Source organism: Emydura macquarii, unplaced genomic scaffold (assembly GCF_026122565.2).
Source record: "Emydura macquarii macquarii isolate MOO-44397 ecotype Brisbane River unplaced genomic scaffold, CSIRO-AGI_Emac_v2 contig_2531, whole genome shotgun sequence".
Lineage (NCBI taxonomy): Eukaryota > Metazoa > Chordata > Testudines > Chelidae > Emydura > Emydura macquarii.
In genome coordinates this window covers 8,897,068-8,962,500 of record NW_027132668.1, presented here as the reverse complement: position 1 = coordinate 8,962,500, position 65,433 = coordinate 8,897,068, and the positions used below count along the sequence as shown (strand labels likewise).

The 65,433-nt window shown below is 39.9% G+C and overlaps 2 long non-coding RNA genes across 2 annotated transcripts; one reads left to right on the top strand and one right to left on the bottom strand.

The window, feature by feature from the left end:
- Nucleotides 1-4,769: 4,769 nt before the first annotated feature.
- LOC137163372 (uncharacterized) lies at nucleotides 4,770-25,656 on the bottom strand. Its single transcript, XR_010922701.1, has 3 exons — nucleotides 25,589-25,656; nucleotides 22,733-22,837; nucleotides 4,770-5,292 (listed from the first exon to the last, which is right to left on the bottom strand). It is a non-coding gene; the product is annotated as an uncharacterized lncRNA (long non-coding RNA).
- LOC137163373 (uncharacterized) lies at nucleotides 25,393-37,036 on the top strand. Its single transcript, XR_010922702.1, has 3 exons — nucleotides 25,393-25,439; nucleotides 36,387-36,541; nucleotides 36,654-37,036. It is a non-coding gene; the product is annotated as an uncharacterized lncRNA (long non-coding RNA).
- The last annotated feature ends 28,397 nt before the right edge of the window (nucleotides 37,037-65,433 follow it).

Genomic DNA, 65,433 nt, shown 5'->3' with positions numbered 1-65,433 from the left:
AGACAAATAGAAATCTTTGCTGTGATTACAAAGATTGCCTTTTCCTCAGTAACTGAATCAGTGGAAATAAAATCAGAGCTATTTTGTAGCATATAAAAACAACCCAGATGATTGTTGTAGTATTGTTTTTGCCTGGAAATGGTCTATTGTCTAATGCACTTTAAAACAGTATTTTTATTTTTTGATCAGTACTATTTACCATAGAGTACTGTAAACAGCATATATTCCTTTCATGCAGATGTAAAAGGAAGGTATATAGATTAGTTTATAAATCTGTCAGTCTGGCATGGAAATGCTTATGCAACTAGCACTGTCTGCCCTTGCAGTTTGCTCTTCAGCAAGACCAAAAGGCATTCATTATTAGAGGACAATGGAAGAGGGTGGAAAAATACATCAGAGCATTTGAAAGAAATGGGATCAGATGGACCTAGTGCAGTATATTATGTACAGTGTATGTGAATTTCTTGCTGGAATGATCCATAAACTCTGCAGCTTGTTTCACTTGGAATCATGTTACTGCCTAAGAATAAAATCACTAGTGTCTTTATGGAGATAGTGATTGTGTTTTGCTATTTATCCAGCCGAAGATCAGGTTTTTATGAGGTTTTTATTAAACAAGCTTGGCAGCACTGCTTCACTGACTTTTTTACTTGCTTGCTCTATCAGTTGAAGTGCATGCGGAGGATTCAGTCAGATGATGACAGTCCAATAAGATGCTGGATTTTAGTTATTTTTCGATGGTATCTTTCTTTTAAGAGATGAAGAGGGAATAACCCCTTGGAGATCAGAAGGGAGGGCATTCAAAAGAGCAGGGGCTCTGCTTGTATGTTTTTGGGACTTCTTTTGCTGGAACCAAGTCACTGTGCAGAAGCAGCGTCCCCAGCCTCAGTTACCAGCAGATAATAAAATACAGCAAATTCCTCATCGCACCACTCCCCCTGCCCAAACATCAACATATAGCACATTTGAAAGGAAAACAAAGTGATTCGATGTACACCGCTTGTGTGTGTGTGTTATAAAAACAAAACAACAACCAACAAAACAGACAAAGAAACAAAAGTTGCGTTACAAAGTTTCCTATGACTTGACGTCCTGTGGCATTGTAGTGCCATTCTGCCTGTTGAGCTGGAAGCCTATCTGGACAAATCCTGCTAGGTTGACTCACGGGAACAGTCCCATTGGAATCAATGGCAAAACTAATCCTGCGCTCATTGAAGTCAATTGCAAAATTAAAAGGGTGAAATCCTAGCTCCACTGTAATCAGTGGGAATTTTGCCATTAACTTCTGTGGGGCCAGGATTTCACCCTTGTTGGTTTTAAGAGAAACCGGCATGGAGCTGTTAGCTCTTAGTCTGGAAACTCCATGGGGCAGGGATTCTGTCTTCTTCCAAGATTTTTTTTTTAAACAGCTCCAAGCAAATAGATCGTGCCCAATACATAAGTGATGCTAATAGTTCTGGTGAAGTCTGAAATACTTAGCTGAGACTCCTTAGCCCATTTATAGAAATGCAATTGGATGTGAGGTTTATCATTCTGAGCAAAGGTTCTAATTTTGGCACAGAGGAGGCTACAGGGAGGAAAATATCTTGTACTTATTCCATTTTATTAACTTTGTTTTGTTCGCTTGAGCCTAGTACTGTGTTAGACTTTGAATAATCACAGCTGTACAGGTAGCTCCAGTGGAGTGAATGAGAGGCTTTTTTCAAGGGCTCTGCTCCCTGCAGAAATGATTTGTACCTCTGGCTGATTGTCACTAACAGAAAATGAGAAATAGGAACATTCAATGCAAAGTAATGTGTTCTGTACAATTACTGGATTAATAATTTTATTCCATTACTGTGTGGGGAGAGAGGACATCAGGTTGAAGATCTGCAATTCTAGTATATTTCTAAGCGTCCTGTTAAGAGAGTGAGCAAGGGTCAGGAAACTTAATTATGCCATAACTAGATAGAAATTGCCAAGTGATAAAAAGAAACATCCAGCCAGATTCAGCAGGAAATTACAGCTTTAATAATATAGCATAATGCCTACTTCTATACAATTATTGGAGAGACCCTGAATGATTTTAAATAACAGGCTTGGGTTTCCAGTAACGACAGGGAAAAAAAAAACCTGAAAATGACATTTTACATTTTGCTGTAAATATTTTTTCTATGTAAAAAAGTATTATTAAATTACCAAAAATCTTATATTTACATTATCTGTCCTGGATTTTGTTAATATTTTTAATTTACATTTGTAATTTACATTTGTCAAAATTAAGCCTGTAGAAGCCTACATTCAGTCCACGCTGCTTCTGAATTTGATTTGTAATTTGGGAATGGAAAAAAATATATATTGAAATATTCTATATTTCAGTTTAGCACTGAGGAATGGTATTTTGATCCCATTTTTCCCCCCAATGTGACCATGTTTGTGGCTGATGTAGCTCTGAACTCTTATTCTTTCAGTACAAGCACTTATGAACGGATTAAAGATGCACTTTCTTGCTGACATACAGGATTGCTTTATAATCCTGTAGAGTCCTCATGGAAGATGATAAAATAAAACCCAAAAAACAACTTTTTAAAAATTAAACAAAATCATCCTAATGAAAAGCAGCTCATTTTTTCCCAGATTGCAATGTGATATTTTAAATAAACTTTTATTGCTTAGGTAAATACTGCATGTGATATAAAGGCCCTTTGCAATTTATGTGTGCATGTGTTTGTCCATTTATTTCTAATGTAAGAAGGAAAAGTCATTTCTAGTGCTAACCCAGGAGAGCCCAGCATTTCATTTTGTATTCTGGGGATGCAGATTAATCAACCTGACTCTCTTACCCAAGGCTAGCCATTCCACCTAGAAATCTGCATATCTGCATATTACTGTTCTTCCCTGAATTTAATTTCCTACAGGAGCTGATATTAATCACCCTGTTTAAACAGAGGGGATTTGGAGTCTATACAAATATGACATTTTTTGTGGAAGTTGTAGAATTTTTATTTAAAGAGACAATAGCTTTGTGGTTTAATCCTAACAATAGTAGATTATTTTTATTTATTAGATCTGATATATATTTTGTTTATATTTTAATCTTAAAATATGCTGCATCATGAAAAATGCTTTTACATTTTCTCTACTTTACTATGGGACCAAATTCTGTTCTCAGTTACATCCTTACAAATCGTGAGTAATTCCACTGGCATCACGGACATTTTTCTGGATTTAAATGGGTGTAACATAGCAGGATTTGGCCCCTTGTGAATTAGACTTTTTTCAGTTGAGAAGTGTAAATCGCTCTATTTAGGTATTTATATGGCTCTCATCACCATAGTATCTCAGCATCTCAAAAACATTAACATATGTCCCCTTGCAATACCTCTGTAAGGTAAATATGTGCTATTATGCCCATTTTACAGATGGGAAACTGAGGCACAGAAAACTCAGTTAGGAACCTTTGAATCAAACCCAGATCTTTGGAATCCTACTCCATCATCCTTATGAAAAGACGATTCTTTCTCTTTCTGTCCTGCACATAGTAAAGGAGAAAAGAAAGGCAGAAAACTAGGCCAAGCTGTGAGTTCACGTCACTGCTAGATTCCTTGCCCTCTCCAGGTTAAAACAAGGACAATTTTATACCAACACCAGCAGAAATTTCTTAGTCTTCCCCTCCCTAAAAATCTTTCCTTATTTTGTGTTCAGAAGTAGAGAATAATGGCTTGAAACTATCCCTTATGTAACTCTGTTGATGTCAGTGGAGTTGCACCAGGTATGAATTTGGGCCTATCTGTCCCTCAGCCAGTGTTACTTGGCATATTTTATTTTGGCTGCCGAAACTACAGTTATGGCTCAAGCACAAACAGAAGTCAGAAGAACAACATGCTTGGAAATATGTGCCTGTATACTCTAGGAATCTCTGCCAGCTGGAAAAATGGAACATGCATCACTTACTGACTAGATATACTGCCCTTGTTAAAACCAAAGCTTGCCATCCAGGTTTTTGTTTAGCCTTATACCCTGGCCTCTTGTGGCACTGAAGGTTAATTTGGATTGGCATTTCTTTTGCAGAGCTGTGTGATATAGCCTTGAAAAAGATGGGGCTTTTTGCAAGAATGTTCTACTTCAGAGGAAACCATGGACCCCTGTTACAATGTATCTTTTCACTGTGACTGCTGCCTCTGATTTACATACTCCAAAACTTAATGAGAACAAATCTACGCTAACTATGTATTGAATCCTGCTTGTTTTCTGCATTTGCATCTATAAAGATGCACATAGAAGCTTTGAACTTGTGCCATTCTGTTGGCAAAATCCAAATGTGACCTTATTTGTTGACTGTAAACAGATGAAGATTAGGGGATACTGAGATGGTAAGGGAGTAAAATTAGATATAGTCTGTGAGGGAGAGAGATGTTCATTTATTTGTGCAGGTTAAAGTACAGATTTCAACCAGAGATTCACCTGTCCCTCATTTGGGCTCTGTACCTGCGAACAGTTGGGGGGGGGCTGAGTAACTTTACTCATGTGAGTTGTTCTATTGAAGATGTCAATGGGGCTATTCATGTGAGTAAAGATACATACAGTGTTTGCAGGATGGAGTCACTGGAACAGAAGATGCTAGTCTGCCACTTGCAATAGTTTTATCAAGATCATAGCGAATTTTCTCCCCTAAGCTACAAAACTGAATGTGAGATTGACCTAAATAATATTTTATTCTTTCTAAATTTATTATCAAATCTTGGAAATTATTTTATATTAATAAAACATTCAAAGTAGCAACCCTCTCCACTCTCTACCCCCAAAATCGAACAACAATAATAACAACAACAACAACAAAACAATTGTTTTGACTATCCCAAGATTTTCTGGAGAATTTATTATCAAAGGCCTTGACATTACTATGAAGAGATTACTGGTATTCATACCATTCTTCTTGAACACCTAGGCTGCTATATTTTCATTGCCTGTTGTAAATCATGTATCACCCCAGGCAAATCACAGCTTAGCATGTTTATCTGTCTGTGCTAATAGCATTTTATTTGAAGTCTTAAAAGTAAAAGGGCACCATTACATGACTTTACGCTTTATTGCAAAATGACTAGGTCCAGTTTCATTTGTTTTGCTTTAATGTCCCTCAGTGGTTGGATTGCAGTGTTTCCCAGTTCCAACTTTGAGCAGGATTCCCTTACAGCAAGATCCTGTCTTCTATTGACAAGAGAGTGTACTTGTAGAAATATTGTGTTCAAGGTTAACAGTGTGGTTTCCACGGGTGGAATATGTTCACCATTATTTGTTTCATTGCCACCTTGCCTGAAAAGGAGAACATTAGGTTAAATTACAATTTTGCAATCAACTTAGACTACCTGTCTAAAGTCAGATAGAAACTATGCATGAAAATTATTCAAGAGCATTAAAACAAAACTAAAAAAGGTTGGCCAAGAACACAAGACGGTATTCTGGGCCTTAAAAGAAAAATGCAACAATGTTTAACAGTTATCTTCGGGGCTGAATATATCTGTGATGTAATTTTATTGACCAGTTTAGTTACACCACAGGTATTTTTAGCTTAATATTTTTTGTAGGAAAGAGGAAATATAGGCCTCCCTACCCCCCAGTTCAATAGTCAGTGTGCCTAAAGGTAAGTAAGTACTTTGCTGAATCAGGGATACAGACAGGAACTCTGCTGCCTGGTTGGAAAAGTCATATATGATGTTGTTAGAGAGAAATAATAACATCAAGCCCTTTCCAATGCAGGGCTAAATTTTCTTCGGCACAGTTACACCAGCAGAAAATTTGGCCCATAATGTTTTTGAAGGACAGGTTAGAGATACCTGACTTTTGAATCTTCACCTATAAGTACTACAAGCTGATTTGGAATGGAATGGTGTTTAAATTGTGTGAACCCTGGGATAATTATGTAGGCTGAAATCCCTAGAACATTTAGAAGGGACTTCTCTCCCGACACTGTTTGCTGAAGGAAACGGTATTGCAAATGTATCAGTAGGAAGAAGAATTAAAACATTGAGTGGGCAAATGAATTTTCATTTTGAAAAATAAAATGTTTTAGTTCCAAAATTAACTGAGAAAGTATAGTTAGCTGGGAAACCCTTAAATATAATGTGTGTGTGTCTGTTTGTGTGTGTGTGTGTGTGAATACATTTGTATTGTGTACAAACACACACTATCACACAGTTCTACAGCAAGATATTGTCATTTGAAAATATGCCTTAGTTTGATATACTTACACTACATTTTTGTGATAACATGTACTTGTACATGTAAATAAATCCATCAAAAAGTAAAAAGGAAGTGGTGATGAAGCAAATGACTACATCTATAAACCTTGTAACAAAAATATATCTTAAACCTCTTATAGAAACAAGGGGAAATAAAACCTATGACAATGATATTTCTTTGATTTGAGTCTTATACTACAACAAGATTCTTATTTATTGTACTGGGAAGCAAGAAGAGAACCCAGGAACTGCAGGAATCTAAGTAGAGGAGATGTATGTCTGAAAAAAAGATAATTGATGGTAAACGTCAAATATTAAATCTTGATCTGGTTATTACCCAGCATATTAGCTATGTAAGTAGCTTAACAATTACAGCTGTGATTGACTAGGTGGGATCCAAAATCCTAAATATCAACTGCCAGAAGGGATAATTATAACACATTAGCACCTGCATGCTTAGACAAGATTGACAACTCCCGTCTAACATCTGCTTAATATCACTTTCATACTTTTCATATATATATATATTTTTTTTTGCTTTTTGAAAGGAATAACAAAGATTTTCTTGAAGGATAACAATAACTCAGCATCCTTGGTACACATTCAGTTGATTATATTTGCTTGTTGTGTTTGGTCATGTTGTGAACTGACATATTTATAATTAAATAAAGAGAATTAAAATGGGCTTTTTGGGATTAAGCAGTCACAGTTGTGGTATACTTTTGACAAAATGTACCTGTCAGCTAGAATCATTTGAAGAAATCCCAACAAGTAGGCTGCTCTTCTGTTGGCTGGAATGGGCAATGCAATTTTTTTTCTAATCAATTTGGATTTAAAAAAGAAAGGTCTCCTAATCCCATAATTAACACAACTGAGAACAGAATATTTTGTATTCTGTGTGAGCACAGTAGGGCGCTACCTCTGTGAGAGGCTTACAGATCCTAGGTAAAATTTACTCCTCCCTGCACAAATTCTGATTACTTGGGCTGTGTGTGTGCAACAGACTGTGTGACGGGATTCACACTTGCCTCACAGAGGGGTAGCCTTTGAGCTGCAATGGTGGCTGCTACTCCTTTGTATTGTACCTTCCACTGGGTCTACACAGTACGGATTCCATAAACCTCTCCATTGGTTCATTTCCTGTCCATTCCTCCAAACCATTTTATGAGCCATCCTCTTTTGGTGTATCCCTTGTTCAGTCCATGGGAGATACAAATGCCCCTTGCGTGACTGCTCTGCCTGTGCCCCACTGAACATTTCTCCCTCCCCCAAATGGGATTTAAATGGTGCTGGGCTAGGATGTGAAGTAATAAAATGTTACTTTGCTAATAAACATTCTTAGGTAAGCAGCATTTATCTAAGTGATAATATCACTGCTCTGTGTTTTACAAGGCAATAATGCAATTCCTGAGTGGAAAACTAAAAGGGAACCGATTATTGCCTAATAAAAGAGGGGTGGGGGCAATGATAGTTTTGCTATTATAATGTAAGTTCAGTTAAGCAATGACATCATTGCCACTCTGTTTTACAGGGCAATATCCCAATACCTGAGTGGATAAACTACAAGACCTTCTGGTTGTGTCCTTGGTTCTGTGTCAGGGGAGTGGTGACAGATAAGGCTACTTGAACTGTTCAGGAATTAGATGTCACATCAGTCATCTTATTTAGGATGGAGGAAATTTGTCACAGAATAAATGACTGCTACAGTAAATTGCACTTTGATTGAATAAAGAGTATATTTAATATAACTGTAATATAAGCCAATTGATCACATAGGAAGTTTTTTTTTCATAATTAAATGGTCAGTTTGAACCGGACATTGGCTAGTTTTATTTTAAAACTTTGAAAGAATATGAATAGTTTTATCAGCAGGTGATCCTGTATGAATCTAGTCTAATATCTGTATCTAATACTTGCCTCATTATTTGGGGCCAGATCCTCCCTTTCTATTTTTCTGTTTGTGTATGAAAAAGCTGGACCTGATGCTATTATTGGGACATGTCCTTGATTTTAACTGGCTGTTGTGCCATTTGGATCAATAAAATACTCAGTCATGGATCTCCTTGCTCTTACAAATGTTTAGATCCAGGATGGATTAAAGGAGGTCCTTCCCCAGCACCACTCAGTTTGTACAGCATATATGGGCCAGGTAAGAGTTACACAACACTCAGCCAATGCCCTCTTCTGTGATGTGGTAAATTGAGTCCATGGTGAATCTCCTACTCCTTGGGTTCCCACTACTGTTTTGGAACGTGAATCCTGAATCACAAGAACCTTGACTTTCTCCTCTTCCGACCATAGTTTTTATGCCGCTCTCAATTTGCCGTTGAATTTGTCATTTTATTCTAACTATGCATATGCAGACATTTATGACTACTAATATAGCTCCCTTATGAACTTTGGTAATAGTGGGGAAGGGAGAAAAGGGCAACTTGATAGCTGGGCCAGGTTCCTCCTACATTCTCTGTAATTCTTCTCCACTTTGGTGAGCCATATCCCATATAGTTCACATAGGTCTCAACTTGAGTACATATCCCAGGTAGCAGGATTCACGTTTTTTATGATAACTTATTTGAAAATATTTATTTAAAGTTCTCCTCATGCAAGTCACCATGAAAAATTCCGATACACGCCACCCACCAGAGGGTCAGAGAAATCCCTCCTATGAATGCTTGTCTTATTCTACCTCTATAGCATGACCTATTTCTAAACCTTAAATTATATATCATAGAAGAAACTTGGTATCATACAAGTGTTATAGTAAAGTATTAAGATGATTGTAGCAATACTTACTACATTTTGATATTATTGCAGTAAAAGCGATTTGCCAGTGATAATGCTTTTAGCAAATCTCTCGTTCAGAAATTGCTTAAAATTCCATTTTTGCCCAGAAAGCCTTAGGAATGTTCTGATTCAAAACCCTGCACACTATTTAATTATTGTACTATATATTTTATTTACAGACTATCAAGGAATATATACACGAAAATTGTCTTTGGAAATGTTTATTGTATATGTCATCTTTGCTAGTTGTAAGGATAGCATTAGCTCTATCAATTTAAAGGACACTATCTCTTAGTTTAAACTCAAAATGTGATCCAACTTAATTAATTTTTGTCTTCTTTTAGATTTTAAATACCCATTATCACCAAAGAAATTGCCCAAAACAATAAGACCCAACTGTTGGGCTTAAATGATTGGTGCTTTCTGGCCATAGAAGTAGCAGAGGAAGCAGAGTCAGTTGATAAATACTCTTCTATGGATATAATTATGAGTAGGCTTGGAAGAATTAGATTTTTATCAATAAATTTTGGTAAATGTTGATTCGATTGCACCACACACACAAAACCAACAAAAATATTTCTATTGATAATCAAAATGTGCAGGTAGGCAAAGTGAGAAAAGTGATGCTTGAGAACTGATTAGAGTTTGATTTAAGGATAGTTACTTTTTATATTTTGACATGATGACAACTTGTGTTTTATCAGTTATAAAGCTTTAACTTTTTTCAACTGAATGGCTATTGTCATTAAATAATTATTGTCTGACCCTTCCTATGGCCCAACCACCCCATAATTTCCCATAAATGTGACAATTTAAAATCAACAAAAAATGCTTAAAATCCATAATTTTGCACAACTGGGCAACTTTTAGATAAACATAAAAAATGCTTAAAAATAAACATTGATATAATCCATCAAAATTATATAACAAATAAAAATTGAATTCTGCCAAGTCTAAGTAGGAGTGATCATCTATGGCTCATCTTACAGGGCCTCTCCAGCACTGTGCTGCTCCCACACTCCATGCTGGAGTATTTTTCAGTACTGACTAGAAGGGAAGAATGCCACATACAGAAACATTAAATATTTGTCCTGCAGTGCTTGGGTTTTCCCTAGAAGTCTGCCATCCAAGTACTAATTCACCCTGACCTTAATTACTTTGTGAAAACAGATGAGATAATAATAATAATACTTAGCATTTATATAGTGTTGTACTCAGCCAAAGTGCTATGTGATCTTAAGCTAATTCATCTGATCAGTGCTGGCATGGAGGGGACATTGGTGTGTATGTCATTCCCACACTCTCAAAGTCACTGGCTGAACAAAGGAGGAAAAGGTTGAGACACTGCTGAAGCCTGCCATTCTTTTTTTGTGCAACTCTGGATAGAATTACACTTTAGGAATATAGACGTTGCTACACCAGTTCAGACTAATCATCAGACTAGTTTAATATCCTGGCACAGCATGGCCATTAACAAATGCTTCCGAGGACACTGAGACCCCAATAAGAGACCATTGTGCAATACATATCAATGTTGCGCTGATGCACGTACACAATCCTACTCAGATTCCATAACGATGAGGGTAGTAGAGAATATATGAGGGTTAGGTTAGTTAATGTACCTAAGGAAAGAGTCACTTGCTCACCCACTGGCAATTAATGGTTGTATTCCTTCCTGATGCAGTAGATGGTATGCTATGTAAATTTCTATCCTAGCTAGGTTATATGTGAGTGAAATTTTTATTATTCATGTAAATTCATGAATAATTTCCAATCTATCCTTTTTTTGGGTCTTACTATGCAGTTAGTCACCATAATATCATGTGGCAATGAGTTCTTTACTCTTTAAGACAATTATGTCTGTTTTAAATTTGTTGCATTTTAATGTAATTGGTTTTCCCCATGTTATTGCATTCTTAGAAGGGGTCAATAGAAGTACATCTCTAAATATTCAGTAACCTTCACTATAACATTCATTATTTTATGTACCTCTATTTTGTCTTCTGTCTGAACTGAACAGCCCCAATCTTTTTAATTCTATCAGAAGTTTTTTCATGACATTAATTGTTTTGTTGACCATTTCTATATAATGTTTAGATGAAGAGATCAAAACTCAACATGGTCATATAATAATATAATGCATTATAATATTTTCAGTATCAGTCTTTATCCCTTCCTTAAAACTGGCTAATAACTTCTCTTTTGTGACCATTTGCTGATTGAGCAGAAGTTTTCACTTACCCAGCCCCACTAATGCCTGAATCTTTTATCTTTTGTGGTTAAAGTTCATTTAGAATTGTATAATGTGTTTGGGTAGTTTAAAGCATTCCTTCCAGTGTGCAGAGTACACTTATAAAATTTTGTGGACGATACCAAGCTGGGAGGATTGCAAGTGCTTTGGAGGATAGTAGGATTAAAATTCAAAATCATCTGGACAAACTGGAGAAATGGTCTAAGTAAATAGGATGAAATTTAATAAGGACAACTGCAAAGTATTCCACTTAGGAAAGAACAATCATTTGCAAACATACAAAATGAGAACTGACTGACTAGGAAGGAGTACTGAGGAAAGGGATCTGAGGGTCATAGTGGATCACAAGCTAAATCCGAGTCAACAGTGTAACACGGTTGCAAAAAAAGCAAACATCATTCTGGGATGTATTAGCAGGTGTCTTGTAAGCAAGACACAAGAAGTAATTCTTCCGCACTACTCTGCGCTGATTAAGCCTCAGCTGGAGTATTGTGTCCAGTTCTGGGTGCCACATTTCAGGAAAGATATGGACAAATTGGAGAAAGTCCAGAGAAGGGCAACAAAAATGATCAAAGGTCTAGAAAACATGACCTATGAGAAAACATTGAAAAAACTGGGTTTGTTTAATCTGGAGAAGAGAAGATTGGGGCATAGGGAGAGACATGATAACAGTTTTCAGGTACATAATAGATTGTTACAAGGAGGAAGGAGAAAAATTGTTCTCCTTAACCTCTGAAGATAGGGCAAGAAGCAATGGGCTTAAATTACAGCAAGACCAGTTTAGATTGGACATTAGGAAAAACTTTCTAACTGTCAGGGTAGTTAAGCACTGGAATAAATTGCCTAGAGAGGTTGTGGAATCTCCATCCTTGGAGCTTTTTAAGAGAAGATTAGACAAACCCTGTCTAGATAATGCTTGGTCCTGCCATAATTGCAGAGGACTGGACTAGATGACCTCTCAAGATCCCTTCCAGTCCTACAATTCTATGATTTTATGAGTCTATAAACTTGCACTTATGTATACTGAATATCAAATGCCATTGTCTTGCTCAAATCACCTAGCCACTCTGTTTGTCCCTGTCATATATGAGCATGGTTTTTTATAAACTGAAATAAATAAATATCATGCTCATCTAAATAGTATGGCTCTGGTTAATGATAGGGGCAATCACATATCTTTCTTCAAGATGTAATATGATCACAATTATAACGGCAGTGTTTGTAAGCTTCCTCACCAACAGGTAGAGCAAGTAATGAATGAAGCATCCATTGAATTTAGCCTCTCTCTTGTTTGTGGCATATGCATGAGCCAGACCATGCTTTTCTCTTGTCTGTCCATAGTCCAAGGTATTTGATGACTTTTGGGTGATTTTTTTTTTTTTTTTTTACTCTATGAGTGTCTGCTATTTGTTCTATGTTGGTTGTGATTGGTCAGATATGGCACAGTTTCTGGTCCCTATTTGGGTAAGCCTGTAAGCACTCCCAACTCAAATATGCACATGTTTGAATAGAAAAATCACTTTCTGAAAATACTTAACTTTGAAATTCACTTTCCATTACCTTTTTTGCCAATAAAACCCAATGCCATCAATGTTGACAAAACTTAAGGCACAAATCCCTGAGAAGCACAAACAGGGCTGAATCAATGTAAAAAAAATGTGAGTGACTGTGAAAACAGTCTTGCCATATTCACTGAGCTCCTCTGATAAGGATAGGAGGGTGATTAAGCTCCTATGATGCTCTGGGGTTCAACCTAGACCAGTAAGATTTTGTGCCACCGCCTGCCTTTCAAACTCTGGTTGCCTTAAATACTATGTTAAGGCTCACAGCCTGGACAGCAACAGCTAGCATACAAGCATGCAGGTCACACTCTGGCTTCCATGGCCCAGTTACTGTTTGCAGAGTGGCACCAACACACCCCCAGTACCAAATTTCCTCAAAACTGTGTCCCCGCAGTGTCCAGTTCTCTCCTGGAACACTCGCAGAAGTTATTAAGTTTACTGCTCCTTTAAAGAGATGGAAACAGCAGCTTGTTATCTTGACTGGAGTTAACAATTACTTCAATTCATTCGAAGTACTCAGTGGGTTTAGGTAAAAAGTTAAACAAGTTGAAGGATCCACTTTTCTCAGATGTACAAGAGCCCTGGCATTTTCTATCTGTCCAGTAATGAATAATTATGAAGTTCTCTCCCCTTTCTTTTTGTAGCTCAGTAAACCGTTGAAATGTATTATTTGAAATGTAAACCCAGACAAAACTCCCTTTCCCTGCTGGGTGTGGATGTCATACTGTCTGGTGTAGACTCCATGCTGTCTTCTCCCCTGCTGGTTAATTTTACTATGCAAATGATCACTTCCTGCAACCTCTGTCACAAATGAAAAACCCACTGAATTTGGTTACACCTGGTTTGAGGTGTTGGCCTCTTTCCCTTGTCTGGAGAAAACCTGTTTGTCAGCTCCCCCGGACATGACTGGTTTTAACACATTTTAGTCACATATTTCCAGCATATATCTATAAAGTCCTTTGTGGGTTTATTGTATATACATCACACAAGAATGTTAATGATCAGTACGTTACTAGTTTTCCAATAATATATTACATGTCACCTTTCAGGTATATATCATGACAATAGTATGTTAGGTGTAGTGAGGATGTCAGATCTGGCAAGGGTTGCTGACACAGAGTAGCGAACTACCACTGGGCCTCTATGTCACAGCTCCAATCTGATTCAATCTTTCACCTCCTTACTCCTGACACCAAGAGTATGAGTTGGAGAATGATAATACCAGCACTCCTGAGTGCCAACCCTTTTCAAACAGATAAATCAGTCAGCCAGCCATCTTATGCTAAATGCTTTCATTTATTAATCTTTTCTAAACTAGGTCAGCTCACTATAGTTTGATCCTTGTCCTCTGTTTCCACTTGGCATGAACTCTTTCATCATCAGGAATACATCCTATTTTGGTAATTTTGTCCATGAATTCCTTCAGTTAAGAGCTGATCTCTTCAATTTCTTTATTGCCCTCAAATATTGTTGGGTTCATCAGAGCTGCTTGAACTAAATGTGTCTGTGAAAAGAATGTATTCTATTATAAATATAGTATATTCATGTGTGGAACAAATGCATCTCCAATATCTACTGTCTCTTTTGTTTCAGAATACAGTGTATTAAATCTCTTTCTGGAGTGCTGAAGTGGTATTGCCTGCACATCAAACTTCACAAAGGCTTATGATGTCAAGGTTTGATGGATAGAGCTCCCCTATTTTGGTGCAGTCATCCCATCTCTTTAAGTGTTTGGAAATTCAAAGTGCCAATTGGCAGGTGTTTAGAACATATTATGTCTCCTTTGGGCCCTTTTCAAACTTGTAATCAGGAATTACTGTGAATCTTTATGTGTACAAGTTCCCCATGGTGAAAACGTACAAAAATATTGTAGTTACCTGATCACAGTTTATAAGTACCTACATAGAGAACAGAAAATTGATAATAGAGGGCTCTTTAATTTAGCAGGCAAAGGTATAACAAAATCCAACCTCTTCAAGTTCAAGCTAGACAAATTCAGACTAGAAAAAAGGTATAAATTTTAAACAGTGAGGGATTAACCACTGGAACAATTTACCAAGAGTTGTAATGGATTGTATTTTGCTGGAAACTTTTAAATCAAGATTGGATGCTTTTCTGAAAGTTATGCTATAGTTCAAATAGGAATTAGTTCAGGGAAGTCCTATGGCCTGTGTTATACAGGAGGTCAGTGTGAATGATCTCCATGGTCCCTACTGGCTTTATAAATACTCTATATCAACTGCATCACGTGGGGAGTTCAATTTAAAATATTCCTTGACTTCTGCAATTGTATTTCATGACATTATATCTGTATTCAACATATCATCTCTGTGCACATATGGCACTATGATTTGTCACTGGAGTGGGACAGGTTCCCACCCCAGTCATGAAGGGCTGAACACAGGTAGCCTCAACTCAGTGCTACAATGAGGTCTGTTGTACCTGGAGAGGGGCAGCTTCTTAAAAGGGAGGATCCAAGGCCAGTGGAGGGCACCATTAAGAAGGACACACAACAAGAACACAGAGTTCTCTGGTTCACAGAAAGCTGCTGAAAAGCCTCTGCCACCTGGATCCTCAGAAAAGGTAAAGGGATCGTTGTTACTTTACTTTGCTTTTCATTAGCACCCAGGGCACTCAACCTTTGCCTCCCACACATTCATGTAGGTACTATGTAGGTGAGGAACCTAACCCCTTTTCCTAGTATCTATTTATCTTTTGCCTTGCAAAGGACAGTGGGTTAGCCCTAACTGTTTTTTGGACTGCAGGATTTTTGGTTTGCCTTCTTTTTATTTTTGGACTGTGCTCATGCTTTGAAGGGAGGGAGACGCTTCTCTAAGACTTGCAGCTGGGAGACTTCATCCCTCACTCCAAACTGGCACTACAGTGATGCCTTCAATCAGAGACGGGTGTCTCTGACAAGAGAGGCACCCACCCTCACCCCCTAGGGCGTCCTAGAAATATATAGCTTACAACAAATAGTGGAGCATGCAGGCACTCATTTTCAAACCCTGATGCAAGGGCAACTTAAAGGGAGGTTGAAAACCCCCACACAAGAGAGACAGAAGCCAACCAGCCTGAATCCAGAGCAGGGGTGCAAGTGGCTGATGGAGAACCACTGACAGCAGGCAACAGCAGTTCCAGCAGCAACTGCTGCAGCAGTGGGTCACTCAGCAACAGCCGCAGACAACCCAACGACAGCAGCAGCTGCTGCGTGAGATAGTGACCCAGTTGAAGGACCTGCAACTAAACCTGGTACTCCAGCTATTGATGGGGCTACAGCCTGCCAGATGTCCAGCGGCCAAGGCCATAGGCCCAGGGTCTGTGCTCCCACCAGGATCCATGAAGGTGACTAACACGGGGCCAGTCAATGACCCTGAACCTCTCTGGACACTTTTGAGCAGGTGAAAGTGGCCTCCCAATGGTCTCCAGAGCACTGGGTCCTTGTGCAGGCCCCACACCTGACTGGCCTGGCCCAGGCAGCCTACTGAGGGCTTGATTCTGTGGTTGCATGGAATTACACACAGCTGTCCTGGACTTTCTCAGTATCAGTGAGGAGACACATTGCCACTGTTTCCAGACAGCAACATATCCTTGCAGAGCCCAGCCATGGGTGGTAACCCAAGAACTGAAGGACCGTTGCAGGCAGTGGTTACAGCAGGAATGGACTGGAGCTAAAGGGGCCAAGTTAATATCGATTGAGCAGTTGGTACAAATAATCCCCACTGCGGGATGGGAGTGGGTACTGAGACACCATCCAGTGACTTTAACTAATGCAGTCCAGCTGATGGAAAACATAAAGGTTGCTGATAAACCCCAGACATGCAGTGGGGGAGGGGGCAGAGGAGGGGACAACCTGGGGCTGTGATGCTGACTGGCCCAACATGAAGCCTGGCTCAGAGGAGGACACCCACTTCTGGCCAGGGACAAGTACCCTTGTCTCCAGACTCCTGGCAGTTAGGACAGCCCCACTCCCTGACTGTGGACAAATCATAGCAATAGGCCAGAAAGGTCGTGGAGGGACTTTGGCCCCTGACCCTGCTAATGACTTAGATGCCAGACCTCACAGCAGGCAGGGTCATCTCTGAATGAGAGAATGGGTTCAGATCACAACATGATGACCCATTTCTTGTGTGGGCAACCAGGACACATCCTAAGAGACCGTCCCTTGATGTAATGTGAGTACGCCAAGTGTGGACAGCGGAGAGCAGAGCATGGAAGAAAAGACCCACCAAAATAATGTTCCCTATATGGATCAATAGAATGAAAGTGCAAGGTCTGTTGGACTCTAGATATAGTCAGACTTGGGTGCAGACTCCTTTGGCCAGGGCCAAAGGAACCCTAGGGGAGCAATCTTCCTCCATTGCATTCATGAGGATGTGAAGGCCTTTCCCAGAAGATGACTATGGTTAACTATAGGACAACATATAGATGCCCTCCTGGTTGCTCTGTCCTCAACATTGGCCTGTCCTGTTATTGGTCAGGGTTGACAGTACTTTTGGGAGATTATCTGTGAGTTTGGGAAACTGGAGATCGCAGATGCTGACCCTGTCCTGGAACCTGGGGCAGGTCCTAGATCAGCAGGACTAGCCAGGGACAACCGTCCAGGTTAGAGACAGGAATGGTTGCTTGGGAGGTGCCATTGCCGGATTTGGAAGCCCTGACTTTTGACACACTTTGTCTGCAAACAAAGGGGGGACACTGTGCTGAGTAGGAACTACAATCAAATTGCTGCTGTGAACAAGATGGCAGAATCATAGCACCTGAGGGAGTGGCCCCATTTTATACTCTGGGGAGGACACCTGTACTTTGCTGAGCATGATAAACAAACCAGGGAGGTAAGGACCCAATTACTAGTACCCCAGTTGTGCTGCCGTGTACTCCTGTGGCTAGCATATGACATCCTTTGTGGTGGGCACTTAGGCTAGGAGAAGACCTTGTCCCATGTGTAAGCTCATACCTGGTGGCCTGGCATCCACCAGAAGGTCAGAGAATACTGTGCCTCTTGTCCCAACGTCCAAATAACTACCACAAAGGGCATCCCAAAGGCCCTCTTGATCCCATTCCCCCAACCAAAACTATCTTTGAGCGAATTAGGATGGATATGGTGGGCCCCTGGAGAGAAGTGTGACAGAGTACCAAATACATTCTTGTCATTATAGACTACACCAGCAGGTACCCAGCAGTCATCCCGCTGCATTTTACAAAAGCCACAGCAGTTGCCCCTGAACCCATGAAACTCTTTTCTCAAGTGGGATCCCCTGAGAAATTGATGGATCCGGTGACCAACTATACATTTCAAGTAATGCAGGAGCTATGCTCCCTATTGAAGATAAAGTTGCTAAAACCTCTGTCTATCATCCACAAAGGGACAGGTTGGTGGAGAGATCTAACAAAACCAAGAAGGAGGCACTAGAAAGGTTTGTAGCCTCTGATCCCAGGTATTGTGACCGGCTATTTCCTCCCCTGTTATTTGCCATAGGAGCAGAACCACAAGTTTCCATTGGGTTCTCTCCCTTCAAAATGTTATATGGGCAACAGCCTTGAGGAATATTAGACCTCCTACAGGAGAGCTGAGAAAAGCAGGACCCAAAGGTGTCCAATGTGGCCCTAGTATGTTCTCCAACTCAGAAAGTGCATGAAGAAGCTGGGAGCTTTTGCTACAAAAACCTGTTGAGGACCCAACAAGCACAAGAACATACAATCGGGGTATATACCTATGGAACTTCCAACGCAGGGACAGATTATCATTGCTTCCCAGCACGGAATCCAAATTGCTAGCCAGGTGGCAAGGGCTTTTTGAAGTAGTTCATCAGGTTGGCCTTGTGGACTAGGTGGAAAGAAACTAGGAGCTCCCATGTGAACCTGCTTAAGCCTTGTAAAACCAGAGAGGGGTCTGCCAGATCTGGAGCCCCAAGTGCCTATTCAAGAGCTAGTACAAATGCAGATGGGCACCAAACTCCTACCTGAACAAAGAGACCAGGTTTTACACACTGTTGCAGCCTTCCCCAATATATTCTCCTCTGCTCCCACCTAGACGTGACTGGAACATCATCACATCAAGATGGTTCCAGGACAGTGGGTGAGAGAGAACCCTCAGCCCTTACCTTGGAAGATGTGGAAGATCATCCAGAAGGAGTTGCAGGCTGTGCTAGATCCAGGGGTAGTTTAGGAGTCCCAACGTAACGGACAAAGTTTCATCATCCTTGCCCCAGAACCTGATGGTTTTGCCAAGTATCTCACTAACTTAGATATTACAAAAGGGCTTAGGTAGATCCTCTTCTCTCCTGAATTGTAGGAAAAATACCCTTCTTGACACCTTTCAAGTTCTTCCACTTCTGGACAACGCCCTTTGGCTTACATGCTTTTGCCACTATCCCAGCCCCTCTGATGGACCTAATAAAAGGTGGTCCAAAGAAGATCCACTGAACTAACAACTATGAAAAGGCCTTTAACATCTTGAAAAATCAGTTGTGCCAGTAGCAATTCCTCTTCAATGTGGATATGTCAAAGGAGTTCCTTTTACAAGTGGATGCCTCCAATTTAGGCCTGAGTGCTGTACTGTTATAGGCAGCGAATGGTGAGGCACACCCAGTTCTGTAACTCAGAAGGAAGCTGTTCCCCAGGGAGAAGGCCTCTTCCATTACTGAAAAGGAAGTGCTAGCAGTCAAATGGGCCATAGGATCCCTTAGGTATTATTTACTTGGTAGCACCTTTTCCCTCATTATGGACTGTGCCCCCCTCTGGTGGCTAAACACATTTAAAGAGATGAAGCCCTGTATTATGTGGTGGTACTTAGCTCTTCTAGCCTATAGTTTTAGTGCACAACATCATGCCAGAGAAAACACAGCAATGTGGACTTCTTTTTACAGGAAGTGGGGGAATCAGCATTGGATGACGGGGATCCTGAGTTCCCGGCAGGTAGGGTATGTGGAGGGATAGGCTACCACCCAAGTCAAGAAGGGGATAAAGAGCTCCTCTGCGCACAATTACCCCAACCCTGTGTACCTGTGGGGTCTGTTGCACCTGGATAGGGGCAGCTCCTTAAAAAGGAGGATCCAAGCCCAGTGGAGGGTGGCACTAAGAAGGAGACAGAGCAAGAGTCCACGGCCCGCCAGGGCAGGGACTGAATATTCAGAAAGTTACTGAAGAGCCTCTGCCACCTGGACTCTCTGTAAATGTGAAGGACCACTGATACTTTGCTTTGTTTTTCATTAGAGCCCAAGACTTTCAGCCTGGGCTTCTCAGACACTCAAGGTATGATGAACCCAGCCTCCTTCAGAGAGTCTATTTATCTTTTGCCTTGTAAAACACAGTGGGTTAGTCTAGATTGTTTTTTGGGCTGCAGGATTATTTTGTTTGCCTTCTTTTCATTTTTGGACTGTGGTCATGCCTTAAAGTGGGGGGAGATGCCTCTCTAAGGCTTAGAGTTGGGAGACTGCACCCTTCACTCCAAACTAGCTTTACAGTGATGCTTTCAGCCAGAGAAAGACATCTGTGATGAAAAAGACTCCCACCCTCACACCACTGGGGTGCCCTACAGGTACAATCTATGACAATCACCCATGTAACACAGCCATCAGATTTGTATATTGGATTTTAGCCAAGTAGGGCTTTCACATCCTACCACAAAATCAGAATTACAGCGCTAATAATATCAGTGCTTATAATGGCACTGTGTAGTTAAGCTTTTTAAAAATACAGATCCTTTTGCAATTGTTGGATTTTTGTGAACCACCCTATGGATTTGATCAGATGATTGCTTGGTGGGATTGGCCCAGTTCTGTTCTTCCAGTCTGTAGTACTCAGTCAGGAGGTGTTCCTTTGTCTGTCCCTAGCTAGCATGGTGACTGGCCTGATATATGAGGGGCTCATATTTTGCTAGCCTATTGTCTCATGATTCAATCCTTTCTCCATAGCTCTTTCTTTATATATCAAGACTTATTATTGGCATAAATGCTTTCTTATATCAAAACAATGTGCCAAACACATTTTCATACTGTAATACAGAATAAGATAGTTTTGTTCTATATCAGCTAATACTAAAAGACCAATTCAGTATTTAAGTTTAATACTTATGTTTCTCTGTTACTTGTCATTGCTAATCTTATAGTATTAGATATTGGAAACAAATTTGGTGTAGATGATATTGATGTAAAAATTAAGTTAAATGCCCATTTTAATGTTCAGTCTATAACAGAACGGTTTAATCTATCAGTTATGTGATAAATTACTTCATGACTGAAAGCAATTGCATTACCAATCTATAATGTAGGAACTTCTCAGTTGGTAATTATTGACCAAACTTTCAATCTTATTTTTAGCGGGGGGAAAAAACAAAACAAAACAAAATGTGTTATATTTCGGTGTTTGATTTTGCTAATAAATTTGTTAATTGTTAATTGAATCTGAATAAGTATTGAAATGACTGCAACAAAATAATTAGGTAACAAAACCTATCTGGTGCCTTGCACCATGCAAGTCCTTGATGCTTTATACAGAGATAGCTGCCGTGGTTGCACAAGCTATTACTTCTTATATATTCTTCACTATTATTGTAGCCTGAAACAAATGAGGAGCGATCAAAGAACAAAAAGAAGGTATGTCATCTGTCATTTTGCTTTGACCCTCATGAGTGGATTTTCCCTGTCTTAAATGAATGCTATTAACATATAATATGTTCTGCAAATATGAAAGAAGCACTAGAACACTTACATGCTCTAGGCTGTGGCAATGAGGACCTTATAGAAGTAGATGAAAGGAAGGTCGTGATATTGGCAGTCCATTTCAGGTGTGCATTTGGCAATTTGATAGAAAGTAAACTACATTAAAGAAGTCTTTTCTCAGTTCTTACTCATGAACCACACCACCCACCCACACTGAAATCAAATAGGATTTGCCTGAATAAAAACTTCAAGATTTGGTACTAAGGACCTAACCTTCATTGGTTCTTGGGAAGGAGGAGAGCCATGGCTCTGACTCAGGGTAGCAGGGTTGCAACAGCCCCTGCACATGCCAGAGAATGAGGACTACAGCTCTGCTTGGTCTTTATATGAACTGTACCAGGGAAAAGATTTCTCATGCATTCCCCTTCCCAGCATAAAAGTCAGGCAGATTCTGAACCAAAACACGGTACAGTCAAGCATGAAGTTCAGTCTCATATGTAATTAGAACCCAGAAAGAACCTTTTTGATTTCAGCTTTGTGACTGCCTCCTGAGTGTATCCCAACAGTATGAAAGTGCCTAATAAAAAAGCCTCAAACAAACAAAAAATATTGATCTTATTGTGGTATCCTTCCTACAATAACATTATTTCAATTGTCTATTCTATAAAACACATTTTATCTGCCAGCTCTTGCATGAAGAATGTTCTCTGCCAAGTCCCACCTTCACCAGCAATCTACCTTTACTCTAGAGACATCCTCCTACACTCCCTGGCTCCTCAAAACCCAATTGTACCTGTCTCCATTTGAGGAAATATTTGAATTCATCCCAAACTATTTGGCACATCTCTTTAAAGATGATATTACTGAACGCTGAAGCTTTACTTCACTTAAAAGTTTCATAGTTCATACAAAGTTTGATCTCTTTTTCAACACTGGTGCAGTTTTAGAATACTGTTTAGTTTTCTGCCTCTCTCTTCTTTGACATTGTTCTGTAAGTGCTGTTTTGTTAAGAATAATGTTTCTTCTGTCCTGGGTATTCTGCTATAGTTGTTCCATCTCCAAATACATTTTTTCTATATCCACATGTCAATCAAGAGCTTGTCTTAGATTAGCAAATGATAGTCAGTAGAACTAAATTAAGGATAACTGTTTTTATGCTGAAACTTAACTGCTGATGCTACAAGAGACAGTGTACATGGCTGCATCAGAAATGGGGATGTTCCTCAACAAGGTGTTCAGGCTTATATTACTTACGTAAAATAAATGGTCAATGTGTCCCAAAACAATGTTCCTCAGAAAAAGCAGTTCCTGATACACACTCTGTTCAATAAGTCCATGTTTAAGATAAAGGGCAGTGATCTAAAGAAAGAGTACAACAGTAGTGTCAAAAATAACAGTACTCAAGCTGGAGTCTTACCACATAGGTAAACAGACATGGGTTGGTTCAGCTCAAGCTAGTACATTAACATGCTGGAATTTGTACCTGTCTAAAAGTCTTTTTTCTAAAGTAGAACAATCCATAATATGGGATTTGTGGGCATTCAGAACCTCTGAAAACCAGACTATTCTCTTTTGGGGGCCTAACTTCAGGCACCCAGGCTTGAAAATTTAGGCCTGTCTCTTCTTTGATCTATTTGAATAAATTGTGACCTAATCTGAATGACAACCTTAAAACTGAAATGTAATGATCCTGAAATGGAATTGTCTCATCCAATGAGAGCGTAGGGATGCTGTAGTTACTGAGGAAAACCATCTGGTGTTTTCTCTCAGTAATTCAATTCTTTAAACTCTGATCATGGGTGTCTGATTTGCATAACCACTAGAAAGTTATTTCTCAGTAACATTAGTGTATGTAAATTCCTGCATTCTGATTGGTTAATAAAAGCCAATCAGCTTGGAGGAATTGTACTCTGTATTCTTATTTTCTCAATATGCAAGTATCTCTTCTCTGACTCAATGCTATAAACCATTTACTCTAATTGGCACCTACACTCTGAAATTTCATGCTGGTTGCCAAGATGCATATTTCATTATTTATCCAAAGTGGAAGAGCCTCAGCAGGAGAAATGGAGACAAACCCATATCAGAGTATCCATAGCTAGTGGTTGGGGCATGCACCTCATCAGGTTGAGGGGGGATGGGAACCAGGGTCTTCCACATCATAGGTGAATGCTGTAACTATTGGGCTGAAGGTTATAATGCTGCCCATACCTTGCCAGTCTATGTGGAGGGAGGCATGTTTAGAGAACTGGATCAAGACGCATTGGCGAGATAGGCAGGGTCCCTTTGTAATTCCCACAATGCATGATGAGAGATAGGTGCCTCAGAATGGGATTCACAAAAGCCAGCATGCTACATGGCTTCTTGCCTAAACTGGCCAATGGGAGACACTGAGGGGTGTGTGCTAAGCCTTTCTTAGAGACAGGCACCTAAACCTGGGCTGCAGGGAGACTCTTTCTTCCACGAGGGATTCTCAGCTGCAAACCTTCTCTTGACATTGGGCACCTGCAAGGGATGAGTGATTACTTTTGGCCTAGTGGTTAGGGCACTCACCTGGGATGTGGGTGACCCTTAGTTCAAGGCCCTCCTCCACCTGGGGGGGGCGAAAGGATTTGAACAGGGATCTGTCGCTTGGTGTAAGGCTCCTTCAGTCTTTCCTGTTGCACAGTGGGTAAATAATGAAAGAACCACAGGGGTGGGGAGAAGGGAGCAAGAGCAAGCACAAGAAAGCCTGTATCCCGGTGGTGAGCACACTCACCTGGGAGGAGGGAGATCCACATCTAGTCCCCCGATTCGGTGACTTTTTAAAATTATTTATCCACAGTGGATAGGAGTTATAAGGGAAATCATCCCCCCCCCCCTGCTTTTTTGTGTAAACTTCTCGATAGGGAACCAGTCCAGAAGGGGAGCTGTGAGCTCACTTACCAGATCAGCCCCACCCCGCTGCCAGAAAGTTAGGTGGAGGAATGTATATCTCACCCCAGCTTGCATCGCTCTAGTGCTTAGGCATCCATATGCCTGGTGTGGGGTAGTGCACGGGCTTGGGCAGAAACATAGGTGACGAAGGAAATTTTACTGCAAAAATGTAGACACCTGTAGGGTCCAGCAGCAGCTGAGTGGGAGTTTTGTGAATCCCACTGGGGCTTGATTCTGATGTGGCACCTAAAGTAACAGAGAGTAGCCTAAGTCCTTTAGTGAATCCAGCCCTAACTCTCACTGAAAGTCCTTGGAGTAGGATTCACACTAGTAGTTAGGCTTCTAATGCTCATAGATTACAGGGGCAGTTATGTTTTTAAATACATGTGTGAATCCCACCCTTAGTGTCTAGGCCACTTTTGAACAGGCGATTTAGGCTCCTAAATCAAGTAGGCATCTTGGAAAATGTAACCCATCCTTCCATTATCAGCACTGGGTATTTAAAAGAACGAATAATTTTTGTGGCCATTAATCCAATTGATCTGAATAACGTATGCCAACAATCCCAACCCTGATGACAATCCCAAACTATCAAACAGGGCTTGGCATATTAGAAGCCAACACAGTGATACAGTATCACCAGGAAACACAAAGTTAATTAAATCAGTACCAACTAGTGGGTCTAGTTGGTTTGTTATGATTTCCAGTATGCGTAACTTCTAGTTCTCAGGTATTGTTGCTTTGGACTCGCAGTGCGAGTAGACTAGATACAGAGCTCAAGCTCAGGCAGTGTAAAACCTAAATAGTAGTTTAGTAATAACAAAAAGGCATTTGCCAGCTGTTGTATTAAAAACATGCTAAAAGAGTTGATATCAAACATATGGTCCTTCCTGGTCTGTGAAAAATGAGCAGCTGTTCCAAATTGTTCAAGCTGTGATCTTGAAGGATGATAAAAAGCACTGTAGAAACAGCAGTGTGATAATCCTTAGGCTTTCAAAGCCGAAGGCACAGAAATGGAAGAGAAAGGACAAGAGCTAGATCAAAGGTGAGAAACATAGCTTAGAGCTGGAAACATACACGCATACAAGTTTGCATGCACACACATACGCAAGCACACTCTCACACAGACTTATACATACCAACATACACATTCAGCTCAGAGGTGCACCTTCTCAAAGTTATTCAGGTGCTTACCTTCCATTGATTTCAGTGGGAGTTAGATACCTAGATACCTTTGAAGATCTGGGCCTTTGGGTCAATTTTTACACTCTGGGGAGTGTAATTCTACACTACAATTAAAAACTTGCAGCTGGCCTGTGCCAGCTGACTCGGGTTCCCAGAGCATGGGCTAAGGGTCTGTTTAATTGCAGTGGAGATGTTTAGGCTGCATCCTGAGCTCTGGGACCTCCCACCTTGCAGGATCCTAAAGCCCAAGCCTGAATGTCTCTACACAGCCCACAGGCCAGCAGTGGGTGTCTAATTGCAGTGTAGACATACTCTCAGGTGCCTAAGGGGGACATTGATGTTCATTGGGTCTTGTGCTCTTAAATTGTTTAGGTGCTTTGAAAATTTCCCCTTAAATTTGGCTCTTAAATTTAAAAACATTGGCCCTAAAGTGCTCACATAGTCATCAAAGTTTGAAAATTGGGCTGCTAATGTCCTAGGAAATAATTATCAAGAGGAAATAAAATAGTTTTTCTAGTTACTCCTACTGCAGAATTCTTCAATGCATTAATTACTCCTTCTGAAGCTATTTCTCTGTCTTTATTTAGATTCTTAGATCCCAGCCACTATTTAGTAGCTCAGATACTAATTCTGTAGTGCCTGTACTCTCTATGACTTTCTAAAATGTTAATTCCTCAGTGAGGTACCCTCTCATTCTTTTCCTTTGCAAAGATGGCAGTCAATTTTGTTGTGTTTTCTGACCTTTATGAATAATTAAGTTTGCTGTCTACCTTTTCTTTTGCCCCCTATTCTTTCTTCCTCTGCTATTTTTTATACAGTGTTCGGAGCCCCTCACAGTATTCCACGTGTGGCATCATTCAGAATTCCCACATGCAGGGATGGAATAACTTCATCTGCCATATTTTTGTTCCCACTCTGAATCAATGCTACCATTTTTATTAACCATTGTACTGAAACTTTTTTATCTTTATCTGTCATTTATCTCCAGATTCTTATTTTGCTCAGTATTTTGTACCATATGATTATTTAGGGCAGAAGCCCTTTTTTTATTTGTGTCTCTAAATCTCATTATTTTATGTTTCTCTACACTTAATTCTATAAGGCACTTATCTTCCTTTGGGTTCATTCTAGATGAGTTGTTCTGACTTTTTTGCCCTTCTTCTTTCTATTGATTGCCCCTTCCTAGTATGTATCGTCCACAAATTTCATTACCCTAGTGTATGCCCCTCTTCCTAGGTCAAAACAGGTCCTAATACAGAGTTAAGTGGGGTTGTGTTAGCTGCATCCTTTCAGAACACATTGTTACTCTTCACATGTGCCTTCTCCCTTTGCTGTCACAGCCAGTCTTTATCAATTTATATAGGTCTGCTTCTGCAGCACATTTGATGACCTTGTAGAGTAAATTTCAGTGTTGCACTATATATAGTAATATTCTGTAAAGTCCAGTTACATTTTGTTGATAGTTCCTCACTTACAACACTTTTTGTTACTTACTCAAAGACTCATTAGCCATTATTTTTGAATTATTGCTGGTTACCTTTATTTAAACATTTGCAGGTTTCAGATATATAGTTTGGGTTGGATTCTTCTGTGACACCCATATAAATCTGGAGCAACTCCACCCAAATAAGCGGCGATGTACACAATGTAAAACCAGTCTGAGACAGGAAAGAGGCCATTGTGTGCCTGTGCATGTGCCCTTAATATACTGTTGGGAAACAGGCGTGTGTGTGTGTGTGTGTGTGTGTGTGGTATAAAGATTTTATCAGCATAAGTTTGGATTGGCAACATTGAATCATGAGTCATGCCCATGTCTTCTGTCAGTTAATTACTTCTGCCATCTCTTAAAAGTCTTATAGTCTCTTTCATTGACCTCTTAATTCACTATGTATTCTAAATATATTGCATATTTTCTTATTCACTGCAGGGAAGGACTGACTTTATTTACCTTTCATTACTATTTCTCCAGCCAAAGTCCATGGCTAGATGAAAGGCATGATCATTTAACGTTCATTAATTTGCCTTTAAACATTTGAAAAGGATTGCTATCCTTTGCTCCTCATTTATCTTTCAAAATCTGAAGGAATTCTTTGTTTTGCCTTCTTGCCACCCCCAAAATAACTAACTAAATAAAAATTGTTCCTGGTGTCATGTTGGAGTCGAAAATCTGCTTTGAAATCCACAGACTGGAGTTAACCATTATGTGAAAGTTTTCTTGCAGTATGAGGAGGGAGGAAACTCCATGAAAGCAGCTATTTTCATGTAATAATTGACAGTCTTTTGATAGTCTCTTGGGGCTGGACCCTCAGCTGGTATAAACTGCTATGTTGATTTAAACCAGCTGAGGGTCTGACAAATGGACTCTTCCCCTCCATTCATTATTACTTTATTCTGAATCAAAACTGAATTATACATTTCCATAGTCAGAGGGGGCACATGAATAAAAAGGAGCACATCTTTCATTTTAAATACCTTATTCCCTGCTGTGGGTCTTCACAGTGCATCCTGTCTGTCTTTTAGTCCCTGCCCCCAAACAGCTAACCGTCTTCATACAGTTCTTGTATAGAACTGAGCACATTGTACCAGATTTTGAAAAGCACTCCACATTGGCCTAATTCTGTGGCCTTTGAAATCAATGGGAGTTTATCTTGACTTAAATGGGAGTAGATTCGGCCAATGCCAACCGTTTAACAAATAATAATAAATAAGAAGAATCAGATTATGATTAATTTTAATATTTTCAAGCTGTTTGACTCCGGAAGCTTGTCGCCTATGACACTGACCTAAAGCCATGTAAAAATGTACTGCAGAACAAGAGGCTTCCATTGTAACAGTTTCTGGTTGATTTCTTTGATCAGCTTGTCTACATGGAGAATGCAATAATACAAAAGCCCAATTTCCATTCCTGCAGATTCTACCACAGTACTTCTGAGTTCATGAAACCTTGAAGGTACAGAGTAGGTTGCATTCAGCAGGTGGCTCCTGAATGCCTGCCCGCGTTAGAATTTTGAAAGTAATGACACAACAGCCTTCACTAAATCTCCTGTGGTCACTATAATGCTGCTTGTAATAAGTGATACAACTGATTTGAAATCTAGGCACTTGACTGTGTTGTAAGCAATAAATGTCTATCTAGCGACCTATCACACTCTACAAGAGCTAGAACCTGTAAGCTGACATTGGACAGGTAAATGTCAATACATCCCAACATCTGATGTGTAGTGGAATTATATTATCTCAAATGCGCATTGTCAGCTTCCCTGGCCTTTTAACAGGCTCCTCGTAAGCAAATTAAGTTATCTGTGGTTGATAAATGTATTGGCCCACTTTTTTTAAAACACCATCCATTCATCCATTTTTGTGCCTATAATTGACTGTGGATGCAAAATCTGAGGATGAATCACTGTGTGATGGGGTGATGCATTTTCTTAAATTAAAAATTGGAGCTCAGCAGTGGAGCTCTGTGCAGTCACCAGTTAGCCCCTACATTTTCAAACCCTTGATCATTGACTTTGGTTTCTTCCTTTCCCATGGACTGTTGGGAGTTTGGTGGTTAAATCATTTTTGTACTTTTTTTTAGAGAAAGTTCATATCCATTCACATATTCAGTGCTAGCGCTGCATCTTGAAATTTAAATGTAACCTACAATATTCCAAGTAAAGTTAATTGTCTATAAATTAGTGAGTTATATTGATTTACCTTTGGGGTTTACCACATGTTTGGGGCAAGAGGAGGGTCTGTATGGATATTCTGTGCCCTGATTCAAGCTTAGAGAATAGGATTTGAATTTATAAAGTATTAATATAGGTGCACATCTTATGCTCTGGGCACCTATCCTATGAGTAAAATCAGACAAAAGAATACAAGTAGAAAAGGACTGCCCTTGAAAATAATCCCCCCCCCCCCCCCCAACTCCTACCCCATCACTTTCTCAATAGTTTGCAAAAATATGGGCTTTCATATCTCTGTCCTTAGCTGTTTCCTCTGAAAAATATGCTCCTTGTCCTTTTTTAAATTTGCTATAAACAATCTACCTATCTTTCCTTTAATCATATTACTGGCCCAAATCTTGAGGTCTTTACTCAGCTTACCTGAAAAAACAAACAGAAAATTGAATGAGTAAAAATAAGACTAAATGATATATAAGAACAGCTATACTGGGTCAGACCAGTGGCCCATCTAGCTCAGTATCCTGTCTTCCGACAGTGAAAGTGTTACTTTACTCCACTAATTGTCCAACTGAAATCATTGGAACTACTAATGGAATATGGCACTATTCAGCATGAATAAGGATGGCAGATTCTGATCCTAAGTCATGAGATGATAAATCATGTTGGTTTACCCATCAAAAATGAGAACACATAATTTATTCAGCTGCTGCAGGATCATTGCTTGCCCTTGCTGACCTGCATATGCTTCCTGCCTAGATGGACAGCAGAGACAGTGTAGAGCAGCCTCTGTAGGCAGCTGTTCCCCATCCTGCGTAGGTGTGGAATGGGCCAAGCCTTGACTCCTGGCAGCTTCCAATGCCTCAGCCAGCACAACTGAGCTGGTGTAGAGGAGGAAGTAATCTGAGTTTGGAAAAGGGCTGTTGCAGATTACTTCTCCCCCAGAGAAAGTCCTAAAGTCCCAAATTGTTCTCTGGACTGCTCCTAGGTCAGCTCACTTATCCATTGCCCCTTACCCAAGGTACATTGTACTTTTACAATCTAGTCCTCTATGTTTATGGAAAATCACACTGTACTAATGTCATTTATTTCCCAAACACTGTTTCCTCTTAAAATAGTTCTGCTTTGCCAAATCTGTGCCTGAGATTTACAAGATTTGGAACATAACAATGTTCCTACTTCCCAAGATTTAAAAATGACAAGACACGACAAACTAACAAAATCCACGGACTTTTAAATGCATTGGAGGGACCTAATTTGTAGGGTCCTTCAAACATTCCATAGTTTTTAAGGTTTAAGACTTTTCACACAATAAAAAGATTACAGTCTTTGCTCCTGATTCACAAACACAGCTAAATGGCTGCAAAGCCAGGAGAAGAGTAAACAAAGAAAGAAATATGTACAGTTGTGGCACTCTGCAATTCATTGCTACTATTCAAAGATATACAAGAATGTTCCTCATATTTTAACTCCAAAAGAGAACAACATTAATGATGATAAGAGACAGTTCATCAGCAGAATGACTTACATAAGAACATGGCCAGATCTTCAGCTGTCATGTTAGTTGGCATTTGAGGGAGAGGTCTGAAAATTAGCAGGCTAGAAAGCTACAACAGTCAGAAATCCAAGGCTTTTTTAATCAGGTCCTGCAGTTGCCAAGCATAATCCACAAATGGCCTTTGATGATGGCTCATTATACTGTGAAAAAGCAAAGCAAACATATGAAGCAATGCAAATCATCAGGCAGAGATGATGCCAAATTAGTAGTAAAATTCTCCTTGCTCTTTAGCAAAGAGAAAATTATCTGTATGACAGCAGAGTGATAACTCATACAAGGACTGAACTTAAAGGGACACAATACATACTCTTCCACCAAAAGAAACTATTTAAAGTAATTTAGAATATAGAGACAAGTAACATCCAAGTTTTACTAAAAAAGAAAAATACCCCACCATTGCATGTGACTTGTCTCTTACATCTAATTTCTCTCAAATGGAAAAAAAAAAAGAGGAAGAGGGATATTTAAATAGAGCAATAGTATGTACTGGTAATGAAGCCAAATAACTGCTCCAAAACATACATCACTCACCGTTAACGGCCAGTGGTCCCTTTACCAACTTTATCAGCCAGCACTTGAGTCACCACACTACTTTCCAATCCTCAGAATAGGATATAACTTTCATCTATCAGACACTACTATGAAGTAATTGTTGGTAAATGTTGCCTCTTGAATAGTGACTGTGGTACACTGACTCTCAATTTGATTTGAAATAAAATAAAGCCAATAAAATTAGGGAAGATGAAATTAGATTGTAAGGGCCCAGTTCAATGCCCATTTAAGTGAATGAGAAACTTGCAGTTGACTTCAATAAGGTGTGGTGGATTCTCATCACTGGAAATCTTTAAAACACGTTTGGATGTTTTTCTAAAAGATACACTCTAGTTCAGCCACAGCTATTAGACTTGAAGCAGCAATTAATTCATAGAAAGTCTTATGCCGTGTGTTATGCAGGAAGTAAGACTAGATGGTTATAATGGTGCTTTAAGGCCTTAAAACGTCTATGAAACTGTACAAACCTAAGATTTTTTTGTGCCCAGTTCTTTTCCATGTATAATAGATAAAGAACCAAACTCTACTTTTTAGAAAGGGACCAGGGTTCTGTCCAATGACCCATCACATCACGGCAATAGGTGAATATTAGTGAAGTTTGCTATGCTCACTCTGACCCCTCAAAAGATTCTACTGCATCTCTATATCCTGGATTTCAGATACTGTAGCTCACAGTTATAATTACTCTAATTAGAATGGCACCTGGTAATAGCACTCAAAATATTTGGCTGACAGTTTTCCAGAGCCATCGGTTTTCGGCAGAACGCCCCACTAATATCCATAACAAGGATGAAGTGCAGTAGGAATATTTAAATAAACAAAAATATAAAATGGACAATTTTGAAAAGGATATTGAGCATTTTCCAGACAATGTCTGTAACAGCTTTGCAAAAATTATAAAAATACTTACGTTGGCTGTTCTGCATGGGAGTCTATTAACCTATAATGATTTCTAAATAAGTATATATATATTATTTTATCCATTTCATATCTATATAATTGCAAATTAATATATCATTTGAAAGAAAAAAATGTACATACATATTATTTTACATATAAGAGGACAAAATTGCAAATTTAAATTTGTAATGTTCATAATTTTATACTTGATGTGTAAATTATTTTGTAAATAATAATGTGAGAGAATTTTGTACTGGAAAAAGTCAATTTGATGAACAAGGTCGATATGGTAACAGTGTGTGGAGAGATCCCTGATTGCTTTTCGTGTTGTTGAAAGTTGAGACAGCGTTTGGGTACTTGGTGACCTGACATCTGGCAGGAATAATAGACAACTCTCTGTTCACACCACTTTATTCAGCAGCTTGCACTACAAGCAAGATTACGTAATGAGCATCTGATCATGTGAGAAGCAAAAAAAGTACCTGTTTGTTTCTCATGTGTCTCATGTATTTATATTAAGTTGTTACATTACACGCTACAGTAAGTTGATATGATGCAATGCAATATTATTATTGATGAATGGGAGAAAAAGAAAAAAGAAAAGATTCATTAAAGGATATGTAACCTTTTGGCTGTTGGTGTAAAGGGAATAGTTGCCTTTAGGGGTAGATGCAGTGACATTGTCTGGCTACATCTTTCTGTTTAGGATAACTTTTCTGTAGATACTTAGAGGAAAACATAACTAAATCTATATGCTGTGAAGACAGGTAGAATGATTCATTTAACGGGTACATTCATTAGTGATACCTAATTCATTAGTGATACCTAGTGTTGTTATAATTTTTGGACAGGACACTTGGGTATTATCAGACATCAGAGAGATGGGTTTTTTTCCCAGCTGTGTCTCTGTGAGATCAGCAAGGATCCCATGAGCACATCATATAACATTGTCTGTGTCTCTGTTAAGAGATTTAATTTCACTACATCACAAGCCGTCCACCACAACCTTATCATTGCAGTATGTCACACATATTTTTGTCTGGTGTGATTTTCTTAATTGTCCCTGAAGTCTCATCTTCTCAGTTTATTGCTGTGGACTGCTAGCTTGGAAAAAGCACTTTATCACTCGTAGAATGGTATAAAAAAGAGATTAAAAGAAGAGAACATTTGCCACGGACATTATTACTCTCTATAAGTATTCGGTTATGCTCTACAAGTATTATAGTGTGGCATCAACCAAAGTCGAGACGGAGGACATGCTGCTTCTGCTGCAACCATGTGTCCTCTGTTATTGATATGTTGACCAGAGAAAAGGCCAGCATAAGTAAGCTGCCTGAAAACAGTACTGATCCTTCAGAAACAAAATACCCTATTTCTCCTCTACTGAACTGGTTAAAATAAACAACCGTAGCATGGATACTAAAAGCAACAGAACTGTTGGGTTTTACGTGAAATCTCTGTTCACTTCACTATCCCAATTAATCTACTTCAGCTGTAAGGAAGGGAAAGGATTCTAGCTGACAGTCATGGTATTCTATTGCTCAGCACTTATGAGGGACTTTCACCAAAAACAACTCCACCTGTAACAGGAACATCTGACTGCTATTGACCAGCTGAAAAAGAAAACACAATATCATGTGCCTGATGTTTATGGGTGCAGCTCCTGGCTTGTCTGCAGTACACAATGCATGTCGTTATTTTACTTAAGGTGGGTTGGGAAAGGGATCCGTTAAGGGAAGAGAGCTTATAGCATTGTGAAGAAGCACTTTTCTTTGTTCTCCTTTTTTTTATGTTCCAGTTCCTGGTTGCTTTTTCCTATTGAAGTTGTGCTGAATGCTGATGAGAGAATACTTGTTCTAACCATAACAAATCCTATTTAGGGAAGGAGCACTAGCCCCAGGCTTTTGTTGGTAATTCACCTGCTTTTAGGCATTTTTCGGTACTCGCTGGCATTGTGTATTTTACTTCAAGTCCATACCAAGCCCTTGAGTTGTGGTTTTTTTTTATAAAACTACAAAATTAGTGGATGAAGGGAATACTGCATGTATTATCTGCCTAGATTGTAGTAAAAACATTTATACTGTGTCTTTCAAAATCCAACTTAGAATATTAATTCTAATGATCTTGGTTAAAACCAGTGATGCGGAGTGAAAAGTGGCTAAAAGATCATAAGCAAAGGGTAATGATAACCAGCAGTGTATGAAGTTGGGGGGGTCAGGTGTCTAGTGCAGTACTCATGAGAACAGTATTAGGAGAACCCATCCTATTTAATATCTTTATTAATGATTGGGAAGAAGGTGGAAAAAAAACAGATTTCTCCAGACATCTGTAAATACATAGCACTGGTTTGTCTCTGGCCCTGGCAGGAGTTTGTGAGGGTGTGGATGAGAGGGGGCATGTACAAGAAGCCTTCCTCCCTCACAACAGAAGGACAAGGCATGATGTCCCCCAGCAGCTCCAATTACCCTGGAGGGCCATAAGCCTGCCTCTGCATATGCGTGCCCTCTTTTTGCTGTTTGTGTGCCTGAAAGGGACCAGGCCAAATAGACAGCTTAGTGCACGTACGCCTCTGCATGCTAGGCAGTGCCTTCTGAGGCCCAGTCCTCCCCCAGAACTCCTAAGGACGGCATGACTTCACACACTCCACTGTAGGCAATATGCACAGTCTGGCCCTAAATTAGAAGTTCTGGCAAACGCTTGCCAGGACAGAAATATAGGAGAGAGAGAGAGAGAAACATGCACAAGAAATAACAAAGTTAGATTCTGCTTGGGGAAATGCAAGCCAGTTCATGGTAGGCAAAAGTAATTTGAAGCACAAAGACTGTTTGAGGGAGAAACCTGAGAATTAGTAATATGGAGAGAGACCTAATGCAATGTGTGCTAATCCAATGCATATTCAACATGAGTATTTCTGCAAAAAAATGGCCTTGGCTATTTTGGGCTGTCTACTCAAAGGCATCACATCACAAAGCAAGGAGATATAGTCCAGATCTGCACAGGTCTAGTGTGACTGCACCTGGAAAATTGAAGGCAGTTTTGGGCATTGATTGCCAGAACGATACTGGCGATTTGAAGGGAATTTAGAAAAGAGCAATATAATTGATCAAAGGGCTGGATTGATTGATTTATGAGGTTTAAAAGAACTAAATGTGTTAGCTACTGATTGGCTGAGTAAATAACTCATGGTGAGGTAGAAGGAAGGAGATAGAACGGAATAACAGCCTAACAAATAGTTGGAGATTACAAACATCAAAGATGAAGAGAATGTATTCAGTGTGATTCACAGGTTTTTATTGCATTTTTTAACCAGGACTAATGAAATAAAACTATAATGGGAAATCTTAAGATGAATATTAGAAAAACTTGATTACTAGGCCATGAAAAACTTCCTAGGGAAGCAGAAAAGTGCAGTCTCTTGGCACTTTTAAAATTAGTCTAGACAAAACACTAGAAAATGTATAGAGAGCAATCCTGCATTTGCATGGAGACAGACGGGCTGATCTTTGGGTTTTTTCCATCTCTAGCTTCTATGATTCTGTTATTCATACCGATTCATTATAGTACTCAGTCTCTTCCTATTGTGTTTATATGTAGTATTCTTGGACAATTTTAAATGTAACAATCAACTAACGGCATGTTAGGTGTTCAGATTAAATGTGAGATTCATCTAATATTGTCTTATGCCTGAGCCTATTAATTCAAATTAAAAAATGAACTGCATTTCAAAAATTGTAAACCAAAGACCAATTTGGATAATTGTATAAATGAATCATTCTGCACATTGTTATCTTAAATGTAAAATATTTCCAGTTTTCACTGCCAGTATATTTTTAATTATTTTAAATAAAAATTACTCAGAATGCAAGAAAAGGTGCCTTTCTAACTAAAGAGACAAGTTTATATTAGAAGATATGGAAAATTCATAAATAAAATGTCCCTTACAGCATTCTTAACTGGTGAGAACTTCCACAACAGAGCCTATTGGCTTTATTCTTGACCATACTATTTAACAGGGCACAGAACAAGATAATTTAACAGCAGTAGCTGTCACACATCAGAGTAAAACCGAAAAAGTGTAGCAGTAATAATTTCAGGCTAACAATCTTCCTTCTATCCCCATCAATTCTAGAATCTCTGTCGTCTCTGAGAGATGTTCAGAAAGAATTTGATCATGAGAGGAAGGACGTAGGAGGAAGGATCATGAGAGGAAGGCTGCAGCACTTGACTAAGACAGAAGAGATGTAAAATTTACAGTTTTATCACGGACTTCCTGGGTGAACTCAAGTAAATAATGTAATCTCTCTGTGCCTCAGTTCTCCTATCTCTAAACAAGGGGATAATAATACTACTTTTCTCCCATATTAATATACTTTTCCATCTCACTTTCTCTGGGCAGGAGACATCAACAGCCAAAAACAAACTGCCACTGGAACAAATCCACCAATTAACATTTAGCAATAGTGGTTTGCTGTTCGGAGGGAAGTTGCAGTGTTGCCTTCCTTGCATTATTGCATTAGTGCTATGGAAATGTATAACAATAAACACTTACAAGCCCACTCTCTTCATAGGACCTAAAATGGAGTTCAACAGCTACCGAGCAGCATTGTGGCTTTTCCTTGTTGGGGAGGGAGGAGGGGAACTCTGCCAAAAGCATTGCCCTAAGGTAAGAACACCCAAGTCTTTACTTTTGGGACATTGGCAATTGGCAAAAAGGAAAAAAAAAGCCAGCTCTGCTGTATGCTTCCTGCAGTTGGTTTCTCTTATACTTGGGACTGTACAAATAAGGGGATTAATAAATTAATGTTTCTGAAGAAACAGATCAACCTCTTGGGTCTCCATATCCTCTGTGGTGACTTGATCTGTCCCAGTTTACCTGTGGTGTGGCAGTATTAATGCTGGGGTTTGCATCATTTTTACTTGAAGCTATAGCATCTTAGTCATAAGACTGGCAACAACGTGGGTGCATTGTGAGTTGCTGGTGTGAAATAGGTTGGTTTTATTTGGTGCCACAGTACAACCACAATAACCCCCACCAGCAGTCATTACACCCACAGCCCCATACTTGCCCCCCCTCACCCTAGCAACCAAAAGTTCTGGTTTGCATTTAAATGCCATCTCAGTTGCTCCACTTCATAGGAGTTAACTACATTCTAATGGACTGTGAAAGCAGGATGTGGGGAAAAAAGACATGCTGTGGGGTATGAAAGTGTAAGGGATACCATTCCTGTGAGTTCAGGAAGCTTGCAGCTGGCTGGCTAAATAATCTTCCCCACTTCACCTGGAAAAGACCTGAAACTTCAAAGGCAGCAGGAAATGGAGGACAGGAACTGCAATACCTGCTAGAGAGCTGACAGGCTAGTAGCTGTGCACCTGATGGACTGCACCTGGAGCAGCTGTGGAGAGGAAGTGCTCCACAAAGCAAATGGACAGAAGAGAGACTGTGTGAAGTCCTTTTATCACTGAGGTAAGAGCCAGGAAAATTGGGGTCAATGAACTTACAGGTGTGAAGGACAGACTTGGGGAAGGGACTACTTAGTCTGTACAGATTCTGAGGGAACAGTGTGTGAAGATTTGATCCTGTTTTGTTAAGATGGGTTGGGTGGGGTGGAAGAGAACAACTAACCCTACTGGAAACTGCTTTCCTGGATTCTGTGAGAGGACTCTAGACAGCATTTCCCCAGCAAGGGGATGGGCTCAGCAAGAGTGAACTGAGTCCCAGCAGATGGCCCAATCCTTTACATGAGACTATAAGTAAAGTTCACCACTGGTGCTACAGCAAAGGAAGGGTCTGTGGTGTCTGCTAGACTGCCTTCTCCCTCATGGCAACCTCTAGCTGTGGGACATCAGCTTCTGACTACACAGCATTTGGATCAGCCTGTGCCTTCTGCTGAATAGCCTTAGTCCTTATGTCTTGTCTCCACCTCTTTATCCTAAGTTAAATGCACCCCTCAGATACATACTGGCCAAAAGAAAATAAGTTTTGTGAACAGGAAATGAATGGAAAATCCTTTCTTGGCATATTTTGTGGTTCTTGGCTACATTTCCTAGGAAAACCTGCAGGATTGGTACACAGTTCCATTGTGAATTGGGCTTGTATCTAGATGATTTGTTGTTGGGTAAAAGTACTACAAGACTATACAGTAGTGACATAGAAAGATTGGACATACACAAGTCCATGGGGCCAGATGCAATGCACCCAAGGATGCTGAGGGAGTTGGCTGATGTGATTTCAGAGCCATTGGCTATTATCTTTGAAAGCTCGTGGCAATTGGGAGAGGTCCCTGCTGACTGGAAAAAAGCAAATATAGTGCCCATCTTCATGAAAGGGAGGAAAGAGGATCCAGGGAACTACAGACCGGTCAGCCTCACCTCAATTCCTGGGAAAATCATGGAGTAGGTCCTCAAGGAATCCATTTTAAGGCACTTGGAAGAGAGGAAGGTGGTCAGGAATGGTTAGCATGGATTCACCCAGGGAAAGTCATGCCTGACCAACCTGACTGTTTTCTATGAAGAGGTGACTGGCTCTGTGGATGTGGGGAAAGTGGTGGACGTGATATACCTTGACTTTAGCAAAGCTTTTGATATGGTATCTCACAGTATTCTTATCAGCAAGTTAAAGAAGTATGGGTTGGATGAATGGACTATAAAATGGACAGAGAACTGGTTAGAGCATAGGGCTCAATGAGTAGTGATCAATGGCTCTATGTCTAGCTGGCAGCTGGTCACAAGCGGAGTGCCCCAGGGGTCGGTGCTGGGGCCGGTTTTATTCAACATCTTCATCAATGATCTAGAGGATGGGGTAGATTGCACCCTCAGCAACTTTGCAGATGACACTAAGATAGGGGGAGTGGTAGATACCCTGGAGGGTAGGGATAGGATACAGAAGGACCTAAACAAACTGGAGGATTGGACCAAAAGAAATCTGATGAGGTTCAACAAGGACAAGTGCAGAGTCCTCCACTTTGGACGGAAGAATCCCATACAAGCTATAGACTGGGGACCGATGAGCTAGGCACTAGTTCTGCAGAAAAGGACCTGGGGGTTACAGTGGATAAGAAGCTGGATATGAATCAGCAGTGTGCCCTGGTTCCCAAGAAAGCTAATAGCATATTGGGCTGCATTAGTAGGAGCATTGCCAGCAGATCGCAGGAAGTGATTATTCCCCTCTATTCGGCATTGGTGAGGCTGCATTTGGAGTATAGTGTCCAGTTTTGGGCCCCCCACTACAAAAAGGATGTGGACAAGTCGGAGAGAGTCCAGCGGAGGGCAACAAAAATGATTAGGGGCTGGAGCACAAGACGTATGAGGAGAGACTGAGGAACTAGGCTTGTTTAGTCTGCAGAAGAGAAGAATGAGGGGAGATTTGATAGCAGCCTTTAACTACCTGAAAGAGGGTTCCAGGGAGGATGGAGCTAGGCTGTTCTCAGTGGTGGCAGATGACAGAACAAGGAGCAACAGTCTCAAATTGCCGGGGGGGAGGTCTAGGTTGGACATTAGGAAAAAGTTTTTCACTAGGAGGGTGGTGAAGCACTGGAATGGGTTACCTAGAGAGGTGGTGGAATCTCCATCTTTAGAGGTTTTCAAGCTGCGGCTTGACAAAACCCTTGCTGGGATGATTTAGCTGAGGTTAGTCCTGCTTTGAGCAGGGGTTGGACTAGATGACCTCCTGAGGTCCCTTCCAACTCTATGATTCTATGATTTCAAACGTAAGTGTCATTAATTATACTGTCAGTCCTGTGTGAAAAATGAATGGCTGTTAATATAGTTACATGGACTTGTGCATTACCTTGCCTGCCATTATATGTGTAAACTTCAGTTCAGTATGTATTTTTATTAGTTTCCAGAGGGACTTAGATGTGAGTCCCAGCTGGCGACATCATACAGTGACGGTGGGAGAAAGGGTATTTAAATACTTCGCTTCCACTTTTTGAAAATTACATTTCAATTTTGAAAATGCACTCTTTCTAGGGAAAATCAGGTCTTAGAATCTGAGAGTGCCAGCTCCCTGTCGATCTCCTGTGCCTCTGATCACTGGTTAATTTTACATTTAGACTGCATGACTAAATTTTCTATTGTCTGCTGCTCACCACAAGGAAAAGTAATGTCTGTGCTGTCTTTATGGAGATGCTGAGGAGAAAAAAAGAATTCAAATGAGTGAAGGCCTTTTGACCCAGGCCTGATCCTTTGCCCATTGAAGTCAATGGCAATGGATGGAAGATCAAGCTCTAAATCCTGGCTTCCTGGTAAAGAGGCAAGCTGCAATGGAGTCTGGTGTTTGGTCTCTTTTACTATACTCTTGAATGCTTCAATTTCTGTCCTATATGGTGCCCACAAAATAAATGTTTAATAATAATTAATAGTTAATAGACTTAAAATACTGTTACTCCATAAATACTCTATTGCAACATATTTAAAGAAATAGAATAAAATTTTCAAGAATGCTTAAGTCACTTAGAGCCTAAGTCACTTGAGATTTGGGATCCTAAGTGCCTTTGGAAAATGCGACTTACGCTCCATGGGTCTTTTGTTTCAGGTTAATGTCTTTGTTTTGTGACTATGCAGGTGCTTTTTCCAGCATCTCCTTTGTGAGTTCTTGTACTGGATAGAAATACATGTGCAATGAGTTAAGTCTGTTTGATTTTTACATGAGTCTGATTCTCATTTATACTAAAGTACACTTACACCTACTCTAAGGCCTCCTTAAACGGTCAGGGAAGTGTCTAGGGACTTTATTGCAAATAAAAATCAGGCCCCATCTGTGTTTCTTTGTAGGGGTCTAGCCAAATGTCTTTTTTTTATTCATTTGTTTATTTTTTGGCTGATGAACTCAGTAGCTTTAAGCAGCACCACACTCATCCTGTTTTCTGCTTGGAAGGGAATTATAGCAACTCTCCTGTAGTAATAATCTCTTTAAGAGGTTTCTAAAATAATAGAAAATGACTGAGAATCCCGTGTGGTCAGGTGGATTAAGACAAGAGGGAACTCCTTCATTGACACAGAGAATAGATAAAGGGCATCAAAATGTTAGTAAATGCACAGCAATTGCCTTACAAAAAAAACTTCTCATAAGCTGTGTAACTAGCAATGCAAAATAAGAGTTCACTGGTGTTTTTGTTTTTTGTTTTTTCTGGTTCTAATTTAACCTTTCTTATTTTGTAACATTTCACCACCATAAGAAGCCTACATTCATCAAATATGGTAGTGAATGTTTGGGATGAGGTTATATCAAGCAAGAGAATGGGATACTTGGCATTGGGAAGAAGAGTGGTGCACTTAAGACGAACAGCTTTGTTTTAATCCTTTCATCTACCTCTTTAGCTTCTTTTTGTTTCAGCTGCCATAAACACTTGCTGTGAAGCCAATGTTCAATACTAAAAGGATTTTTTTTTGTATTCCTCTCATTTCTGTTGAAACATGACACTCAAATTGGAGATAGGAGCAGAGATCAACAAACCCTGTCAGCTCTTGTCAACCCAGGTGTAACAGTGTGATCTTCTTAAATTGCTGCTAATCTGCCAAAGATCTCTCTTTATCTGCAGTCTCCATCATGCTGTTTGCTCACATTTGGTTAACACTTTAAATTTCCCTTTTGGAGGTGTCACTGTTTGCCATTTAGTAACTAAGAAGAACTGTGAGAGCAGCTTAAAGCACATGGATTTGGGAAGCTAGAAAGGCTGATTAGCTATTCAGGGAGAATAATCTTATTGAAAGTAGTAAGAGCTGTATAAAGAATGCTTTTCCCTTTCCTCGTAACAATCTTCTAATTATGTTGTCAAGCTTGCTGTCGTGTTCTCCCCCTGTGCCATTAAGAAACCGTTTTCTATGTTAAGAAAGAGATTTCCAGATCATGATGATGTTTGCTGATTTTTTTTTATTGTTTAAAGAATCTGTGTGTATTAAACCAAACATTAAAAAATGATTCATGTGCAGCATAATTATTTGAGATGAGGCGCTCCAGGCAGTGGTGATGGGAAGAGGGGTTGGGGGGTGGGTGGGATTAGTATTCCACATCAATGCAAGAGGCTTTCACCTCTATGGCTGGGATCTGAATCTAGCTGGGACCTTTGTGACTGAAATGCAGTCATAAATCGATACCTCTTTGAGGGGTCAGAAGCAGGGCCAATAGATATCTGCGGCTGTATATTTCTGAGCAAAACTGAACAACATTTCCAGTCGATAGATGGATGAGAAGTTCAACTGTGCACAAATCTGTTCTTATGTTTTACTGCTCTCCATATTTTGAAGGAAGGAATAAGAGGGATGAAAGTGTTCTGAGTGGGATGAGCAGCAGGGAGACTCAGCCATAGAGTTCATGGCTCATCTCAACAGAACTAATATGCAAGAGACCAACAGATTACCTTGTAAACCCAGTCAGGCAATGTTCTTTGCTTTCAAATGAAGCTGGATACCTGTTAATTTACATAGTGGTACAGCAGGTAGCTTTGTTTTTAACTCAGTATTTTAGACTAGTGGTATCAAAAGACTTTGTTGTAAGCTACGCTGTTAGAATGAATAAAATAAACTGAAACGTATTAGTATAGCTCAGCTGGTAGCATTTTGACTTTTGGTTGCAAGCATAAATCTTGTACCAAGCAAGACCCAGTGCTGATATTGGTGCTAATAGACATCCTTTTGATGAGATGTTATATCAATATGCTTTCTCTCCATCACTTTTGGCTGCCCATGTGCAAATTAAGACCTCATGCATAGGTGAAAGAACTAGGAGATTGAGGGTAGAGGGTTTGCCTTCCCAAATCTAATAGCTTTCATTCCATGTCCCTATTGAAATGATTCACTCTGGTGGCAACCCTTCCCAAATTCAAAGCTTTTTGCTTTTGACTCAAATGGCCTTTTTTCCTCAAAGAAAGAGAGATTAATGGCCAAAGCTGATAATAAAACATTAGTGAGTGAATAATAGCTTTACGATGCATGGCACATAATTTCTTCCTCCTGAAAATTGGCCACATATTATAATCTTGCATCATGCTTTTTAGTGACAACATCATTGAAACATAATAGTTTATTGTACTTACATATAACATTTATAAAGCACCTCTAATGAATGATACATAGTGTCACTTGTAAATGAGCACATTTTATCTTGACTCCCTGAAACACAGTCAAAGTTGAACCTCACGATGCTGATTTTTAGAGTCGCTTTTAAGAGTAGAGCAGCGCTGTAATCCAACAAGTATTTTGAAGGATAAGGGGGGGTTCAATGGGTGGATTGTATTATCCCTCACAGTTCTGGAATCCTTGAATCCCTGTTGAAAAACCATAACAAGTTTGTCATCCCAAAAGGAGAAAGGATAGGCTCTGGCCTGGACCTTAAGAGATTATGACCAGAGCTTGTCAATGATTTCATTATAACACACTGTAACCCAGAACCCAGTGCAGACTTTGGTAGAGGTCCTCCTTCAGTGAAAAGTCTGCCAACTGTGGCAACTCAAAGTACCTGTATCCCTTCCTCCCTGGCCTTGCCACCAGCCACATACCCCCACTCAAGAACATTCACAATGCTGCTTCTAAGATCATCTTCCTGGCTCATTATGCTGATCACAGCAGCCCTCATTTTGTGTGTCTCCAATGGTCCTCCTTCCTCCACTGCATCAACACAAGCTCCTTGTCTTTGCTTTTAAATCCCTTTGCCATGTTGCCCTGCCCTATCTATCAGATCTACTATCATGTCAAGCCTTTGCTTGGCCAAAGATGGCTGCTTGTATGATTCTGCTTCCTGTAGCTATGCATGTTCACCCATGCTGCCCTCCATTCATGGGAAAAGTGACCATTAAAAGTCACAAATCTACCACCTTATCCTCTTTTAAATCTCTCCTTAAAACCTAACTCTGCTTTCATGCTTACTAATGCGCTAACTCTGCTTTGATGCCTACCAATCAGGCATTGGTTAGGCAAGTGACAAACTCAGACCTATGCTCAGACCTATCCATTTTTTTTACCTTGTCCTCTTGCTCACATTCACTCTGCTTGTATAATTTGTCCACATGTTATATCTTGCCTGACATCTAGACTGTAAACTTGTCTAGATCAAGACTCTCTTCTTTGTTACTTATTTGTACAATGCCTAGCACAACAAGGCCCTGAGCCTTGGCTATTGTTTCTAGTTGTTAGTGTAACATTAATAATAATCACCACACCGGAAGGCCAATTCAAGCCTAAAAGTGGCCAGGGGTATTCAGGGAGGGTAGTGCCCAGAGCCTCCTTACCGTGTGTCAATTTAATGATTCCTCATTTCATACTCCACCAGCAAAAGGATGAGGTAAAAAAAATGGATAGAGTTTAGCAGCAAAGCAAAGATCTGAGTTTGCCACATGCCTAACCAATGCCTGATGGGCGTGATTAGTAGCCATCAAAGCAGAGTTAGGTTTTATGGAGAGATTTAAAAGAGGATAAGGTGGTGGATTTCATTATCGTGCAGTTCCTGGTGGTTGTTAAAGTTGCCATCTTTTTGTGGTGATAGGAACACTGTTTACCTTTCTGCCTAGGTGAAAAGATGGATGCTGGAGCAAGGAAGGGAAATGTTCATTTCCTGCACCAGTTGGGATGACTCTATCTTTCTATTTAATCTACCACAGAATGATGGATCCAGAGCATGCTCACCTGCATGACTTGAACAATCATAGATTTTTAAGGTCAGAAGGAACCATTACATCTGATCTCCTGCATAACACAAGCCCTCAAATTTCACCCATTTACTCCTACATGGAGCACAGTAACCTACAGTTGTCTAAAGCAGATCTTTCAAAAGGCATCCAGTTTTGATCTGAAGACATCAAGAGAGGGGTACATCCGCCACTTCCCTTGGTGGTTTGCTCCAGTGTTTAATCACACTCACAAGTGTAGCCATTAAATGGAGTCATTCCTACAACTGACACCATGGCTGTTTAGATTCCAAGCAAATAAACAAGAGTTATCTTTGACATGGATATTAAAGTAGCTCAGAACAAACACTACCTTCCTCCCCACCCTGCAGACCTCCAGATGACCGATTAATTCAACATGCTGCTCTATTTACTCCAGGGAGAAACATATTCTTTTGTTGTGATGCAAAATGTGACCCCCTCCTCCTCACCTCACCTACAATGTAGCTAGTCTGGACCCTTCTGCATAGAAAGCATATGACCATAACAGCTGCAATTTAGTGAAGGAGGGGCATGGGAAATCTACAAATACTTCATATTAAATATGATTTTTGATTCATCATATTTGCAATTCTTCTATGGTGTCTTACCTCTGACATTGGACTGGACTACTTTTGTTATCGTGACTAACTAACAAAAGGCAAATTTAAACTGAAAGTGTATGTGCTATTCACTGAAACGGAATTTTCAGTTTGATTGTAGGGCCTGATTCTGCCCTCTGGGTTTACACCTATATGAAATTACTTTTCTTTTTCAACAGTGTAAGAGAAGAATCAGGCAGGTAACGTTACAAAATCACATCATGATGGTTACTTGTATCTACTCAAATAGCAGGAACAATACCACCTAACTAATTGAACTCACCAATATCAAATACTCAAGGCAAACTGTTTTCCAGTTTCTTACACACTGGAGCAAAAAATCACCAATAATTTCAAATATCAGCTTTGAGAATCTTGTGTGTTTGAATGTGTCACAAACCGGAAAGATGTCAAATTCATTGTGTAAGTAATCAGTTACAAAATATTCACTCACCTCTGATAAAATCAAATTGCCCAACTTCTCTTTGTTTCAATTAATAAAATAGCATTGCTATTGCACTGGTATTGGTATGCACATAGCTACTGCACTGAATATGAACTGACTTATCCTATTTGATGTAGCTTCTTTCTGGGTTTATTAGCACTAACAGTTAATCTTTTTGTCTAATAAATTAGAAACACATTCTTCTAGAATAGCTTGTTTTTGTGAACTCTTACCTCTTTAATGGTACCAAAATGAATGAGAAGTTGGATGTAACAGCAGCTCCCTGTTTATCTCAGTACAAACATACACATTATCTGATCCTGTTTAATTGCACACCTGAGTTTTATAGTTTAAATTTATTTGTTCATTTGGTTTATGCTTGCTTTCTTTTGCATAACTCCTCTCCCCCACTGAATGCCTCTTGTAGATACTGATAGGTGTTGGCAAAAATCAGGGTAGCTGAAATATTGAAGATCATTTTCCCATTGGATTAGAAACTGATGAACTGAGCTCAGTAAGCAGGGGGCTCAGATGCAGTTCCCACTATTTTGCCTTTCACAGAAGTCAGGTGTCCCTGCTCGGAGGTGTGGCTCTGCCTAAGAGTCTCAGGCCTGGTTTAACCAGCCCCTCCCCACTGTTCAAAGATAGAGCTAATTAAGGCTTCATTAAGAGTCTTTGTGTCTTGCTAAGTGATCACTAGAACATTACTTGCTGTGGAACAGTATTCTCTGCCCAGCCTGTTTCAGCAGTGGAGTTCCCACTAAGAGCTGACAATCACTATGAGCTGGGTGGCACCTCAAGGGACTGACTCACAGAAGTCTTAGTAGAGAAGTGGCTGGCAGCAGAAGGTGATGGTGTGCAGCGGTGACAGCAGGCAGGATGGCCAGTGGATTCAGGAAGCAGCTGGTTGGGCAGTTGGCAGAGTAGCTGGACAGCGGCGCAAGCAAAGGGCCTTCTTTCGACCACCCCCCAACAGGGGTCTGAGGTGAACTCTGCAGCTGCACCGATGAACTCTGAGTCTGCCCTGACTAAGGACAACAATTCTGAGGGTCACATTAAAGATAACTCTGAGGAACAAGCTGATATGTTTTTCAGAATTTGTGGCGGACTCTAGACTCTGAACACACCTCCCATGAAGAAGCAGTTAAAGTCTGCAGTTACAGGTTAGAATTACTTTTCTCAATAAGAACAATATACTATTTTTTCCTTTTCTGAGATATTGTAATTAGGGTGAGGCAGTGGGAAAAACAGTTATCAGATAACTTTTACTCTCTGGAATTCTGACAGTGTAACAGTTTTTGTCCAGCATTACACTTAACAATGTTCTTCAATGAGCCATCCTTCCTTACATTGCAGAAAACCAAGAAGATAGCAAGAGCCATGCTGCTTACAAAAAACTTAACTATAGTTAAGTCATTGGTGCACTGAGAGCACTGTCTGTCATGCTGACCAGTATTGTTTCTTTGTACTTCCCCATCACTGTCTGTATCTGATTCAAGTCTCAGACTGTAGGCTCTTAGAGGCAAGGACCATCCTCTTGTTCAGTGATCGTACAGCACCTAGCATAGTGGGAACCTGGTCTGTGACTAGGCCTCCCAGCTGCTACAGTAATACAAATAATAATTAAGAGAAGCACTAGTTACATGGCCCTGAAAGAGAGCCAAGAAGGAGAGCTTTTTGGGCAGAATGCTGGCAGTAAAAAGGCCTACAACTGTGAGTAAAGAAACTGCCTCCTGTTGTTTTATTCTTACTGTTGTCGGGGAAACAGGACTTTGTTCATTCACAGTGAACGTACACAAGATTGCATCAAAGAAATACATGACTCCATTATCAATTTCGCCTCCGAACAGAAACAACCTCCAAGACCCAAAAATCTAGGCTAACCACTTGGTCAAAAGGGATAATGCTATTCTTGTAAACTCTTTCATTCTTTACTGCTAATTTTATTTGCTGTGTATCCATGTGGTGTGGAGAAATTTTTTCAGCTCATAGAAATAATTTGTTGTGAACACAATTAACTTGTACCGAAGGGATTCTTGACCTTGATGCATCTACTGCATTAGGAAATAAATACACATCACAAAAACCACCATCACAGTTGGCACTAATTAGCATCCTTGCTGTCAAGACATGAAGAACTTGAATGGGTCTGGAGAGACCTCTAGAAAGGGGTGATTCCAGGTCAGGGCTGAGCCATATTAGTGAGCAGCAGGAGCAATGTTGCCTATGCTGAATCTGTTCTGTGGATTCATAGAGAACTTTAGTTTTCAGAGGTTTTATGACCACTAACTATACTTTAAGAAAACATAATGAAAGATAACCCACACATTTTCCACTCACTATTCCTTGGTACAAACATCCAGATCAGATGCTAACTTTGGTAGGACGGTTCTGCAATCTTTGCTCAAGTAGAATTCCTCTTGTCCACTAACTTCTTGTTAGTCCCCAAGAGCGGGATCTGTGTGGACAATCACTCAAAGAAAAAAGAACAGTTATTTACCCTACAGTAACTATGGTTCTTTGAGATACATTGTCCACATAGTTTCCACGAGCAGCCCTGCATTTCCACTAATTGGAGTTCTGCTTCTACAGGATTCTTACTGGTGAAGGAACTGTTCACGGGTTGTGGCTGCTGCAACCTTTATACCCTCAGCTGTGGGAAGAGAAAGTATGGCCCCAACAGACACTGGTATTTAAAAGAATCCAATCTCACATGCATTGGGTGCATGTCAATACAGATTCCACTCTAGGCCCACAACACATCTCAGAGAACCACAGTTACTGTAGAATAAGTAACCATTCTTTTCTCTGTCTCAGAGATCCAGGTAATCTCTTCTTCTTTCTGATCTTTTCTGTTGTCTTTAACAGTAAGCAGTGAGGAGCTGAAAAATTGTGCTGTCAGACATTTTTATTAACTAATACTAGGTGAGTGAGCATAAGTGAGTGGGTAACCAGAGTGATACCTGATATCATCAAGACAATCAGCCAAAGAAAACTTGTTTGTGGGAAAAACAGATGACCAGAGGCAGATTGCCAAAGCAAGTTTTGCAGGGAATGGTGCTGGGTACTAGGGGCAGAGGACATCCATGGTGAGTGTGGTTCAACAATGTGGGTGACTAGATGGGATGTGGTATAGTGCGCTTCTCAAGGTTATGTGAAGACTGCTGGCCAATTTCTCTCATCTGTAGTATTTATTGTTCATTGTGATGCGACTCTTTGATGCTTTGCACTATGAGAGAAATAACAGGCAGGGGCCATCAAAATTTGTTTTTATTTAAAAAAACCGAAACTACTAAAAACTTTCAATTTCTTACAAATAGAGAACCAAAATGAGAAAATATCTGTTAAAAAGAATGGGAGCAGTAAGTGCAGTTATTCTAAGATGTGATGGCTTAGAAAACAATTTTCAGCAAGTGAAAGGCACAACTGCTTTTGCACAAGTATCTTATTATTATTATTAGACTTATTTATTGCCACTTAATACAAAAGAGTGCCCTGGGAATTTCTGCAGTACCTTGTATTAAATAAACAAGTGCAAGAATGCATCGTATCATTTGAAATCCCAGCAAATTCTTGTGTTTCGCATCAATATTCCTGAAAGGTTACATCTCTGTGAGGAAGCAGCAGAACATCATTCTCACCCTGCTGGTTGTTCTTGTTGACCTGTCATGCCCTGTGATCCTCTGGATGATCCTCCTGCATCTCAGGGCACCTACCACTGCCTTCACACTAGGTGCAGGTTCCTCCTGCACTGAAGGGATTTTTAAAGATGTCAAGACAGAGCCAGGGGGAGCAAGTGGTAACAATTTCAATGACTGACTTTTCTGTGACAGGGTCCCATCCTATCCTATCAATAATTTTCAGGTGTGTCTGACACTTGAACAGGGAGGATGACTCTGCTTCTACTCATCAAGGCACTGGATGGAGGGATTGCTAAGGCATTGGGCACTTAGTGCCAGATTGGGGCTGAGTAAGGGCCAAAAATCTTTGAGAGCTCGGGGAGTTCCTACCTTGTTTCTCTCTAAGGAGCTGACAAACACACCCTTCCTGGTGTTTGCCTTTATTTTAAATTTAAATAACAAAACTTGAACCTCAACCAAGTTTTCTCTTTATCTTGGTTGTTCCTCAATCTCTTGGGTTGGAATGATTAGGATCACCTTGTCATCATAAGTCAGGGTTCTAGCATGGCTACAACAGAGTGACTACATTCCTACTGCAGGGTCTTTGAACCTGGAACCTTGTTACAGCAGGAAATACAAATATTCAGGTTTTGTCCCACTGAAGAACCTGTATATTTGCTGAACATGATCAAACTTTGAGACCACAGAATTTTCCAGACAGTTACTTTCAAGAGTGGGAATCCCTAATTATGACATGAGGGACTTATAAGCCTTGACTTCACAAGGAAACAAAAGCTATATTCACCTTGTGGACCAGATGACCAACTTTCAAGTCCCTGGAATGGTGATTGCCAGAAGAGTGACATTGGTGTCAGAATGGGACATTGATGTGGACTAGATCCTATGCTCCACTTAAGAAAAAATCAAGAATTTCCTCTCCTCTTGTGGGTTCCAGGATTAGTTGCTCCAAGAAGCAGTCATTTATGGTGTCTAGAACTTCATCTCTGCATCCCATACTGAGGTGATATGAACTTTCACAAGAAATATTGACATTTTAAAGTTAAGCAACTCTTAAAAATTGCTATGGTGACTATAATATAAGCATTGGAGTAAGTGAATATTGACCACTGTCATGTGACAGTATTATAACCTTTTGTATCACTGGCCCATGTCAGATGATTAGAGCCAGGAAATAGAGATCAGTGTCTCTTACTAACCCTTTTGCATATCACATCTTTATTACAGTGACCTATGCATAAGAAATCCCAATTTGCCCTTGTGAGGTAACATTATTACTGGATCTTATCTGATCTATGTGAAGCCTTTTAATATGATGCCCCTTCTTCCAACACCAATGTCCCATTCTGACACCAATGTCACTCTTCTGGAAAGCACTATTCCAGGGACTTGAAGGTTGGCTTCCAGTAGTGATGGTACATCAGTGATGGAGCCTAAATATATTCTAAGTGTAACTGGTTTTATTTACAGACATACACTGGTCCTGGAATGAAGCCAGTCCAAAATAGCATGTAGGCAATCCCTTCTTTAAGGAATCTCAGCCCAACACCAATGCCTGGATCCCAGGGAGCAACTCTGCCTCAAGAAGTGATTGCTCAAAGACCAAAGCAGATAGCAAAACCTCCTGCTACTCTCTCAGCTCCTTCTCCACAGGGCCTGCCTCTTCTAGAACCTCACATAATAAAAACTAGTGTGAATAGATGTCCTGATTTTATAGGGACAATCCCGATATTCAGTGCTTTGTCTTATATAGGTGCCTATTAGCCCTCACCCCCTGTTCCGATTTTTCACACTTGCTATCTGGCCACCCTTATGAAAACTAACAACTACATAGTGTGTCTTCCCAAGACTGAACATTTGATCACACCCTGAGAAAAAGAACTTAGGAGACTGTGTGTGACAGCACCACCTAGTGGCATCTGCCATCACAAATATCATGGAAAAGCGTTATCTGTCTTGAACTGATCCAAAGCCTATTGAAGTCAACAAGAGTCTTTCCAGTGAATTCAATGGGCCTTGAATCAGGCTTTCTCTGAGTTAAGCCCTATCCAAAATAGTATGAGTAAAGATTAGTTTGAATTTCATTCATTCATCATGAGCATGTGGCCAATATAAAACTCAGCTTTTTTTAAAAAAATTGCTATCACTATTTATAACGATGTAAATGATTGATTCATTTCAGGAGAGTCAGAATTACTTCTGTGATAAAACAAGATGTACTGTGTGAAACAATAACTCAATAGAAATCATTTTTATTAAACCCTCTTGGGTACATATGATTTGTTCCATTCATACCAACCACAATATTGCACCCCTGAGAGAACAGTATGCTAAAGAATTTGTTATTTGAACTCAACAAAAAATCTGCCACATCTTCAGCTGGCATTCTTTTTTCTTTTAAACATTTAGGTCATCACATTCCATCTAATGCAAGGAGCAAAGTCGAACACAACATAGGCACAGCAATTATAGAGATCTTTATAATGTTTCTGGAACACACAAACACATAAGCACCATCCAGCTATAACTAAAGAGGGAAATGTAGAGACAAATTATCTACTGCTGCAAATAGGCATAATTCATCCTAAATCACTGGAGATGCAGCCATCCGACATCAGCAGAGAATTTTGCCTGAAACCTTTTAAGCAAAAGTCCCTGTCATTTTATGTACTTTGTAGTACATAGTTGTATATTATCTACAGTATCTTTTAGATTTATATGCAGGTGAGAAAAGGCAGGCATCAAATGTATGGTAGAAGAGCCAGAAAGATACCTTAAATTGATGCTGACAATAGAAATAATGATAACAACTAAAACTTTTCAAAGTGACTGATTTGGGGCCCCTCTGGTTTTGGGAACCCAACTTGAGTAACCTTAAATGGGCCCAAAATTCAGAGGGCAGGTGCTCAGCACTGTCTGAAAATCAAATTAAGATATCACAAGTCAGATATCCAAAATCAGCAGCTACTTCTAAAAATCTTGGCTGAGGTTTCCAAAATGAGACCTTATTCAGGAATGATCTGTATGGGGGGAAAATATATAGTATATGTAATAAATGTACTGAAGATGCTTTTCCTTTAAAGATTATTCTTGTAAAAGACCATTAGTCCTCATTGCTCTCTTTGGTTTCTGTTTTCAGAATACCTTTAAATAACCGCATTGTTTCATTGGCAGCCCATCATCTGACACAGCATCTCTTTTTTATTTCCAGATATCAAGGAAAAACTGTGAGGTGACCAAAACAAATTAACAGACTGCATTTATTTAGGAGAAAAGGCTAGAAAGATGCATAAACCAACAGGAACACTTGCTATAGATCAGGACATCCTCCATATGACCCCTTCCCTGCCTGTGTCTGTCTCAGCCTTACATACATTTTTCCCTTCAAGAGCACAATATCAGCGCAATGTATCTTTAGTAAAAATATGGTTCCTGCTCTGTTCCTGGAGCAATGTCACTCACTCTGCTCCTTACTCAAGGCTTACATGCAATATATTTTGCTTCGATCACACATATAACAAAGATTTTGCATCTAAAGTCTGTACTCTGAGAGCATTCGTTAGGGTCTTTGTGCGGCGTGCAATAGTTTTAAAGTGAAAAACACTGCTTTGTGGTGTGGTTTTACTGATTCAGCTTAAATATAGTACCATTTTATTCTTTTATTATAGATTCTGAAACACTACTGGAATACTTAGGTTAATTATTACACCCCCCTCCCCCCAAATTGAACATGTTTTATTATCTGAATTTGTGTTTTGTTTCCAATAAATATTCCTGCCCTCCTATGCAGTATCTTCGACAAATCTGAACAACATGAATTAGTATAACTGATTATTTCCAGAATATGCCCATAATTAGCCTACAATACAGTATGTGTTTTACAGTCAGTTTCAATATCCTCTTCTACACTGCAGTCTCCCATGTGGCTTTGCAGCACTTAGTGCGAGTTAGCAGAATCAGGAGGCCACCCCTATTTTTTTAGAGCCCCCTCAAGATGAATGGTTCAGATGGCACTCAGAAAGCTTATCTCCCATATGCTGTGCTTTGGTTCTTGCCTGTTCCTTTGCACTGTGCTGATCCTTTTTAAAGTACTTGTACCTCTAATGTGCACAGTCTCTGAGAATCTGAGCTACATTTCAAAGTGTTCCTTTACAGTTCACTTATAGGCATATCAGCATATGAGTGTTCATTTCATGTGTGCTCGTCTTAATTCACTAACCTTTAGTGGGACTATTGATATCCAAGGATGCATTTTATGTTTTCATTCAGCACACCATGCTAATCATATATTATTTATTAAAATCCCTCTTTATCTTGTAGGATATTCTCAAGATGCCAAATTAGGCTTCTTTTTTTAGAAACAGCTTCCCCACAACCACCTTCCTTAAAAGAACAGGCCAGGGATAGGAAAAAGGCTCAGCTACTAACAGATACTGCTGTGTTTTAATGCTGTTTTAAAGATTTTGGGCTCTAGTTCAAATAACTTGCAAGATATAATTTTCCTTTCTTGTAATGTCTCAAAATGCCTCCTGAAAAGTTCAATAAAAGGTCACTTTCGGAAGAAGCAAATATAGAAAGACATTTGAGGAAAGTACATTAATTAATTTGCATTGCTAATTGTTCGAATAAACCTCACATGAGGCAAAAAAAAAAAAATTCTCAGATCTGCTGGGCAAACCCAAGATAAACAACAAAACTGACAATTTATCTCAGCAGCAAATCAGTCAAGAAAGCACTTAAACACATTTTAAAGTCCATCCCTATTTAAGACTGCACTTAAGCACATACTTAGCTTTAATGATTTCCTTGTGCTTAACCACATTGACCTCAGTCGGATGTCAGCATGTGCTTAATTTTAAGCATGTACTTAAGTGCAGTCCCTGAATTGGAGCCCCATAATGGTACTTTACTATATCCCTATAACTTCTGCATTTTTAGCTGTGCAGCACATCAACACTGTGATAAACAGATTTTCTAGAACTATGGACTGACCCAAATGGCATCTCCCTTTGGCCCCAAATTCCTCTATCTTACAATTCCCAAGTGTTGTCATTGGCTGAAATGAAGGCCAGGTGAGGGGCAAAAGATATTCCGATTCTGAGGAAGTATAGCGATGAGCTGTGGTGCTAAATATAGGGGAGTCACTCAATCTGTGTCCATACATAAGACTGTAAATGTAAAGGTCACACAACAAAATATCAGCTGTCAAGAACATTGTGACTCGGAGAATTTCTAAAGGAATTCAGTTCAATTAAAATTGTTGGCCACATGGGACATACATATTCCTGTTCCCACATTTCAAGTAATTCAGAGGAAAAGACCTGTTGCTTGGACAAGTATGACAATGTTCGGAAAGATCAGCAATGTGCCTTTGCATTAGTGATGTTAGGCCTGAGACAACTTGGCACCATCTTTTATATTTCAGGGCCAAATTCTGCTCTGACTTAGTAACTGTGAGGCCCTGCTGTAGTCAGTGGTAATGCAAACAGGTGGAAGTCAATGTAGAATTTGGTCAGTGACTTATAAATAAAGATGTTTGTTGAGCCATGAGTTTATAGTTATTGGGGGGAAATTGTCTGCTGCCGGAGTTCCCATTTAGCTCTAAGTTATGGCGATATTAGTGTAGCTTAGCAGAGCTCCACGGCATCCTCTCTTCACCTCCTAATATGTCCCCTTAAGCCCTTGGGGAGCAGAGGAGGAGCAAGTCCCTGAGCTCAACAAGGCACAGATGTACCAGCCGGGAATTCCCTTATGCTAGGAGAATTCTCTGCTGACCATTTGCATCTTCAGCTTTTTGCTACCTGCTTGTTGTAAAAGTTTCCAGGTATGTCCCAAATGCTTCCTCTTCATGAAAACCCCACAAAGAGCTGTAGAAAAATTGTTTGATGTTACATTATATCCTTTGAGACATAGTATGTGATCATATAAATAAGGATTGTGTCATATTACATATGCCCGGGGGACAGAGTTAAGATTAGCCTTGTTGCCTTCACTTTGCTATTTCCTGACTTTTGAGTGCTTAAGTGTGCAATCTTAACACATTATTTGTACTGAATTATAGTACATAAACCAACACCAGTGACACACCACACCTAAGCCTCAGTTACAAAAGAATGTGCCTAACATTAAGCACATGAGTGTTCCCATTGAAAAGTTAGGCACATGCTTATTAAGTACCCTACAGAATCAGAGCCATAGGGGAGTCCATCCAAATCACCTTGCTTTTCTGCCACTGGAATGATATTAAGATTCCGATGTTTATTTTGAAATTAAGCTTTGATGGTTACATATTTGATAGTTAGCGTAGTCGATTTAGCTAAGTGCTTCAGGCCATGTACTATTTAAACTGCATAAGAAAGAAGAAACCATAGCACTTTTTTCTCTCACTATTGATAGTTTACTGTTTTTTCAATGTCATAAAAATGCAGAATTGATCCATTAATAACTTCAGAGGTATTTCAAAAGCCCCTTCAGATTGGTAACAATGCAACTAAAGTATTTTTATTTATATGTGTAATTCAATTAATCTTTAAAGAAAAATATCTAGTTAGATGCATATAAACATACTGGTTAAACTGTACGTCTTCATTTCTTCCACTTCAATGAGTGAGACTGTGGAGAATAGACTATAAAAACTGCACCAACAAGCTTATTCTCTTTTTATTGCCTGTCAAATTATTGCTGTGACACCCATAGTTGGTGGTGAAACATTGTGATCCACTGCTAGCAATGAAACAGTGTGTGAGTTTCTCATTGAGTTTAGGTAATGTACCATAAAACATTGCATGAAAACACTAATTTTCTCAATATATATTAGTAGACATGGTGTTTACCAACGAGAAGCGAAGATGTTTTTAAACATAGTTTGTTCATTTGAAGACATGGCCAGGCTTTACTTAATCACTTTGTATTTAATGTTGCAACTGCAGACTTGAGGCCTAGCTGCCATGGCATATTAGCTGCGGCATTGTTCCATCTACCAGCCTCAGTCTTGGGTGAATGTCACACTCAACATACTATAGACCTTTCTCCAATATATTCAATATGTGATCACACCTCTTCATTACTATGCGTATTGTCAGGACTTCAGTGGAATTACACCAAGGATGAATTATGCCCATTCTATCCTCACCAGATTATACAGTGTTCTGCATATCCACATACAACATCCAGGAAAATTGTAGATAGATACCAGTAAGACTGAAGAAGCTATCTTGGTAGTATAAACACTGCATCTAACACAGCTCCATCTTCACCAGTCTGCCTTGACTTCAGTTATGTTATTGAAGATGATCTTGGGGCTATTGTTAGCAATGTATTTTATGCCGTTGTGCTGATAAGAGATAAACAAAATACAACTATCTGGACTGCATAAAAAGGGTCACAAGATCTAGTATTGTCAGCCTTTAATGATGCTACCATTCAACCATTTTATTATCTTAATATCTAACAATGTATTCAACAAGAGGTTATTTGTCTCCTTGTCTTTTGCCTTAAGATGCCTGTCTGTCAGTGTTGAGTAGTAATTGTTTAAGACCAGTAGAGGAGAAAATGGCATTTCTTGAATTACACAAAAGTTGGTCTAAATGCACAGCATTCAAAATTAGTGATTCCTTTTTTTTTTTTAAAGTTTCTTATATTTCCTGGTGTAGTATTCGCTTCCCTTCACCTGTTTTTCTCTTCTGTATAAGTTCTTATTGTGCCATCACCACTGTAGGATTTCAGCACCTTCCAGTGCTGTGTATTAAGCAATGTGACAACAACAGACATGTGGGGTTTGTTTTCTCTTGTCTTCTCCCAGGAGGAGAACTGTGTGTGCAGTGACCAAGTGTTTTCTTTGCTTTTAATATACACACAGCTATGTATTTCTTAGTCATTGATATTTCATGAGTTTCAGGAAAGCTGGCAATTTGGTGTATCATCATTATGCTTTTAATCCAAGTCCATATTTAGTATTGTATCTAAAGAAGTAATTTGGCTTCATGGGATCTGGCAAACATCACATCATATTTACATTTGTTTATTTGTTTCTCAAAAGTTCGACTGTTCCAGCTGCCATCATTTCAGCTTCATATTAAAGGTATGAGAATGAGCCAGGCCTTTTATCTTACACTAATAAAAACCTAGTAATGTAGAAATGAACACAGCTCAGCCTAGTTCTGTAGCTGGTAGCCCCTTCATGTTCTCTAACACCTGGTAAAATTATTCAGTAATTCAACAACCACATTTAAAGGTAGTAGTTCAAAGGCCATGTGAATTGTAGAATAAGGCGTTCAAAACTGAAGTGCACTTCAGCAGCAACTGTGTCAGAGTCTAGAGAGAGAACCATTTCCTGTGAGATGAAGGGCTTGGAGAGTGATGTATCAGTCAGGCGGGTTTTTCACTTGTTCTTCCAGTCTCTGGCAAGGCCAATAGTTAAAGACTAATTTAAATTCATTTACAAGGGGTGGAAGGAGGAGAGAGCTTTCTATATGTAAATTTCTCCATAAATGAAATTGTATTTGGTTATATAATGTTAAAGTGCGTTTTATCACTAGGGAGAAAAATTTAGCAAGTAAACACGAGCTGCAGAGAACAAGAAAGAAGGAGAGGACTCTTGTACATTAATTGTATTTGAAACTGAATATAAAGTCGCAAAGCCCAGTTCCTATGGACCAGAAAGGCCATATTGTACTAGTCATACAAAGCTCTTTTTACTAGTTATATTAGTTAATATTTGTAGGTGAAATTCACTCTGTGAGGAGGGCTACCAAAAGACCTATACTTTATTAAGTGGTCTTAAGTGGTGCATAGGCCTCATGCTGAGCCTCCACCCAGGGGTAAATTCCCTACAGCCAGTATGTGCCTGCCTAGTCCTGCAGTCTTCACTCATGTGAGCAGTCCCATTGATTTCAATGGGATTAATGTGTGTGAGGGATACAGATTTGGGCTTTATGAACTGACCACTCTTCCACACAAGCCAGTTACCAAATTCATCTCCACCCACAACTAGTTCCTCACAATGGGTTTATATCAAACTAATTTGATATCTTTTTTTTTTTTTAATGGAATTACATGTTTCGTTGATAAGGTTGATGTAATAGACTAAGACTTCTATAAGGCATTTGACTTGGTACCACCTGACATTTTGATTGAAAAAAATAGAAAGATATAAAATTAACATGACACTCACTAAATGGATTAAAAGATGGCTAACTGATCGATCTCAAAATGTAATTGTAAATGGAGAATCATCATTGTGTTTCTAGTGGGGTAATATTGGGATTGGTTCTTGGCCCTATGCCATTTAACAACCTAGAAGAAAACGAAGTCATCACTGATAAAATTTGCAGACGACACAAAAATTGGAGGAATGGTAAATAAGGAAGGGAATAGGGCACTGATTCAGGGCACTGTTGCCTGATTTTTCGGTGTTTTGTAACTGAATGGGGTTATATGCTCGCCAATGGATCTGATCAGAAGATAATGAGGTTCTAGTCCCGGAATCAGGCTACAAAGTGTTTTACAAGCATGTATTTAATTTAAGCACGTCAGGAATGCTCATGCTGATAACTGAATATGTATAGTTTTATGACTTTTATTAAGATAGCATAGAATAATAGACAAATGAATATTCAAATGGATAATGGTTAGAATTGCAGTCTTGTTCCAAGACACATATGATATATATCTATCTATACTGTATGCTTTGGATTAATATACTCACACTCTTCCCTGATGACCTGGTTGAGAGAGATGTACGTTTCTTCACCTCTTGAGTGGAGGGGTGGAGACTTAGGCAGTGCTAGAGCTAAGAGCTATAAGACTAAGACTAAAACTACAAATAATTCTAAGTACGAACTAAGAATGAAAGATCTTAACAAACACCAAAAGAAGCAGCAGCTCAAAGAAGAAGTAGCTGATGATCGCACGCAAGTAACAAAATTTGCCCCTTTTTATGCCCTAATGGGTCTTCCTTCTAAGTCCAAACTTGGCTTTTTTGCCTCCAAATTATTAGGGTACACTTATTCTATAGGCTGGTGGGTTCATGCGTATTATTGATGCACATCTTTCTTTCCAGGTGGTTTGTTCATCTTCCCCTCTGTTATTTCTGGCTATTTTTGTGGGTTTTGCGGTGTACTTATGTTCATTTGGGGCATAAACTAGGCAGCCCCCTCCCTGTTTTGATACCTCCTGATTTATCTAGGGTAAAGATTATGACCATGTATACATCTTATCCTTAACACATCATTACTTATCTGGGCCAACAGTCCTGAACATATGTATGCTAACTGCCGTAGCTTTCATACAGGATGTGGCCTGTAAGGTACCTTGCATTACAGCTATAATACTTTAAAATGAATCTATGACTCTAGTATAATAAAACAACAATAATTAAATCTATAAGGAAAAATATATATGTGCAAGCAAGCAGGTTAGTCCTATAGGCTACAAATCCCCCCTTTGATGGGGTGGTTGCAAATGAACCCCATCACACAAGTATGGACATGGATGGTTAATCGCTTTTGGGGATAGTTTTACCACCCCCTTCTACAGCTCATTGTTGAGGAAGGGCATCATAAAGATGGTCCTCCACAACCTGGTGCCTTACAATCATGGGTACCCAGGATACATATTCTCCAATATTATTATCTGGTACCTGGTTTGGGTCTGGGTTTATACTGGTTAATTTTACACTGAATTTGTATGAGTTGGTTTCTCTTTACAAGACAATGCTTTCAATGGTAACCCTAATGGGGGAATTTAGACAAGGAATGTTGGTGTTCTTTGGATCGTTAAATCTTGATAGGTTGGGTCAGATAGGATGGTAGTGATATTCTCAAAGGTAGGAATAGGGAAATTGCTTGATTTCCAATTAAATTAGGTTGCTTTGAAGTAAAACAAAAATGTGGGTCTGTGACCTGACACTCCAAGGGACCATAGTGGTACCTCTTTTGAATAGTTACCATGCAAAATTGGCCATTTCCAGCATAGGACACTCTCTCCATTAGAGTCCTCCATTTAGTCAGCCTCACCAGGCATGACGATGATGATTTGTTTTGTAACTCTCCCTGTAATCCACACATTACAGTATCTGTCTAAAGCACATCACATGTACTGAGGCCCTTTTTCAGAGCAACAGACCATCTGTGGAGCTTTCCAAGTCTGAGTTGGAGTGTGGTAGACTACCAAGGGAGGCACATTGACACGTTCTCTGTAGATATTGTCTTCCGGGTGACCTATGGACTGGATGGCTGCCAATGGCTTGTACACATCCTTGTCTGGGTCAAACACTGGTAAAGAAATAGTGAATGAGACATACAAGGACTGTGCCATTGTACAATCTTTGGGAAAAGAACAACTGTCTCGTCTGGGTTGAGGTGTCACAGATTCCATCTGTCTCATTGTTCCCAGTGACAATGATGGCATAGATCCAAACATGTGGATTGCCCTCTTTCTGGCCTTTGAAAACACTTAGGGTAATACCAACTTAGTAAGTGCTCGTCCTTGATTAGGTCTGGAATCTTCCCCAATTTTAGAGCTTGCAAAGTCTATGATGGTATTTATAACATATTCTCCATGTGCGGAGCAGATAATTTCCTTTCCTAGATATTGGTCCTTTTGCTGATTATTGTTTAAAGAGACCAGTTGGTTAATTTTAAGTTGTGTTTCATTAAAGGTAAAAGGTACATTCATACAAGGTAAAGGAATGAGTCCATAGAAGCATTTTCTGCTGGTTTGGTATGCATTTCTAAGGTAATCTCATGGCTTGGATTGATCATAAGTGTCTGTTCCACTCCTTTTTTAGGTGTGTTTTGTTTCAAATGTCCAATTAAATGAACATGTACAAATTGCAGTATTTCATGGTCTTGGGTAATTTGTTGACTCTTTTGCAACGTTTTAGTCCCAAATTCTTGCTTTTTGGCTCAGTCTCACCCTTAGAGTGACAATAAGGGTGTAGTAAATCAGGAATATCTGTCCATTTCATGGTTGTTGGCTGCTGGGCTTCAGTGGCAACGATTCCGAATGCTGTTCACCTAGCTACTGAAGGATAAGCTTTTCCTGAGGCCTGGATGATTAGACCTTTAACTGATTAGCGTGGTAGTTTGTCTTTATTATGCTTGCCTCCTGTTACCCTAAATTTATACACTGCTGAACTGAGTTTATCGATGATTCGGAAAGGTCTGAGCCATCAGTTACACAGTCCGTGCCCTGGTGCTTTGTACGTTAACGGCATTACTTGGTTGCCAACCTCCCAAGTATTCTCTCTCTGGTTTTTGTCAAAGTAGGCCTTTGCCTTTGCCTTTCGTCTGGATTTTCCCAATTTAACATGTGGACCTGATTCAAATGGTTTTGTGGATTTTGCAGGTATGTATCCATTTTTACTCCCTCGAGTTGAGTGCCACTGGTGTGCCAGATCAAATGTTCTAGTAATCGCATATTTCAACCTGTCATCATCTCAAAGGGTGTTTTATCAGTAGACGCAGCAGGTGTTGCCTTCAGAACCATTAGGGTGTCCCAGTTATGCCCATTGGCATAAACCAGTTTCCTCAACATTATCTTTATAGTCCAATTGGTTCACTCCACCATCCCAGATGACTGTGGCCTATACAGGATTTGTAGTCTCTGCAGGACTCCCATCAGTTTAAGGCAGACTTTAAAGAACTGTCCAGTAAAGTGTGATCCCTGATCTGATTCCACCTTTGTAGGGATCCTCCATCGAGAGAAGACTTTTTCTACCAGGACCTTTGTTAGAAATCAATTTCTTTTTCCCTGCTCGTTTTATCTGATTGCTGTATCTATCACTGGGTAAACTGACTGAGATCACACTAGCTGGTAACGTGTAAACAAATAACTATTTATTAAGAGTGTGTCATAAACACAAGCCCTTTAAACTACCACAATAACCATAAACACCGGTGTTGAGTACACAATGGGGGAACTAAACCCCAGGCTCAATACCACAAACACAACCCCGGGTTCCCACAGTTCGTGATAGTATTTACGATATTTCTTCTCTCCCTCCAGGGAGTGCTGGTCACGACACAGGTGAGTGTGTCTGCTTTTGTTCCTGGTCCGAAGCTGTCTCTTCTCTTCCTTGTACGTAGCCGCGCAAACACAACGACACCCCCCCACGCTACCACTAAGATTGGCAGCCCTGAGTTCTGGCACTCACTTAAATCACCTCTGCTGGAGCTATCCTTAACCAATCGGCTGCCAGGATTTCTCCCACCTTCTGGCCTTTGCATATGGCTCTCATATTGTGCACACGGCACCAATGCCTTTGCACTCAGCACTATAGCTGATGTTTTCCCGCCTTTTCACTGGGCAGGATCCAGGCCTTGGCATTTTGCCAACAGTCAGCATCTGACTTGCCTGAGTAAGACTCAGAGATGGATTCCAAATCCAATATGGAGTCTGACCTTGTCATCAACTATTTACATTTCAGGGGAGGTTACATAAACATTCCTAAACGTATTTCCAACACCTTGGCTGTGGCTTTTGCAGTATTGGCTTTTAGATGAAATGCCTCTACCCACTTTGAAATCAACTGATATTGGTTGCTTCTCTGGGTCCTTTACAAAGGACCTATGAAGTCAATCTGCAAAGCTACTCATGGGTCTTCATATATCTGAGATTTTAATGGCACATTTCTTTTGATTGGAGTATGATTTGCTTGAGCACATGCCAAACAGTTGTCACAGTATTGTTGCACATCCATCCTCAGAAGTGGCCACCATCCCATAGATACAAGATGTTGGACAGTTTTGTCCACTCCCTGATGTCCTCCTGTCGGAGTGTCATGAACCGTATACATCATTTCCCTCCATAGGTGCATTGGAACTACCCATACAGGGAAAGGACCTCCTGTATACATCAGAATTCCATTCACTACCTGCAAAGGCTGTCCGTATCTTTTGGATAAGGGATCTGTGAGTGACCACTCTCCTTCTGCTTTGGAAAGCTCTTGGATTACTCTCACTATGTCCTTATCTAATTTTTATATCTCTCTTAAATCAGGTATGTTAGTCTTTAAAACCTTAGTTGCAGCAATTGGATCAGAATCCCACTGGACCAGAGATCGTACTGAGATACTCTTGGTCTTTTTCACTCCAGGATTTTCCAGATTGAGCTCCTTCTTGCGCCAATTTGTCGGCCTTCCTATTTTCCATACCATAGGATTCTAATTTACAGTGGGCCCTTGTCTTTTTCACTCTAATTGGCCTTCCTGGAGTAGTGAGTTTTGCTGCTAACCAATGGATGTATTTTAGCAGTGGTACATACTTAATAGGTGAAACATCTGAAGATGTGAAGCCATTAGTTTCCCAACATGGTAGAAACTCAGTAAGAGAATTGCATAACCATGCCGAGTCTGAAAACAGACAGCTGTTTTGATTTTCAGTGGTGATGGAGAACTGCATGTAGTACTCCAATAGACAAGCCACTCCTGCTAATTCAGCATATTGGACCAAATGCGGGGTGCATGAATATGCTTTCTCCCAAGGTTCTCCTTTTCCTTCCGGTGGAACCGCATATATTCCAAACCCGGTATAAGGTTTCCCTTCATGGTAGTAACTAGAGTCGTATACAAAGAAATGGTACCCCTTGAAGGAATCTGCTTCCTGTAACAAGGGTAGGAAAAGTTTTCTCCCCACTTTGATCCAGTTGAGCAGTGTCTGATCATACAAGCAGTTCCCCTTCATACAGTAGGGCAGCTGGTAACAGAGATGGTGTCCTAACAAGTTTCACTGCAATATCTTTCCCTTGCAATAGCAGTTCCCAGTGGGCTAAGCAAGCATTTGATACTTGCCCATCTTTTACCCTATTGGACAACAAGAACTAAAGGGGTGTGTGCAATGAGTGTAATATGATGGGGGCTGAGGCCAATCAGAAAAGAAAAATGTTGAATGGCCCAGCTAGTGGCCAATCAGTACTTTTCACAATTATCTTATTTAAGCTCAATTGGTGACATTAAATATGAGGCATAAGCCACGGGTCTGATTTTCCCATGCTTCTTTTGTGAAGCCACAGCCACTAACACATTTGTAGGAGAGTAAAGAGTTAAAAGCTGGACAAGTAATCAGGCCTAAGCTACAGGAAATGGAATCATGGCACAGGCAAAACCTTGTTTCTGTTACTTGGTGTGAATTTTAGCTAGCGTCTGTTATCTCTCTTCTTTCCCTCCCCTCCTAGCCCTTTGCGCAAGGAATGAGACTAACAAATAATTATTCTCCCTTCTGTTCAAGGTCTTTGGTGGGAATACAACATTATCTTCTTTCCCTCCCTTGCATACAGTATATTTTAAAGAATGTTAGTAAGTTTCAAGGTGATGTGCCTGACTTCTGTATGGTAATCCTCTAAACAACAAACAGGGGCGGGTATAATTATATTAATTATGTAGTTGTTAATATTCATTTTATAGGTGTCAATGTAACCAAATAAGGGTCTATGGGGAGTTGCTGAAAATGTACACATTTACATACTGTTATGGATAAAAGAAAAGTAACCCTCTCATTGCTCACTCGTGGCGTTGAGGTGGAATGAGCAGGCAATAAAGGGTTCCGTCTCCCCAATCCACCCCCCAGGACAACCTGTTAGGTTATTTCTAACAACATTAACACCCACTGCCACCTCCAGATGATAGGGTATCTCTGGATTTGGAGTGATCAACACAGGAGCCTTGACAATGGCCTGTTTCAACTGGGATACTGCTTCCGTGTGTTGCTCAGTCCATTCCCACTGAACACTCTTCTTTAACAGTTGGTACAAGGGACCTGCAATGGAAGCAAAATTAGGAATGAAGTCCCTGTGGTACCCAATTAAACCCAAAAAGGATCTTAAAGCTGTTGCATCCTGCGATAAGGGCAACTTT